The sequence below is a fragment of the Mytilus edulis genome, chromosome 12, assembly GCF_963676685.1.
Source record: "Mytilus edulis chromosome 12, xbMytEdul2.2, whole genome shotgun sequence".
Lineage (NCBI taxonomy): Eukaryota > Metazoa > Mollusca > Bivalvia > Mytilida > Mytilidae > Mytilus > Mytilus edulis.
In genome coordinates, this window is record NC_092355.1 from 78,084,844 (window position 1) to 78,156,932 (window position 72,089).

The 72,089-nt window shown below is 33.7% G+C and overlaps 1 protein-coding gene and 1 long non-coding RNA gene across 4 annotated transcripts; both read left to right on the forward strand.

The window, feature by feature from the left end:
• The first annotated feature begins 5,810 nt into the window (after nucleotides 1–5,810).
• LOC139497211 (uncharacterized) lies at nucleotides 5,811–53,018 on the forward strand. Of its 3 annotated transcripts, none has more exons than XM_071285328.1 (12): nucleotides 5,811–5,990; nucleotides 7,470–7,541; nucleotides 22,469–22,520; nucleotides 26,444–26,686; nucleotides 28,440–28,931; nucleotides 31,981–32,087; nucleotides 43,413–43,866; nucleotides 45,090–45,865; nucleotides 46,363–46,393; nucleotides 50,164–50,435; nucleotides 51,802–51,829; nucleotides 52,475–53,018. In XM_071285328.1, exons 2-12 carry the CDS (start codon nucleotides 7,527–7,529, stop codon nucleotides 52,891–52,893), a joined length of 2,889 nt encoding a protein of 962 aa, XP_071141429.1. In that variant the 5' UTR covers nucleotides 5,811–5,990; nucleotides 7,470–7,526; the 3' UTR covers nucleotides 52,894–53,018. The 3 variants fall into 3 exon arrangements, with proteins under 3 accessions (XP_071141429.1, XP_071141430.1, XP_071141428.1); XM_071285329.1 differs by lacking the exon at nucleotides 5,811–5,990 and adding an exon at nucleotides 44,560–44,581 and having other exon boundaries at nucleotides 7,445–7,541; nucleotides 43,413–43,844; XM_071285327.1 differs by lacking the exon at nucleotides 5,811–5,990 and having other exon boundaries at nucleotides 7,445–7,541.
• LOC139497227 (uncharacterized) lies at nucleotides 35,200–42,395 on the forward strand. Its single transcript, XR_011657722.1, has 3 exons — nucleotides 35,200–35,704; nucleotides 36,449–36,517; nucleotides 42,132–42,395. It is a non-coding gene; the product is annotated as an uncharacterized lncRNA (long non-coding RNA).
• Nucleotides 53,019–72,089: the final 19,071 nt, after the last annotated feature.

Sequence of the window (72,089 nt, forward strand, 5' to 3'; positions counted from 1 at the left end):
ATACTTTTTTTCTTGTTAGGTTACATTCTCATTGCTTTATTATATCCCACATCTACATTTATTCAGTCTACATACATTTATATATGTATCTCTTTATGTAAGTTAATAGAGAGATTTCTACTAGCTGATATAAAAAAGGATGAGTCAGTACCAAGGGGCAATTAGAGGACTAAGTGAATGAAAAACAATTACATGTCTTCAAAAGGCAATTAAAGGACTAAGTGAATGAAACACAATTACATGTCTTCAAAAGGCAATTAAAGGACTAAGTGAATGAAACACAATTACATGTCTTCAAAAGGCAATCAAAAGACTAAGTGAATGAAACACAATTGCATGTCTTCAAAAGGCAATTAAAGGACTAAGTGAATGAAACACAACTACATGTCTCCAAAAGGACAAAAGTAGGGGCAACTAAAGGACTAAGTGTACTACATGTCTTTAAAAGGACAAAGGTCAAAGTCCAGAAAACACTACAAGAAAGAAAAATCAAGGATATGCCAAATCTAGTTCATGATTCTATAAAAAAATAATTTTTTGAAGGTTAACAATTTTTGTCGAGCCTGCGACTTAAGTCGCAGAAAGCTCGACATAGGGATATTGATCCGACGGCGGCTTATGTCTTAAAAGCTTCATATTTTAGAAGGTTGAAGACCTGGATGCTTCATACTTTGTATATAGATGCCTAATGTTAGTGTTGGATAATCAGTTGAAATTACCAACCGATTATCTATTACAATCGGTGACAGCAACCAACCGACTATCGGTTATAATTGGATCATAATACCTTGCCCTTTTTTTTAAAGGAAATCATGTATTTAGTCTCATTGTACATGTCTTATGTGTACATTCAATATCATTGCAGAGTTTATATATTCATATTTGATCTTTTGTTTCCTTTTCATATTCTTGTGAACTAAATTATAATCCTGGTACCTTTGATAATTATCTATTCAGCAGTTAAAACAATGAATTGTCTTGATAAGAATCAAGATCCATATTGAACATATTTTATCTCATAATTACAACATTTATTACCAACAGTGACACTAACTTTTCTAAATTTCAATGCTGTAACTCACAAAACAATTTCAATAACATAGCTGTATGAACATTTGAATGCTTCTAATTAGGAAAAGATATATAAAGTTTTGAATTTTTAGAAATTTAAAATTAACACAAAAAAATAAAATAATGCATTTGCATTATAAGATATACAGTATACAAAGGGTATTAAGCCATTGTCTGTTAATTCGCGAAGAACGCTTTTTTTCACTCTTGTGATCATTAATTTCTGTCAATTGTGTCAGTCGTACTTCTGAACTTATAATTGTAAGAATGCGGAATTATTACATAGTTGAACCGTATCCGATTCGTGATTCTTTTATTTTTATAAATGGCGGACAAATTTCGGAAAATTTACAACAATAAACGATGTTTGGCAAACAATTTGGAAAGGAATATGACGTTTTTGATGCAACACATGGATAAACATTTCTAAAAGGCAATTTGCAACACGTTCTAATGAAGCAACGAAATTATTTTGTCTAAACTCAGAATGATTTGTACCGCTCTCAAGTAACAAGTACCGGTAATGAAAGAAAGTATTTCATACAAAGTTATTAATGTTAAATAACCTTCCATCAATCTGCAAATGCTTTTGTCACGTTTATAAAGAAGGAAATTGGTTTATTCTTTAATTATTGGATGTTTGACATTGTTACTGTCATCGACTGGTTAATATTGTTTGACTGCGCATATAAAATGCAAACCGTAAAACAGACCGGAAGTTGACAAGCTAAAGGTCCGGAAACTTAAAACGACAATCGATTGAACAAAATCCCAATGGATTATCGACATCGCAAGGCCCAACCAACTGATTTCCGACTTATTCCGATCATCGGAACAACACTATCAATCGCACAGGTTTTATTTGACCTTGACCTCATTTTCACGGTTCATTGCTTAGTGTTAAGTTTTTGTGTTTTGGTCTGGTTTTCTTGGGACTATAACCAATAGGTCAACTATATCTGTTGTTTGGAAGAATTGTTAGCTGTACATGCCTTGACCTCATTTTCATGGTTCATTGGTCAATGTTTAGTTTTCTTGGTTCGTGTTAAGTTTATGTGACAGTTGTGATAAAGCTTTTTATTTAGGACTATCAACATAATATCAATGATTAGTAAAGAAGGCGAGACATTTCAGTGTGTGCACTCTTGGTGTTTTTCTTGATAATATAAAATGCAAATTCCCAACAATTATATGATATTTAAAGAATTCCTCTCTGTCTGTTTTTTGACAGAAACTTACTACAGCTGCTGGGAATAGAGATATACATTTTGTAGAAGCCTTAAAATTATGTCTACAGAATGGTGCAGACATTGATTATCAAGATTAATTGTAATTTCTATGTTATACTTACAGAAACTAACTACAGCTGCTAGGGATGGAGATATAGAAGCCTTAAAATTAAGCCTACAGAATGGTGCAGACATTGATTATCGAGTTGTAAGTAAAATAGTCACATTCAAAACTACCTTATTTTAATAATTCATAGAAAAATCATTTGAAGATACAGCATTTTATGGTACATGAAGAAAAAAAAGACACAAAACTACATGTAACTTAAAATTAAAGCACAGTGAAACAGTGAAAACTACAAGTAACTTCAAAATGTTGAATATTGTACATAAACACACGACAACAATTTACTTTAGAACTATAATAACAGAAGTATAAAAAATAAAAAACAAGTTGCTTCAGAACATAACAGATTGTACATAAGCAGTATAAAACAAACAAAGTTCTAAAAATTACTTCAGAACAGAACAAATTGTACATAAGAAATATAAAACACACAACTATAAATTACTTCAGAACATAACAGATTGTACATTAGCGGTATAAAACACATAACAAGTTACATCAGAACATAACAGATTGTACATAAGCAGTATAAAACACTCAACCACAGGTTACTTCAGAACATAACAGATTGTACATCAGCAGTATAAAATATACAACTGCAAGTTACCTTAGAACATAACAGATTGTACACAAGCAGTATAAAACACATAACAACAAGTTACTTCAGAACATAACAGATTGTACACCAGCAGTATAAAACACACAACTACATGTTACTCCAGAACATAACAGATTGTACATTAGCAGTATAAAACTACAAGTTACTTCTGAAATAATATAATAATATTTATCGCTATTTTGTGCATTTTTCCTTTGATATTTTTTTGTGATAATTTTCATACCATGCTACTCACTTGAGATGGAAATGTATTGCTAGAAACTAAGGAGCCACGTGGCGTTGCTAATGAAATTGACATGAAATTGACAACGTTGTCATAGGTAAAATAGCGATAAACAGATTATCATTGGTCATCTCAACTCGATTGCTTTTCTCGCTTTCGCCGTGACTGGCTCAAGCAAGAAAATTAATGTTGTTGAGATAACCAACGATAATCTATAAATCTGTATGGAAACTGATATTTATATCATAATACTGAATTCGATATAAAATCAAAATCTGTTTTTAATTTAACAGTTTTAATGAGAGAGAAAAAATGCATAAAGGTATTTTTTTTCTCTCGTTAATTGTTTTTGTTTGTTTTGAATTATAGTTGATAAAGTTCTTTACAAGACCATTTTTTACACCAAGGTTTAACAGCGGGTGTAAAACAAATATCACACATGTATGTTATTGCTTCACTTTGACCACATTCCTTAATATATACAAAATTATATTGTTAATTAGACAAGAATCATATAAAGTGGGGTCTCATTTTGTTTGTCTCCTTGTACTAAATCAGGAAATGTAACTATTTTTCATATTTCTTTGAAAAAGTTACTTTTTAAAAAATTGATCATTATTCTGAATCATGTTAATCAGACAGATTTAATCATTATATTAACAAATACTTGTTAGAATTATATAAAGTGAGATGTTATTTTACTCAGAGAATTGTAATGAATCCATTGATATAAATATTTTATTCATTTCTTAAAAAAAAAATTAACATGACAGTTGAATAATTATACTGAATCTACACTTAAATCCTGTTGTTAATTAGACAGTTTAACGAACAAATATTTGTAATAATTATATAAAGTGGGGTCTCATTTTACTTGTTTTGTTCTACTGAATCCATTGATATAACTATTTTACACATTTCTTGAAAAAAATATTTTTTTAAGATATCAGGTTTAATTGAAGTTTTGACATTTCACAACAAAACATTTTTATTTATTGTTTATATATACAATATAAATACAAGTGTGACTGGTCATTTTATTCAGTTTTGACCACTGATTCATGTGATATATATTTTGTTTATATTTATTACACAACATTGTCCAGTTTATCAGACAAGTTTTGATGTCAGTTGTATTATTCCAGGGGTATAGTGGAGTGACAGCATTAATGAGGGCTGCCGGTGTAGGACACCTGGAGATCTGTAGTCTCCTCATTGATACAGGATGTAAGATCGACATCAGAAATGTATGTTATCTACTTAGTCTGATTACATTACTATTAATCTACACTAAATCATGTTGTTAATTAGACAGGTTTAATGAACAAATATTTGTAATAATTATATCAAGTGGGGTCTCATTTTACTCATATTATTGTTTTGAATTAGAAAATATTACTCCTTTTCATGTTTCTTAAAAAAAAATATTTTATTAAAATGAACAATTATACTGAATCAACACTAAATTCTGTTGTTAATTAGACAGGTTTAATAAACAAATATTTGTAAGAATCATATAAAGTGGGGTCTCATTTTACTTGTTTTGTTCTACTGAATCCATTGATATAATTATTTTACACATTTCTTGAAAAAAATATTTTTTTAAGATATCAGGTTTTATGGAAGTTTTGACATTTCACAACAAAACATGTTTATTTGTTGTTTATGATCAATATAAATACAAGTGTGACTGGTCAATTTATTCAGTTTTGACCACTGATTCATGTGATATATATTTAGTTTATATTTATTACACAACATTGTCCAGTTTATCAGACAAGTTTTGATGTCAGTTGTATTATTCCAGGAGAGAGGAGGGACAGCATTAATGTCGGCTGTCACGGGAGGACACCTGGAGATCTGTCGTCTCCTCATTGATACAGGATGTAAGATCGACACCACAAATGTATGTTATCTACTTAGTCTGATCACATTACTATTAATCTACACAAAATCATGTTGTTAATTAGACAGGTTTAATGAACAAATATTTGTAATAATTATATCAAGTGGGGTCTCATTTTACTCGTATTATTGTTCTGAATTAGAAAATATTACTCCTTTTCATGTTTCTTAAAAAAAATATTTTATTAAAATGAATAATTATACTGAATCTACACTAAATCATGTTGTTAATCAGACAGTTTTAACAAAACACATATTTGTAAGAATCATATAAAGTGGGGTCTCATTTTGTTAGTTTTGTTCTACTGAATCCATTGATAAAATTATTTTATACATTTCTTGAAAAATTTTTTTTTTTAAGATATCAGGTTTAATGGAAATTTTGACATTTCACAACAAAACATGTTTATTTATTGTTTATATACAATATAAATACAAGTGTGACTGATCATTTTATTTAGTTTTGACCACTAATTCATGTGATATATATTTTGTTTATATTTATGTTACACAATAGTTATCAAAAGTACCAGGATTTTAATTTTATACGCCAGACGCGCGTTTCGTCTACATAAGACTCATCAGTGACGCTCAACATTGTTCAGTTTATCAGACAAGTTTTGATGTCAGTTGTAGGATATGTTGTATATTATTGATATTGATAACAAAGTATTGTTCATTATAGTTACATGTTATTTGGTTATATTATAGAACAATGGATACACAGCTTTACATTTGGCTGCTCGGGAGGGATATCTACAGATCACAAGATGTCTGGTAGAACAAGGTGCCAGTCCCTTGGTTAAATCACATAAGGTAATATTTTATAGTATATGCCCAGTGTTCAACTATTAAGTATTAAATCACTCAAATGATGTATAAGATATGTTTGGTCAAATGGTTTAAAGGCTATAGTGTCATGTTTAAATTGAAGATATGAAAAAGTTATATAGACTATCATGCAAGTTTGCTGTAACCAAAATCAGTGTAAACAAACAAATTGTCAAACAAAACTAACACCAATCTGTGTAAACTCCAATCTGTTGTCATGACAATTATAACAAAGTTATCAGATGGTTTTAAAATATTGGAAGCAATGCTTTCATCTTGTTTTTATATTTAAACAGATGAGAGGTGGGCAATGACAGATAATCTTTATGTTGGGTGAAACATATTTTATATACAGGAATAAACACTACTAGACAATATTTATATGGATTCAATAAGGGGGAAATAAAAATCGCTTAATTATTTCATATTGTATACAGATATAGGAGGGTGTGGATCGGGTATACAGATATAGGAGGGTGTGGATGGGATATTCAGATATAGGAGAGAGTGGTTGGGGTATACAGATATAGGAGGGTGTGGATGGGGTATACATATATAGGAGGAGATGATTATACAGATATTGGAGTATATGGATGGGGTATACAGATATAGGAGGGTGTATATGAGGTATACAGATATAGGAGGGTGTGGATTGGGAATACAGGTTTCGGAGGGTGTAGATTGGGTATACAGATATAGGAGGGTGTGGATGGGGTATACATATATAGGGTGGTGTGGATTGGGAATACAGGTTTCGGAGGGTGTAGATTGGGTATACAGATATAGGAGGGTGTGGATGGGGTATACAGATATAGGAGGGTGTGGATGGGGTATACATATATAGGGTGGTGTGGATGGTGTATACAGGTATAGGAGGGTGTTTATTTGTTACACAGATATCGGAGGTTGTGGAGGGGGTGTACAGATATAGGAGGGTATGGTGTGGGTATACAGATATAGGAGGGTATGGCTGGGTTTACAGCAGATTAGAAAATCATGAATGGAAGAAGAAAAAAATGAAAATGGAGAGAAATCGGTAAAAAATTAATGAATAGAAAAGAATTGGGTGCAAAAATATAGAAAATAGAGAACAATATTGGGGTGTTAAAAATATAAAGAACTCTCAATAATGTGTCCACAAAATTAGAAAAGAATAGTTAAAAATGAAGACCCCCAAAGTCCTCCACACCCTCATGTAGACATAAGGATGCATTTACCAATCTTTAAACGGCAAAGAAAATTATAGGACAAAAAAGAGTTAAAAGCCTATTTAAAGTCTTCACAAAATTGTGAAAAATAATCTGAATGTCGTCTCATGAGTTATATATATATATATGGTAAGCATCTGTTAAGATAAAATAAATCACCACTTAGCTGCTACTGGTCTTACCTATTGATCTGTGTTAAAAAGTCTTCTTTGTAGTTAACAGATGAAAGTAATATAAAGATTTGTCTGTATTTCAGGGTGAGACTCCATATGATCTAGCAGCAAAAAGCAAAAAGAGGCAGAATGAAGAAGTGATGGAATACTTACAGGTACATATGGTGTTAAATTATGTATGCTTACAATGAATCAAGTAGAAAATAATTTACTAGATATAAAGAAATATAAAACTCTTTATGTCTTGATCACAAAATTTAAATTATAATGCAATTTATTGATCATCATGATTTTGATTGGACAACATCATACATTTGAGGCACTAAATCCACACTAAACAAGCTTTAAACTAAGCTTAGTTGTCATTTTTGGAAAATGACGCTTCAGCGGCATTGTTCCGATACCATTGACCAGAACAACAGGAAGTCGATTATTGTCTCCGCCTACCATACTCGGTTGCATATTTCCTATTTTACAAACTAACTGGTATCTGCTTGTATTCCGCTACACTCGAACAAAGTGTTGTAGTCGGAGGGGAACCAGTTTACATACTTTATTTTATTTACAACAAAAATGTTGACCTGTTCATAGAAAGGCTTGTATAGTCTGCGGTTTTATTCTCCAAAATTGGACCTTCCAGAGGGGGTGCGGACTATAGAGTACAATAAGCAAGAAATAAGAGAACAAGTTCAATTTCGCGGCGAGGTGGTTGTTTACGTTCCGCCATCATTGATATTGTAGAGGGCGCTCTCATCATTTTTCAAAGTAATAATTTTAACTCATCCATATTAATAAGTTATTTCTATTTAATATCAAATTAAAACTGGTTAATATAAAAACTAAACCTTTCATTACAAATTTCTCGTTTCTTTTCAATGCATTTGAAATAAACTGGTATCTGCTAGATTGACACGATCCAAACATCAAAGTCGTATTATCGTGATATCTGTCATGTACGGATTTCGACTCTCACTGGTTAATTTCTTCTTTTACACATGCTTTTTATACTTCCTGTTTAAACATCGCAAGTTTCAAAATTGTTTTTTAAGTGAATTTAACTTATTTTAACAATCATGATGCGTTCTAGAATTATTTAAAGCAGTTTCTACTTCTGTTTGACGATGGAAAACAGGTTTTCTCAAGAAAATACCGCACTTGATCGCAGAGGATTTGAAATGTACAAGTCAAATCGGCACCTGGTTAAATCGGCATCTAGTCAAATCGGCACCTATTTGAAGTCAATTCAGCATCCAATAATATTTGTTATAATATTTTCTATTCAGTTGATTAATAACTTTTACCAAGTACATAATTACTATGCTGTTGTGTATAAAGGTAAACAACGAAGCCCTTACCCAAGCTGTTGTTTTAACAATGAGACAATTAGAAAAATAAAATGGAAAACTATGAATCCCTTTCAATAAATCAAACTTTCATGCCAAATAATTAGCAAATTTAAGTTGGTTTTTTTCAGGAAAGTTTATACAGCATTAAACCAACAATCCTGTAAAATGCTCAACTGGTTAAAAAATGCATAAAGAATATCCAATACCTCATATATATGATTAAAAATACACATTTAGTTGAGAAAAATGAATATATACAAAATGTACATGAACCCAAAAAATGTGAAAGTTAATATTTTTGGACAATCCCTTCCTTACGGTCCAACGATTTACAGAAAAGAGCGACGATTTACAGAAAAGAACCGAAAAGAACCGAAAAGGACCAAAAAGAACCGAAAAGGACCGAAAGAACCGAAAAGAGCATACATATATTATTTTATTTAATACGTCACAGAAAAAAAAAAAAATTTGTTAACTTGTGGACAGGATGTTGTGCCACAAACATTCGGTGTCAATATTTCTTTAGTACACCATATCAGGATTTCGACAATAAATGTCTCTTCAGTGATGTTAGGGATCGAAACGGTATTTGGAAGGCCATATAAAAAGCACCCTCATTTTTAGAGAAAGTACCCTCATTTTTAGATTAACTCTTGAATTTTAAGAGTCAATATATAGGATGAACGGATCATATAAACCGGAGGGAAAATATGATACATGCCCAAACAAAAAATATAAACGAGTCTAAATTGAAAACTACGTTCAAACCTATGACTGCGTTGGATAAAAACCGCAATTTTTATATGTGTGCATGTCAAACAAATTTCGTTGTAGAAGGGTCTAAAAACAGCACAAACAACATTTTCCAAAAGACCAAAAGAGTGAAAAAGTATATTTAAACAAAACGCATTTGACTAACAGGTCGAACAACTGATGTTCTTGAACCCTGCTGACTGCCATTGGCGATTGCCAAATAAAATTGATCACAGGTTGTAACAAAATGGATCTTATTATAAATTTAATACGTCACAGAAAAAAAAAATTGTTAACTTGTGGACAGGATGTTGTGCCACAAACATTCGGTGTCAATATTTCTTTAGTACACCATATCCGGATTTCGACAATAAATGTCTCTTCAGTGATGTTAGGGATCGAAACGGTATTTGGAAGGCCATATAAAAAGCACCCTCATTTTTAGAGAAAGTACCCTCATTTTTAGATTAACTCTTGAATTTTAAGAGTCAATATATATATATATGCACTGATGAATGGAACACATTCCCAAAAAAATGTATAAGGAACTGTTGTAATGTTCGAAATGAATTAGCGACCAAGATTGAACAAAATAATGACACTTAGCTTATAAATATAATTCACGTAGAACGATTGTTTGACAGTAATGAATAAGTACGATTGTTTGACAGTAATGAATTAATATCTTTTATTTTCTTGTCTGTTCTATGTTTTCTATTCCCTGATAGGCATACGACCCTACCTATACCATTTCACATGTACAGTAAGTTATAATATGAAGTCCTGTCCTGTCGCAGTATAAGGTTTCAAAACATAATAATAAACTTTTGTAAAAAATATCAGTTTATCTATAATAGACTTATATAATTTTGCAATTCGCTAATTTTCTTCGATTACAAAAAAAAATACATCTCCTTTTCGGTTCTTTTCGGTCCTTTTCGGTTCTTTTTGGTCCTTTTCGGTCCTATTCGGTTCTTTTTGGTCCTTTTCGGTTCTTTTCTGTAAATCGTCGCTCTTTTCTGTAAGTCGTCGAACCCCTTCCTTAGGTATTTAACTCTTTTTGCTTAAAATTCTGTTAAAAATATATTTAACATGGGTGACAAATTGACTATATCAGGTGTCGATTTAACCAGGTGCTGATTTGACTATACCGGGTGCCAATTTGACCAGGTGCTGGTTTGACTAGAATTCTTTGAAATTACCTGGGTTTCATTAAACCCTTGATAACAGTAACAAAAAGATTATTTACTTAAAATTTTGTGGAGAGAAGGGGGTTTGGACTATGTACCAGTGAGAAATATACAAGCCTACGGTATTTATTTGTACAATTCAGGTAGTCTTGACCTATTCATTTGTCTTTAAAAAAAACAGCCAGTTGTCATCTTCACTTCACACACATATATATATGAATATCAATTATATGCTTACGAGACATGTAGCATTGTTAAACTAATTATTGTATGTGAAAATCAAGACTTGCATAAAAAATATCCCAATATTAGAGACAGTGGTGTCATTTTTCCTCTTTCATTCAATTCAGGAATTAATTATCATGTGATTTCTTTAATATTCAATACAATTTGCAAATGTCTTTTATTTCATATTTTAGAGCGAACAAAACGAGAGCAAGTTTTCTTGATTTTTGATATTTAATTGTTTTTGGTTATTGATTTAAGGATGTACAGCGCCTGGTGGGCGGCTGCCAAAGACTGTTCGTTCATTAACATGAAAAAGCTTTGACTAAATCTTTTCAAATTAAGATATGTTGTTTCCTGTGACTAAATGAAGGTCAAGTTCAATTTTCAGGATTTGAGCTGTTTTCGTTGTTGAGTTGTTGTCCTTTCAGTAACAAAAGTGATTTTTACTATGAATTTGAGCTATTTCCCTTTGAACAGAAATGGTGTAATTTATAAGTAATTACTATGTCATTTGGTCTCTTGTTTATTTTGAGTTATTTCCCTTTGAACAGAAATGGTATAATTAATAATTAATTTCTATGTCATTTGGTCTCTTGTTTATTTTGAGTTATTTCCCTTTGAACAGGAATGTTTTAATTATAAGTATCTCATCAATAATAGAATTCTTGGGTTTATTTAATATGCTTATTCTAACAATGTACTTAGATTTTGGATATTGGACCATAATAGGTTAAGGGGGTACCCAACACTATACCCCAAAAAAATCCTGTTGTTTAATTTTTCTTAATTTTTTTTATTGATAAACTAGGCCAACCTAAACATCTTGTAAAAATTTTAAAAGGTTAAATATGTTAAATTTTTAAAAATTTAATCCTAAATTGACAATAGCATAGCTAATAATGATAGCTGAGGTGAATATTAGTTCACTGATACCCTTTTCTTGTAAGTTTTTATACAACCGCAAAATTTGAAAATTTTTTCGTCGTATATTGCTATCACGTTGGCGTCGTCGTCTGCGTCGTCGTCAAAATACTTTTAGTTTTCGCACTCTAACTTTAGTAAAAGTGAATAGAAATCTATGAAATTTTAACACAAGGTTTATGACCACAAAAGGAAGGTTGGTATTGATTTTGGGAGTTTTGGTCCCAACATTTTAGGAATAAGGGGCCAAAAAGGGCCCAAATAAACATTTTCTTGGTTTTTGCACTGTAACTTTAGTTTAAGTTAATAGAAATCTATGAAATTTTGAAACAAGGTTTATGACCACAAAAGAAAGGTTGGGATTGATTTTGGGAGTTTTGTTTTCAACAATTTAGGAATATGGGGCCAAAAAAGGGCCCAAATAAGCATTATTCTTTGTTTTCGCACAATAACTTTAGTTTAAGTAAATAGAAATCTATGAAATTTAAACACAAGGTTTATGACCATAAAAGGAAGGTTGGTATTGATTTTGGGAGTTTTGGTCCCAACAGTTTAGGACTAAGGGGCCCAAAGGGTCCCAAATTAAACTTTGTTTGATTTCATCAAAATTGAATTATAAATTGATATGCCGAATCTAACTATGTATGTAGATTCTTAACTTTTGGTCCCGTTTTCAAATTGGTCTACATTAAGGTCCAAAGGGTCCAAAATTAAACTTAGTTTGATTTTGACAAAAAATGAATCGGTTGGGTTCTTTGATATGCTGAATCTAAAAATGTACTAAGTTTCTTGATTATTGGCCCAGTTTTCAAGTTGGTCCAAATCGGGGTCCAAAATTAAACTTTGTTTGATTTCATCAAAAATTTAATAAATGGGGTTCTTTGATACGCCAAATCTAACTGTGTATGTAGATTCTTCATTTATGGTCCTGTTTTCAAATTGTTCTACATTAAAGTCCAAAGGGTCCAAAATTAAACTTAGTTTGATTTTAACAAAAAATGAAATCTTGGGGTTCTTTGATATGCTGAGTCCAAACATGGACTTAGATTTTTGATTATGGGCCCAGTTTTCAAGTTGGTCCAAATCAGGATCTAAAATTATTATATTAAGTATTGTGCAATAGCAAGTCTTTTCAATTGCACAGTATTGCGCAATGGCAAGAAATATCTAATTGCACAATATTGTGAAATAGCAATTTTTTTTTAAATTAGAGTTATCTTTTTTTGTCCAGAATAGTAAGCAAGAAATATCTAATTGCACAATATTGTGCAATAGCAAGAATTTTTTTTAATTGGAGTTATCTTTCTTTGTCTTGAATCAACTTAAATCTTTGTTATATACAATCACTTTTTACTTCCAACTGATAAATTAAAATAATCTTTACCATTCAGTGATAACAAGCAGTTTTTTACATCTTAATATTTTAGGATGTATTTAAATGAGTAGTTATTGTTGCAAACTCCATTAGAAATTTTAATTGAGATTAGTTTTGGAATAAGGGAAAGGGGTGTGTGATTAAAAAAATTGGGTTCAATTTTTCTCATTTGAAATTTCATAAATAAAAAGAAACATTTTTTTGAGGGGATTAATATTCAACAGCATAGTGAATTGCTCTAAGAGAAAACAAAAATTTTAAGTTCATTAGAACACATTCATTCTGTGTCAGAAACCTATGCTGTGTCAACTATTTAATCACAATCCAAATTTAGAGCTGAATCCAGCTTGAATGTTGTGTCTATACTTGCCCCAACCGTTCAGGGTTCAACCTCTGCGGTCGTATAAAGCTACGCCCTGAGGAGCATCTGGTTTATTCTGGATCTAAAATTTTGTCCGAACTTTAATAGGGGTACCAGAATCTGCCCCGAAAAGTGAATGCTGTGGATTTATTTTTTTGGAAAAAAAATGTGTTGTTATTTTTTTCATAAAACTAAGCATTTGTAGTGCTATACTAGTCGGTTGTTTTTGCAAATTTTTTTAAAAATTTAACCGTTAGATTTTTTGGTATTTAAGTTTGAAATACGCCCCACCCTCAAATTGGTTCATAAAATAAGAGCAAAATCTATTCAAAAAGTACATAATGGCAATATTTTTTTTCGTCTTTTGAACTAGACCTTAGATATTTGGCATGTGGATGTATCATAACGAGGTTAAGTGTCTTGCATCAAGATGACCTTTGTGTGACCTTCAAATGTGACCTCAAGGTCAACTCTATGTTTTTTTCGTGAAAAACAACCATGTAGGCCACAACTTCTTCACCTTTTGACCTAGGCCTTACATCTTTGGCATGTGGATGTATCATCATAAGGTGGTGAGCCTTCTTAAAATTTTGACCCTCATGTGACCTTGAACTTTGACCTCAAGGACGATCATTTTGTTTTTTGGTAAGAAGCACTTGTACTGGCCATGACTTTTATGAAGTAATTATGAATTCATATTTATTTTTAAAAATCATAATACACAAGCTTTAATCGACCATACAACTATATAGACACATTTCATGACATGTCAACCCATTCCATGCACACGGAATACATAATGGACATGTAGTCACATAAAATTGTTTGAAAAAGGGATAGTTTCCATTGAAGCGCAGTGTACGTACTTAACTACTCAACAGAAAGCAAAGTGAAAACTTCCTAGGAATCAAACAGTAGGAGTAGTTTTTATATACCAATAATGGGACAGACGGAAGGACAGACAGGGTAAAACAATCCCCCCCCCCTACTTTCAGTTGCAGGGGCAAAAAAAGGATGTAACTGATTTTTGATTTGAGATACGAGCTGTTGAAGTTAAAAGCATGACACGTAAAAAATACCTATGATACATAGGGAAAAGCTTTAAAGTTGGCAGATGCTTTACATGATCAAGATTTTCAATTTATTGGTCTACAGATTCAAAAATATACAGTTCAAAACTTAAAAACAAAACTATTCGTGCAAAGAACCCCGCCTTATAATGAGAGATGAAATAGAGCTGACTGTGCAAAATCTTTATACTGTGAAATCAAGTTCGTTAAACTTAGAACTGTTTTTTAGTATTTCTGCAGAGGTTATGAAAATTAGATACAACTGGTTTTTACTTAAAAGCACGGCAGTTACACTATTTATTTTACATTATTTTTTGGGACCCTTATTATTATAGAGAATGATTACTCTATTCAGTAATAATCTTGAATTGATAGTTGAGAAGAAACATTTTCACTTGTCACTTGCAATAACACCACAGTTTCTTTTTTTATATTTATTTCGAAATTTAAATTTCTTCGCAAAAAAAATCAAAAATTGATATTATGTTTATTCTGTATAAAAATGCTCAAATTCATAGATATTAAAGTTTTATTCTGCTAGATAAGAGATCACCATCGATTTTAAATTTAGAGTATCAATTCTCTGCGGTCGGCCATTTTGTCACCTTCGCCGATTTGCAAGATCAAGATATGTCTAAGGACCAAAACTACAGTAACCCGATGTAGTCGTAATTGCGTGTCGATATCTTGTCAATCGTACGGTTGTTTAATCCGACTAGTTAACTAACTTGATACGGAAAATGTTATTCTTTTTTTTTAAATATCCAGGATCTGTTATTTTTAGACTGAAAATTTAGGAATTAGTGAAAAAGTCAAAATTTCAAATCATAAATAAGTCTTCCGTGAAACTTGAATTGTTTTCGGAAATCTAATTAGTTCATAATTCTTTTATGTAATAAACTTTATTCAAACAAATTAGGATCTTCGCTCCACTGATCATCCGCATGGCTAAAGGTATTACTCCCAAAGGTATTGGAGGGGGTGTGAGGTGACACGTCCAGGTATTCAAGCGATTTCCTGTCGAGTTTGCAAATTCATGCATCGTTTCACTTCTTAGTGTATTGATAAGTGTACACGGACGATAACTTATGACTTTCCATTTTGAACTATTAGGTGTATAATATACATCTCTATCTTGCGTGTCCGAAAGTGATATTACTAAACTCATACGCTTGTTTATGAATAACATTTCTGGTGAAAAGAAATTTATTTATAAAAGATACATAATACCAAAAAAAAAAAAGAAAAAAGAACAGATTTGATGAAATAAAAATCTATATACGTATTTTTTCCAAGTGTAAATTTGGTAAAATGTAATTTATACTCATTGTCAATGGTGAAGGCCAGAAATATTGATTTAAAAAAATGTACGAACTTGTCGACCATTCGTATATACGCCTGGATTATAAGTTACGGAACTATAGCGCAAATTAAAATATATACATGTATACATAGAACATAAGAAAGAAACATACATTTTGCGTAAATTGGGGTAAAAGTTTTGTAAAATGACAAGTTCACGTATGCCAACAGTATGTAATCATCAAATGTCGATAGACTATTGTATACCAAAAGAAGAAGAAGAAGAGATTTAAATACTGGTCGATATATAACTTTATTTGGCTCATCGAAGTTATGGACATTTATATATCAATTAGATTGTTCTCGAAAAAAGGAAGAAATTCGCCATCATCACAATTGTTCTGACATGCATGTAATATATAAATATATATGGGATTGAGTTTTGGGGTAAAAAATCCTAGGGGGTAGGGTGGGGGGTGTTGTCAAAAAGTTTGGGGGGACTTTTTTTCCAATTTTTTAGGTGGTTCATATTTTTTTCTTCAAAATTTTTGAAAAGTTTCAAGAAGAAATCTTCAATTGCACAGTATTGCACAAAAGCAAGAAATCTATAATTGCACAGAAGCACAGTATTGCAAAGTAGCACAGTATTGCACAATAACATAGCATTGCGCAATAGCAAGAAATCTTCAATTGCACAATAGCAGAAAATCTTCAATTGAACATAAAGACAAATCTTTTAACCAATTTCAATGGGTAAAAATAACTGCAAAATAGCACAGTATTGCACAATAGCAAGAAATCTTCAATTGCACAGTATTTTTTAGCTCCGGCCTAGTTAGCTTTTCTCATCATTTTGCGTTCGGCGTCCGTCGTTGTTAACTTTTACTTCTCCTCTGAAACTACTGGGTCAAATTAAACTAAACGATGATTGTGGCATCTAGTTTTAAAAATGTGTCCGGTAACCCCACCAACCAACCAAGATGGCTGCCATGGCTAAAAATAGAACAAAGGGGTAAAATGCAGTTTTTGGCTTATAACTCAAAAACCAAAGCATTTAGAGCATATCTGACCTGGCTAAAATTGTTTATCCCGTCAAGATCTATCTGCCCTGAAATTTTCAGATGATTCGGACAACCTGTTGTTGGGTTGCTGCCCCTGAATTGTTAATTTAAGGAAATTTTGCTGTTTTTGGTTATTATCTTCAATATTATTATAGATAGAGATAAACTGTAAACAACAATAATGTTCAGCAAAGTAAGATTTACAAATAAGTCAACATGACAAGATTTATCAGTTGACCCCTTAAGGAGTTATTGCCCTTTTATAGTCAATTTTGACCAATTTTTCGTTAATTTTTGTAATCTTTTACAAAAATCTTGTCCTCTGAAGTTACTGGGCCAAATTTAACCAAACTTGGCCACAATCATTATTGGGGTATCTAGTTTAAAACGTGTGTGGCGTGACCCGGCCAACCATGCAACCGAGATGGCGGCCATGGCTAGATTTTGGCTTATATCTCTGAAACCAAAGCATTTGTAGTCAATTGTTAACAATTTTTTTTAATTTTTTAAAATTTTTTAAAATTTTTGTAAAGTTTTAGGAAATATTTTCCACTGTAATAACTGGGCCAAATTCATTATAGATAGAGATTATTGTAGCAACTAGTGTTGTTCCGATGATCGGAATAAATCGGAAATCAGTTGGTTGGGCCTGGCTATGTCGATAATCGATTGGGATTTTGTTCAATTAATTGTCATTAAAGTTTCCGGACTTTTAGCTTATCAACTTCAGGTCTGTTTGCGGTTTGCATATTATAGGCGCAGTCAAACAAATAATAACAATTAATATCAGTCCATAACAATGATAATGTCAAACATCCTATGATTAAAGACATAACCAATTTCCTTCTTTATAAACGTGACAAAAGCATTGACTATAAATATTTACAGATTGATGGAATGTTATTTAAAATTAATAACTTTGTATGAAATACTTTCTTTCAATACCGATACGTGTTACTTGAGAGCGTACATAAAATAATCCTGATTTTAGACAAAATAATTTCTTTGCTTCATTAGAACATGTTGCAAATTGCCTTTTATTAATGTTTTATCCATTTGTAGCATCAAAAACGTCATATTCCTTCCCAAATTGCTTGCCAAACATCGTTTATTTTTGTAAATTTTCCGAAATTTGTCCGCCATTAAAAAATATAAGAATCACGAATCGGATACGGTTCAACTATGTAATAATTCCGTATTCTTGTAACTATAAGTTCAGACGCACGAATGACACAATTGACAGAAAAATAATGATCACAAAAATGGAAAAAAAAAATTCTACACGAATAAGCAGACATTGGCTTAATCCCCTTTGTTTACTGTATATATTTTAATGCAAATGGTCCAAGGACACAGTTATTGTCCTTTGGTTTTCGTTGTCTACGAATGTAGTCCCTAGTGTAAACAGTGTATAACTTGCATGTTTTATTTGATACACTTTCCCAATTTATTTCTTGTTATTAAATGCATGAAATATTAAGTAGGGGAATGTAATTACATGTTTAAAAAATTTGGGTGCTGAATCTTTATGTTAAGTAGTAATTTGGTCAAGTTCAAAAAGGTCAAATTTTATCACGTCTGAAGCTGTCAAACTGAATTTTACACCCCCTTAACACAGAATTGTCAATATTTTGAGTTAGAGCTGGTAGAAGTTTCTATAATTTTGATATTAATTGTCTCACTGGTAGTACACTACACTGTAAAAATCTTTTTGAGAAAGAGCAGGTGCGATTTTTTTAATTTGAATTTATTGTCTAAAAGAAATGCACTACGAAATAACTGTGTTCTCAAGCTTAAGAGATGGATGCCTGAAATCTAGATTCTGTACCTTGATATTTTTCCTGAATGATTTGCTGGTTTCAATTTGTCAAACTCAATCAAAGTAAAGGATTTACATCTTTGGTTTACAGAAATTCTGTTAAAATGTGCCATTTTGGCATTCTATGGCTATAATAAGCATTTTAAAGCAGTTTACATTGTATGCCTAAGAGGCATGCTGACTTTCTATGCTGACAGCTTTTTTGTTCCTGATATTTGTGTTTCTATGATTAAATCAAATTTAATTAACCATTTCTCTGGATATAGAGAAAAGTAGATTGTCACAGAAAAAAAGTGCAGATATTTTGTATTCACGGCCATGGTTAAACGGCCTAATAGATGTATTTAAAATGTGAAGAGCTTTGTACATCAAATCTGTAGTCCATCACAAACATTTCACTAAATCTGTAAAAAAAGCACTTTACTATATTCAGTACACCTTACTCCTTTCATAGGCTACCATTTTCTTCTCTCTGTATGATAGTAGGTGGTCCAAATTTATGCCTATTGAGACTAAAACTAAATGCAAGTTTTCCATTGAAAAGTTAAAAAACTGGCCATCAGACCGCCATATTGTCTTTCAAAAAATTTAAATGCAAGAGTCCTTTTGCAATTAGACTTCTTGTATCATAACACCTTAGCATAGAAATGAGCAAAAAGTAACACAATTTCATTTCTAATAGCTTCTGTGTGCATTTTTATATGTCAATATGGGCTACCGCCTAAATCGACTCTAAATAATTCTCAGTACTACATGGCCCAAGACCATTTTATTCTCATCTGGTATGCTTTTTGTAACTTTTCTATACATTTAAAGTACATTTAATATATATGAAAGAATAATTTAGGCTTCAAAAACTTCAAAAACTTCAAATTGGCTGAGAAAAATGCATATTTATATAAGGCGTCCCTAAATTGGAAAAGCTCTATTTTCACGCATAGGCTCATATAAATTTAACTTTGGAATAATTACAATACATCTGATAAATAAAATGAGTGTTCAGATGCTTTTAAGTACTTAATATTTGATATTCAAGAGCATTTAAAAAGCAAATTTTTGCAAAATTTCAAATATTTAGGCCAAAATCTTGATAGTTTTTTAATTTATACGTCAAAAATAAACATCCAAATGTCAATATTAAAATGACCCTTTTTTCTCTAATATATGTCATATGGCAATGAAACTTGGCAACCTATCTCATAATTGCCTAAGCTTAGGTTATGCAAAGTTTTATAAAGATTTGTCAAGTCTTTCTGTCCTATTAGGTCCAAGGACACAGTTATTGTCCTTTGGTTTTCGTTGTCTACGAATGTAGTCCCTAGTGTAAACAGTGTATAACTTGCATGTTTTATTTGATACACTTTCCCAATTTATTTCTTGATATTTAATGCATGAAATATTAAGTAGGGAGATGTAATTACATGTTAAAAAAATTTGGGTGCTGTATCTTTATGTTAAGTAGTGATTTGGTCCAGTTCAAAAAGGTCAAATTTTATCACGTCTGAAGCTGTCAAACTGAATTTTACACCCCCTTAACACAGAATTGTCAATATTTTGAGTTAGAGCTGGTAGAAGTTTCTATAATTTTGATATTAATTGTCTCACTGGTAGTTCACTACACTGTAAAAATCTTTTTGAGAGCAGGTGCGATTTTTTTAATTTGAATTTATTGTCTAAAAGAAATGCACTACGAAATAACTGTGTTCTCGGGCCAAATGCATTGTTTTATTTTTTTCTGTTAATTTTAAATTTCTTAAAGTTAAAAACTTTATATATCTTTTCTTAATTAGAAGCATTCAAATGTTTATACAGCTATGTCATTGAAATTTATTGTATTGTGAGTTTCACCATTGAAATTTGGAAATGTTAGTGTCACTGTTGGTAATTAATGTTGTAATTATGAGATAAAATATGTTCAAAATGAATCTTGATTCTTATTAATTCATTGTTTTAACTGCTCAATAAATAGTTATCAAAGGTACCAGGATTATAATTTAGTACGCCAGAATATGAAAAGGAAACAAACGATCAAATATGAATATATAAACTCTGCAATGATATGAAATATACACATTAGACATGTACAATGAGACTAAATGCATGATTTCATTTGAAAATAAAGGGCAAGGTATTATGATGCGATTATAACCGATAGTCGGTTGGTTACTGTCAACCGATTGTAATAGATAATCGGTTGTTATTTTCAATCGATTATCCAACACTAGTAGCAACAAGAATGTTCAGTATAAAAGAAAGATCTACAAACACATTCCCATCACCAAAACACAATTTTGTCATGAATTTATTTGTATCCATTGTTAATATGCACATAGACCAAGGTGAGCGACACAGGCTCTTGAGAGCCTCTAGTAATTATGCTCCGCCAACCATAGTAGAGGAGCATTATGTTTTCTGGTTTGTGCATCCATTCGTCTGTCCGTCCGTCCGTTTATTTGTTCGTTCGTCCGTCTGTCCCACTTCAGGTTAAAGTTTTTGGTCAAGGTAGTTTTTGATGAAGCTGAAGTCCAATCAACTTGAAACTTTGTACACTTGTTGCTTATAATATGATCTTTCTAATTTTAGGACCAAATTAGACTTTTGATCCCAATTGAAAGGTCCACTAAACATAGAAAATGAAAGTGCAAGTTTCAGGATAAAGTATTTGGTCAAGGTAGTTTTTGATGAAGCTGAAGTCTAATCAACTTGAAACTTAGTTCACATGTTGCTTATGACATGATCTTTCTAATTTTAATGCCAAATTAGATTATTTACCCAATTTCATGGTCCATTGAACATGGAAAATGATAATGTGAGTGGGGCATCCATGTACTTTGGACACATTCTTGTTTGTTAATCTTTTAACCAATTCCAATGGGATTAATTTAAAGTCTTTAATTTTTTGGGGTTCTTACCTTTTATTACTATTTTGGATATTGGGCCCCATTTTTAAATTGGTCTACATTGAGGTCAAAAGGGTCCAAATTAAACTTTGTTTGATTTCATCAAAAACTGAGTTATTGCGGCTGTATGATTATGATGCTGAATCCTATTGTGCATTTAGATTTTGTATTTTAGGCCCTGTTTTCAATTAGTCCATATTAAGGTTTGAAGGGTCCAAAATTAAACAGAGTTTGATTTCAACTAAAATTAAATTTTTGGTGTTTTTTTATATGCTAAATCTAACCATGTTGTTAGATTTTGGATATCAGACCATTCTAGAAAAATTAAATGTCCCATTTCAAATTTTTAAGATCTTTAACCACATTTATTTGTGTCAGAAACCTATGTTATGTCAAAAGTTTGATCACAATCTAAATTCAGAAAACATGGAGATTGCATACACAATCATCAAGTGTCATATCTATAAGGCACACTGATCAAAGTATCTATTTTACACAAATCTCATAACTTATTTCATGCATTCTAAATTTATGACAACACAATCTATCTTGGATGAGTTGAACCTCGGATAAGTCGAATACTTTGGTCCGTTACCTTCGACTTCGACATAATAAGGTTCGACTGTTTATAATGTGACACATTTTTATTGTATATTATTTTTGGGGGTAAATATTTTAGAAATTTCATAGTTCTACAACATTCTATGAGTGACATGAGTGAAGATATATTTACAGTGCATATTCCTCATTTTTTAGACTGTCATGTCAGAGAAATCTTCAGGTGTGACTGCTGGACAAGGGATAGAAGGTAATTTATTGTGGAGCCTACGACTTTTGTCACAGAAAGCTTGACATAGGTATAGTGATCCTACGGCGGCAGCGTTAGCTAACTTCTTAAAAGCTTTATATTTTAGAAGCTAGAAGACCTGGATGCTTCATACTTTGTATATAGATGCCTCATGTGACGAAGTTTCCGTTAAGTGACTACTTGAAAAAAAAGTCAACATTTTTTGTAATGTTAATTTCTTTCTAATTATGAGTAATAGGATAACTATATTTAGGAGGTGCATACCTTGCAAGGTCTTCATGCACGTCAGACAATTTTCATTTGACCCCGATCTCATTTTAAGGATCAGTGAACAAGGTTACGTTTTCGTGGTCAAGTCCATATATCAGATGCTATAAGCAGTAGGTCTACTATATTTGGTATATGGAATGATTGTAAGGTGTACATGTCCAACTGGTAGGTGTAATCTGACCTTGACCTCATTTTCATGGTTCTGTGGTCAAAGTTAAGGTTTTGAGTTTGTTTTTTTTTTTTTAATACTATATACAATAGGTCAACTATTAGTATATTTGGTGTATGGAAATAGTTTATGATGTTCGTGTCAGTCTCGCAGGTTTTATTTGACCTTGACCTCATATTCACAGTTCATTTCTCAGTGTTAAGTTTTTGTGTTTTTGTCTGTTTTTATTCAACTATAAGCAATAGATCAACTATATTTATTGTATGGAAGGATTGTAAGGTGTATATGTCTGTCTGGCAGGCATCATCTGACCTTGACCTCAATTTCATGGCTCATAACATTGGTCAATGTAAAGTTTTCATGGTTAAGTTTGTTTCTTGGATACTATAAGCAATAGGTCAACTATATTTAATGCATACATTGATTGTAAGATGTATGTCTGTCTGGCATGGTTCATCTGACCTAGACCTCATTTTCATGGTTCATTGGTCAATGTTAAGTTTTCTTGGTTAAGACTGTTTCTTAGAAACTATAAGCAATAGGTCAACTTTGTTTGGTTTATTGAATGATTGTAAGGTGTACATGTATTCCCCTTTTTGTTTATCTGACCTAGACCTCATTTTCTTGGAGCATGTCAAGTTTATGTGTTACTTGTAGTGAAGCTTTATAATTAGGACTATCAACATAAAATCAGTGGTTAGTAAAGAAGGCGAGACATTTCAGAGTGTGCAATCTTGTATGTTATACTCTAAGAATTGCAGAATAACATGTTTTTGTACTATGTCCTGCAATCAACTGCAATGTATTGATGAGATTAGTCACTATACATGATAATAACAAACTATGGACCTATAGCGCTAGCAGCTTTCCCTGAGATTAGTCACTATACATGATAATAACAAACTATGGACCTATAGGGTTAGCAGCTTTCCCTGAGATTAGTCACTATACATGATAATGACAAACTATGGACCTATAGCGTTAGCAGCTTTCCCTGAGATTAGTCACTATAAATGATAATAACAAACTATGGACCTATAGGGTTACCAGCTTTCCAATAGATGAAATACATGACATAGTAAGTACCATCAAATATATGGTCTTCTGTAGGATGCTATATTCATGTTTATTCGTACTCTGCCATTGCAAGCAATATTCTACTTTGCTAGCATTATTTTCCCCCAAAAAAATTAAAAGTTAGGTATTGTATAGACAACATACTGACACCGAACTACATGTATCTGACTTGGGACAGGCACATAAAGAATGTGATGCAGTTAATACTAAAAGAAGATGTGATATGATTGTAAATGAGACAACTCTCCACAGAGACCAAATGACACAGAAATTAACAACTATAGGTCACTGTGCAATACAGCCTACAACAATGAGCAAAGCCCATACCGCATAGTCAGCTATAAAAGGCCACGTAATGACAATTGTAAAACAATTAAACCATAAAACTAACGGCCTAGTTAGGTACCAAAAAAATAAATGAAAACAGACTTTTTTGCCATCAGCATAATTTTGTATTGAACTGGATTTTAAGGAAAACAAATGTTGTCCTTAGAATATTTAAAAAATGATTTAATCTTTACGTTTTACCAAGGACAGGTATAAGTTACTTGTGTTATATCATATGCTAAAAAATTGAAAATTTAATGCATACTTAAGTTAGATAACTATCTAAAGAGCTTTAGTCTCAGTCACAGGAAGCAAGACGTAGGGATTGCTTTTCCGGCAAAATTTCTGTCTCCAGCGATTATTATGTTTTCTGCTTAAGTAAGTTTGATAGTCACTATACTGACCGACTTTAGAAACACAACACTAGATGATTCTTTTTATACGCCAGTTTACGGGACGTATTATGGTATACCGTTGTCCGTCTGTCCGTCCGTCGTCAACATGTCAAACATTAACTCAAAAACGCTTTGACCAATTTGCAGAATTGAAAGTAAAAGTCAAAATTAATTAGAGAAGCATCTTTTTTGTCGGCCACATATGTATAAATAAACAAACAAATGTGTTTGTTTGTGCAAGACGTATTAATTAACATCTATGTACATGATGTAAGTTTGGAGGCATTGACTCCATAGATACATCATTAAATGGAATTGTGATTTCTGTCATACAAGTTTGAGGCTTGACACACTTGACACCTGGTTCCCCACACTTCTTGTATTCAATTGTGATTACTGTCATACAAGTTTAAGGCTTGACACACTTGACACCTGGTTCCCTCCACTTCTTGTATTTAATTGTGACTACTGTCATACAGGTTTGAGGTTTGACACACTTGACACCTGGTTTCCTCCACTTCTTTTATTCAATTGTGACTACTGTCATACAAGTTTGAAGCTTGACACACTTGACACCTGGTTCCCGCCACTTCTTGTATTCAATTGTGATTACTGGCATACAAGTTTGAGGCTTGACACACGTGACACCTGGTTCCCTCCATTTCTTATATTCAATTGTGACTACTGTCATTCAAGTTTGGGGCTTGACACACTTGACACCTGGTTTCCTTCCACTTCTTGTATTCAATTGTGATTACTGTCATACAAGTTTAAGGCTTGACACACTCGACACCTGGTTCTCTCCACTTGTATTCTATTGTGATCACTGTCATACAAGTTTGAGGCTTGACACACTTGACACCTGGTCCCCTCCACTTGTATTCAATTGTGACTACTGTCATACAAGTTTAAGGCTTGACACACTTTACACCTGGTTCCCGCCACTTCTTGTATTCAATTGTGCATATATAAAGTCAGGTTAATACAAGTCAATCGTCAATTTTTTTAAGAGTTTTCACCGAATAATTCCAGTAGATTTTAACATTGATTATTAGAATTGACTATAAAATTTAATATTGATAATGCTTTTCCAAAAGGGAAATACCTTACTGTATTTCTTCTTATAGTTATTATTCTGCTGCCAAACTTTGACACAATTTCCCTCCGTAACCATAAGACATCACAATCAGGTTCACACTTAATAATGTTATCACAAATAGTTTTTTGGGTCTCACCCTTTGAGTCTCAAAATGTTGTCAGTCCAGAGTTATCTGCCCAAAACCCAAACAAAAAATCTTGTTAGTAAATAAATGCCTGAACTGTCATAGGAAGACCAAAACCGATGAGTGGAATTTGTTCAAGAACTCACCCTGTGACTTTGATTTTTTTAAACCGAAAAGATTCAAAGACTCCTTGGTTGGGTTATGCCCCTTTGAAAATTAAAACAAAGTCGTTTGGCCACTCTAAATGAGAAACCGTAAGTGGTAGACACTTGGGATTTTCACCAATGATTATTCATTCATGTGACCTTATAGAGAACTGGACGTTACACAAACAACAATCAATCCATGTTTGACATAGACTTTTAATGATTTGTTAATGAAAAATATTGAAAACAAACTTTTAAATTGGTTAACAAATCTATATTAAACTTAGACTTTTTATAGAAAAAGTTATAATTACAGATCCAATCCACACACAGACTAAGTCCGCCATGTTAAACAGGTTACTTGGCAGTGGAACGTATGTTTCCTATGATATGCGCTGTATGGTAACAGGCCAGTTCGCGGTCGGAAAATCGAGTCTTGTCAAGCTCTTAGCTGGTGATGTCGTCCCAGAAGGAAGACATCCTACCGATGGGATTTCCCTACTAGAAGGTCGCTGTGGCCTTGATGTGGAGACTAGAAGCTGGATTTATATTGATCCAGGTAAGAAAATCTACAACATTAAAACTTTTCATTTATATTTGAATACCTCTTTGGTATCTTCCACCTCTCTATTAGCTTCAGAATCAGGTAATCTTTAAAACTTGAAAAGACAAAGACATAGAAAAAACCTGTAATACGAACTTAACACTGTTGTTGGGATTGCTGAATGCAGTTTCTCTTATGATTTAAACAAAATTCTATTCTGATATTCAGAGATATTGTCCTTTTATCATGTTAATGGTCATATTTTTGACAATTTTTATATGCCTTAACTGGCTTAAGATATTGTTGTGCATTTTTTTTTCTACAGGCCGTTATACTGACTTCTGATAAAAAAAAAAAAAAACTTCTGCATATAATATTTGATTCTTACAGCAAGTTCAAAAGGATATACTATAATGTACTCATTGCAAAGCTCTTTATTAGTACCCTACCGACGGAGTCGAAGGGAACTTCAAGTTGCACTCTTTTCGTCTGTCTGTCCATCTGTCAGTCCGGCAAATCAGTTTTCCACACTTTTTATGCCCCAGCCGTTGTGAAGGGGGCATTAAGTTTTACCCTTGTACATCTGTACGTGCGTACTACCCAAAATTGATTTCTGTTCTCTTACTTAGCTGGCCTTAACCAAATGTTATGAAACTTTATATACACAATGCTTATTACCACAAAACACAGATCAAGTTTTCATTTTGGTGACATCACTTTTACCGTTCTAGAGTTGTGCCCCTTTTACAATTGGAAAAATTCCTGAAATATATGTGTCTGTTCTCAGTTAAACTTTAGTTTGCCTCCAAATGTTATGAAACTTATGCACAATGCTTATTACCATAAAACTCAGATCAAGTACAAATTTGGGTAGCGTCACTTTTACAGTTCTTGAGGTATATCCCTTTCAAACGTTATATGCAAGCAGGGGCATCATCTGTGTCCCATGGGTACATTCCTCCATTTATCTACTCCATGCTTGAATATATTGATTGGCTATTTGGTGTATAGTTTTATCATGACAAGTTACAAATCAAGTTTGAATTTTGTTCTGGTCTGAAGATTTTTTGCAGAGTTATGGTCCTTTGACTTACAAAATTCACTCAAATAATCAGTTTTCCGCACTATTTTTTGTCATGCTTGAAGGTATTGATTTGTTAATTGGTATATAAGTTACAGATCAAGTTTAATTTGTTTTCCAGTCTAATGATTGAGCGCAGATTAATAAATGGTCCTTGGACTTATTGACTTGATATTTGTTAAATAGTTTACATAAATGACAAGTTATAGATCAAGTTAGAATTTTGTTACAATACAATGAATTTTAAACTGGTAGGGGACTATGTATTGACATGCAATACTCACAGAATGCGTGTTAGCTATAAACTTGGAGTTTATCGTCTGTTTATCTACTGCCGTTCTGTCTGTAATTTTTTTTAAATATTTCTTCTTCTTAAACTGAACTTAAATCATACCTGAGGCTTCTAGCTTCAAATTCATTCCTGAATTTCCTGCTCAAAGTTAAAACACAGAAATAAAACAGACAAAATGGTAGTTTTTGTCTTTGCTAAAAAGACAGTACGACATATACATATAGTGACCTTATTTATTCTGTTGAGGCATATGTTACGGTTTTGCTAAAAATCATTCAATGCTTTTGGCTTTGAGTATGTCTTTTGATGGTATCAGTATAACAACAGCACAATATTAAACCAAAATAATTTTTTTTGGAATATTATCTATTCAAGTGATATATATTATTTTACAGAAACGTATGACGCTTTAGATGTGGTTTACAATAAGGTGTTGATGACTTCAGTAGAAGAGGACGAAAGAAAAGAAGAAAAAACACCAAAGAAACCACATTTACCAGATTCAAACCTTGTTAGAAGTGATAGTAAAGTGATGACCGCAGGTCCCTCCCAACAGCCTCTAGCAGCCAAACCTTTGTCACCTCAAGTATCCGACAGTGTGTCCAAGAGAATACCAGAGTTAAAAACACATATGAAATCGAAAATGACAAAAGAAGAAATAAAAAAGAGAATGGAAAAAGTCCTTAAAAGTGGAAACTACAAGATGAAAGTAGGAAGACTGATTTTTTGGGACTTTGGTGGACAGTATGTTTACTATACGACACACCAAACCTTCATGACGTTCAGAGCTTTGTTTCTTGTGGTATTTGACGGAAGCAAAGGATTACATGAACTAGTCCCAGATGTTCTGTGTTTTCCAGGGCAGCACATGACACCAACCCCAGCAGGTATTGTATGTTAGTTAAAATACAAAGACTCATATTGAACATCATTCATTGTTTATTATGTTAAAAAAGCATTTACTTTATCATTAGTAAAAACAAGACTTCCAGGTTACTGTGCCAATACTTACTTTGATATTGTGAAGACAATGAAAGCTTTCCCAATAATCAGTTGGAATTTAACTGTGATTTAAATTTTTGCAAAGTGTACTGTCCCATTGAATAGTTACCATAGCTTTTTTGTCGAGCCTTCGACTTTAGTCGAAAAAGCGAGACATAGCGATCCTACTTTCCGTCGGCGTCGTCGTCGGCGGCGTCCACAAATATTCACTCTGTGGTTAAAGTTTTTAAAATTTTAATAACTTTCTTAAACTATACTGGATTTCTACCAAATTTGGACAGAAGCTTGTTTATGATCATAAGATAGTATCCAGAAGTGAATTTTGTAAAAATAAAATTCCATTTTTTCAGTATTTTACTTATAAATGGACTTAGTTTTTCTGCCGGTAAACATTACATTCACTCTGTGGTTAAAGTTTTTAAAATTTGAATAACTTTCGTAAACTATCCTGGGTTTGTACCAAACTTGGACAGAAGCTTGTTTATGATCATAAGATTGTATCCAGAAGTAAATTTTTTAAAAATAAATTTCCATTTTTTCCGTATTTTACTTATAAATGGACTTAGTTTTTCTGCCGGGAAACATTACATTCACTCTGTGGTTAAAGTTTTTGAAATTTTAATAACTTTCTTAAACTATACTTGATTTCTACCAAACTTGGACAGAAGCTTGTTTATGATCATAAGATAGTATCCAGAAGAAAATTTTTTAAAAATAAATTTCAATTTTTTCAGTATTTTACTTTTAAATGGACTTAGATTTTCTGCCAGGAAACAACACATGCACTTTGTAGTTAAAGTTTGAATTTTTTTTAATAACTTTCTTCTTTCCTATACCATTTTGGATTTGTTACCAAACTTGGACAGAAGCTTTTTTATGATCAAAAGCTAGTATTGAGAAGGAAATTTTGTTAAAATTTTGTACCTGTGTATCTGTATTTTACTTATAAATGGACTTAGTTTTTCTTCCAGTTAACATTACATACAGTCTGCAGTTAAAGTTTTAAAACATTTATTAGATTCATAAACTATCTTGGATTTTTACCAAACCTGGACAGAAGCTTTTTACAATCAAAAGATAGTATCAACAGGAATAATTTTATTGATTTTTTTCCTCATTTTTGTTGAGCCTGTGATTAGCAGCAAAAGTAGGCGAGACACTGGGTTCTGCGGAACCCTTACGAATTTTTTATCTGTGTTGATCATGTTTATGTTGTCCCATTTAATAGTTACCATAGCTTTGTTATCTGTGTTGTTCATGTTTATGTTGTTCAAAGGAAACTTGGAATTTCGGATTTTCATGAAAAAAAACATTCATTGATTATAAATAGGGCTGTACATACAAAAACAATACTAGTGATACAAAAAATCATTAAAACTGAATAAATGACATATATTACAAAATTATATTAATAATATTTAGTAGACTAGAAATGAGTGCCGATTAGTTCTTTTCAAAACAGTTATTGTTAGTGATCTCATGTTTTCAATTCTTGCCAGATTTTTTATGAAATTTATATTAAGTATATCTCAGTAGTATAGTAGATATTTTCCAAAATCAGTGCCGATTAATTATTTTCAAGCATTCATGCCCATTTGAAATATTAAATATATCTAAATAGCTTAACATTTGCAGTCAAGTCTGTGTTTTCTTAATTTTTTTGTAGAGTAAAAAGAACAAAAATAAGGTTATTTTTTTAAGTAACTGCCACTGGACCTTGCAAAGGTGAAATATGTGCTATGCAAGGGACAGTCGGTGTATTTTATTTTAAATAGATTTCCTTCATCAAAAATAAATTATCTGTCAATTTGCTCCCTAATAAAATGTATTTCTTTGGTTTTTATCACTATTAATTATGACATACCAGTTTCTAATTTTAGGCCAGGATTTTTTAATTTGTTGGTTTACGGATCCGCCGACCCGATTTTTCCGATTTCCAGAATAAAAATAAAATTGACTTTCCATGCTTTTTTATTCCCGCCGACCCTAACAAATGCATATATTATCCCTGAAAAATAATTAAATATTTTTTTTTTATGAAATGAAATGCATTAATCACTAACAAAATTGATAACACTTTCTGTTGTGTAAAATAAAACTTCCAGTTTACGTTTCTAAAAATAGACAAATCAATTATAACTGTCTGACCTTGAAATGTCGTTTGCGCAAATAATATTGCGGAACGAAACTTGTGTTTAAAACCAATTACACAATAAGTTCGTTTCCCTTATTTGTCATCAGTCCGTTAGATGCATCATCTCATAGAAATAGACTTGTCCAAATGTCGACAGGGTAAAGGCATCAAGTTAAAGTACTGAATATTAACAAATCATTTGGAATTTTCTTGTTTCATAGATAATTAAAAAAAATATCGTCCATTTCGATAAAAATTGGGAATGCGAGACAACAGATTAACCCGATAATCTCGTTTTCCAGTGGACGAGTCTATTAGGTTTTTGACACGTGTGTTGAAACTTATTTTCGTACGACGTTTTTACATTTTTTTCTTTATCAGTTTTCGTGCTTGAAGATCATTATTCACCAAGTTTTCTGGAATTGATAAAGAGCTACGCGAATTTATTTTTCTTGTTTCTGAAATGACGATTTAATTTCGTCTTTGTCCGTGCACCCCCCTTTTTTTACTGTAAATTATTAGACAATGTCATGCGATGTTTATAACAGTTGAGCAATATTATTTCATCGAACTAAAATTGAAGAATTGATGATAAAATAGCACAACAAACATATTGTTAGAAAGGTGAAATATATATTGATTTTGCATATTTTTCTGTCTTCAAAGATGTTTTTTTTCTTTTTTTTTCCCGACCCACCGACTCGACTTTTTCATGGGGAAAATCCGTAAACCATCAAATTAAAAAACCGTGGCCTTATGAAACTTTTATTTTATTTTTTCATATTGTTTTTATATTTCAGTATTCCTTCAACATTGGGTTAACTCTATTCTAACATATTGTAAGGTGGTATATGTAGGCATTCCGAAGATCTTATTTGTTGCCACTCACAAAGACAAAATACCAGTGGTAAGTAATATAATTTAGATATAACAGGAGGCTGATCAAGTAATATAATTTAGATATAACAGGAGGCTGATCAAGTAATATAATTTAGATATAACAGGAGGCTGATCAAGTAATATAATTTAGATATAACAGGAGGCTGATCAAGTCATATAATTTAGATATAACAGGAGGCTGATCAAGTAATATAATTTAGATATAACAGGAGGCTGATCAAGTAATATAATTTAGATATAACAGGAGGCTGATCAAGTCATATAATTTAGATATAACAGGAGGCTGATCAAGTAATATAATTTAGATATAACAGGAGGCTGATCAAGTAATATAATTTAGATATAACAGGAGGCTGATCAAGTAATATAATTTAGATATAACAGGAGGCTGATCAAGTCATATAATTTAGATATAACAGGAGGCTGATCAAGTAATATAATTTAGATATAACAGGAGACTGATCAAGTAATATAATTTAGATATAACAGGAGGCTAATCAAGTAATATAAGTTAGATATAACAGGAGGCTGATCAAGTAATATAATTTAGATATAACAGGAGGCTGATCAAGTAGAAGGCTGATCAAGTAATATAATTTAGATATAACAGGAGGCTGATCAAGTCATATAATTTAGATATAACAGGAGGCTGATCAAGTCATATAATTTAGATATAACAGGAGGCTGATCAAGTAATATAATTTAGATATAACAGGAGGCTGATCAAGTAATATAATTTAGATATAACAGGAGGCTGATCAAGTAATATAATTTAGATATAACAGAAAGCTGATCAAGTAATATAAGTTAGATATAACAGGAGGCTGATCAAGTAATATAATTTAGATATAACAGGAGGCTGATCAAGTAATATAATTTAGATATAACAGGAGGCTGATCAAGTAATATAATTTAGATATAACAGAAGGCTGATCAAGTAATATAATTTAGATATAACAGGAGGCTGATCAAGTCAATCTTTTTTCGTGTTCAGTTATATTTGTAGTTCTTAATTAATTGTAACAAAGATGATTTTGTTTGCCTTTTTTTTTTTGCATTATTGCCTTATATCTTAAAAAGTAAAATAGATAGAAATATACATAAACAAGGTAAAATGATCATTAAAACAAGAAAGGTAAATATGCTAGATATACTTACTGGAGGTGTGATGGGATGATTGAAGCTGTTAATTTTCTCCTTGATAATATTTATGTACGTTTCGGCAACAAAGTTTATTGACATGTTGTATGTATTCCTATGGGCACTAATTGCACCCCTTTAATAGCAGACATGCTTTTGTACTGTTATGAATAAACTCATCATAGATACCAGGATTACATTTTCTATTTACATCAGACGCGGGTTCCGTCTACAAAAGACTCATCAGTGACGCTTGAATCCATAAAGTTAAAAAGGCCAAATACAATACAAAGTTGAGCATTGAGGACCGAAATTCCTAAAAGTTTTGCCAAATATGAATCACAGCTTATGACAAAACTCAGTAAAAACTCGTCTCAAATGCATTTAATTAATAAATTCAACAATACTTACCATTATCTTGATGATATTTTTTCGTAAAATAATCAAGAATTTTCTCAATATACTGCCGCAATTTACCCAAAGGAACCTACTTTAAATAAATCAAATTTAAACAGTAATAACTGTCCTTTCCTAGATACAGGTATTTCTGTTTTAAACGGGAAACTCCACACTAAAATTTACATCAAAAGGGACGATTTTCGTTCTCTATTGTTTATTTTCCCATTTTGGATGGTGATGATCCTTTGGCACCATCTTACAGTGTTTATATTTCACAACTCGCTCGCTATGCCCGTATCTGTTGTGACATTTTTTATTTTAACGGACGTAATCAATGTATTTCTGGTAAATTAACAAGTCAGGGATTTCGTTACCATAAATTACTTAAAACCTTAACTAAATTCTTCCTAAATATAAAGATTCGGTTCTAAAGTTTGGTTGAACCTGTAGAAAACTTATTTCAAACGGGATAGCACATCCTCATTTTTACTGAAATGTTGTTTACTGTGCCCTGAAATATAGAAACGATCCTGGAAAACTTATTGATCCTTTTAAATAAACTTATTCTAAAAGGTTACCAATTCAACACTGTAATTAGATCATTGAATATTGTTTTTATTGGTATTAATATTGATTTTTTATGCCCCACCTACGATAGTAGAAGGGCATTATGTTTTCTGGTCTGTGCGTCCCTCCGTCCGTGCGTCCTTATGTGAGTCCTTCCGTCTGTGCGTCCATCCGTCCCATTTCAAGTTAAAGTTTTTGGTCAAGGTAGTTTTTGAAGAAGCTAAAGTCCAATCAACTTGAAACTTAGTACACATGTTCCTTATGATATGATCTTTCTTATTTTAAAACAAAATTAATCTTTTGAACCCATTTTCATGGTCCACTGAACATAGAAACTAAAAGTGTGAGTTTCAGGTTAAAGTTTTTGGTCAAGGTAGTTTTCAAAGAAGTTAAAGTCCAATCAACTGGAAACTTAGTACACATGTTCCCTTTTGGTATATCAATTTACTTTTAAGGCCAAATTAGATTTTTTACCCAATTTCACGGTCCATTGAACATGGAAAATGATAATGCGAGTGGGACATCCGTGTACTTTGGACACATTCTTGTTTATCAGTAAATTAAAAGCAAACTAAATATTATTTCATATACAAATACACATTCATGGATCTACAGTCTGTCCATGCCTGTATCTTGGCATTGTACAAGGTCCTGTTTTTCTCTGACTGTTTATGACGTCTTCAAACTAAATCCATTGGATGTGTATTGATTGATAATTTAGTCTTAGATGCATGATTTTTTATTAGTTGTTAGTGGCTTTGAGTACTCTCAGATCTGTACTTGGTGTCTCTTTGTTGTTGGGATGTACAAGTATCTGGCCACGTCCACTTGTATTTGTAGTATTTGTATCTATCTGATGGGTTAAGCCTTTTTCAACTGACTTTAATAGTTCATCTCTATGTTGTACTGTTACACCCCTGTCCCATGTTAGGGGAGGGTTGGGATCCCACTATCATGTTTAACCCCGCTACATTCTGTTTATATGGGACAACATCCCTAATGCGCCTTGAAATGAGGAACTCAAAAGTCACGCACGTGTAAAGAAAAAATCTCTGTGTAGTGATATTGGACATGTTTCTATTTTTAGCAAATGACTGAACTTAATTATTTGTGGTGATTAGGAAAGTAGAGGAACATAGAATAAATGTGTAAAAACTATGGAGCTATTGAATGTATTCAAAGTATTAAATTTTCAAAGAACTTATTGTGTTAAAAAGGGGATATTTTACCACAAGGAGCCGCATCACAACAGGATGTTCGGGGTTTGCTAATTTACGGAAAAAGTAATCGCACTTCGTACCCCGAAAATTTAACCACATATGTGAAAATGTCACAGCTTCGAAACAAGCTATCATACATATCCAAGTTAAGGATATGGACTGAGCTACAGGAAAAAACGTTACCATTACCGCCTATGTAAAAACAATTAAAGATTTTGACCCAAATTAGAAGCTCAATTCCAGAGGTTGTCAGACTGATTTATGGATGATTTCACCTTGTACATCACCGAAAATGATGGTAAGTAGTTTTTTATTTATACCTATATAATATTAATTGTTTAAGATAAATGTTATTGATAAAGATCAGCAAAAACTCAAGAAAATTTTCGCTTTTAAAATGCATTACTAGCACGGGGCTGAACACTTGTTTTAGGCACAATCATAAATTTGTTTACTTCCGAGAGATCCGAAAGGAATGTGTTTACTACATTGAAAAGGCAAGAAATAACTTTTAAATATAACTAAATTGTAAGTAAACATGACACAATATAGTCTTTGTTATGTAATATCACTCTGGTCTACAGGAATACCTGATAATCAAGGGAGATAACACACTTCATACGAGTAATGTGAGATTCATCATCGCGTGTGCCTTTATCCAATGATTTGACCCCTGGTCAGTAGATATCATATGCACAAAAAAAAGAGACAAAAACAGTTACATGTTTTTAGAAAATCATGAATTATTATTTTAATGCACATGAGCAAAACAAAGGATATTGTCATTTCTCAGTGAAAAAGGGGGAGGGTCAAACCTTCTTGGAAAACAATATTTCTGCACCTATTCAACTATTAAGCTAGTTAGCTACTACCCATGGTTCTAATACAAAAGGTTTAAATGGAGGTGGCTAAGCCACAAGGGAAAAGCATTTGTCTTTCTTTGTGATTAAACTTTCAAGAATAGATTTTTCTCTCTCAATAATACTTATGTATTTAAATCAAATGATAACACAGCCTGAGTATTTTTTTTGTCTTATTTCAGTTCCAGACATATCATTATTTTTCAACCTGAGATGGCAAACTAGAGGTTTTAAAAAGTCCTGAATAACTGGTAAGCATTTTGTTTTATTAATCAAGCTCTAATTGTTTATTTCTGGTATTTATGCAATTGAAATTACAGTCGGTATGTTAAAAATATGCTAATATGAAAACTGTTGCTATGGTCTTGGTATTAAATGAAAAGGCTTAGTTACAGATCATTTGGACTCAATATTTCGAGTTAAATCTTGCGGCAACTGTTTCTCACGTAACACTGCAAACTATATTTAGCACTATTTTGATCTGTCGATATTTAATGACGCCATAATACATGTGATGTCACAATGTTTCCGTTAAGACCTCATGTGGATTTCTCACTGATAAAAGGTTTTCACTGAAAAACATGTAAAAAACATTTTTTCTCAAATGGAATTATGTGAAAGGACAAGTTTTGAAAATTTGCACTATATTGCACTCTAATTATATGATACGGATGACTTTCCCAGTAGTTTAGAGCGGTTTCAACAGTATTAAATACAAGATTTCCACTAGTAAGAATAATTATTTTGGTGTTGGGTTTTTTATAAAACCTTCAGTTTTGCATAATTTCTCTGTCAAAATGCACTTTAAGGGCATATCCAACAGTTTATTTCTGACGGTGAGAATTTTTCCCCTTTAAGATATTTTATTCTTCAATTGACAGAGAATCGAATTTTGCCCAAAAAAATATATGTTGTCGATTTCGTTTTTGCAAAAAATGCTGGTGAAAATTGAACATTTTTGGAATTTTGGAGTAAAAAACGTTTTTTATTTAAAAAATTTAAATATGATTTTTTAATCAAAATATACTTATATAATTGGGCTCAAATTGAAGCAAAATAATTCAAGATGGTTAGAAAAATCTAACTTGACCATTTAAAGAATTAATTCTTACTCAAATAAAGCCAAAAACGTCATGGTTACCCCCAAAAACGGTAAGAAATGAACATTTGAAATGCACATTTTAGATTTTTTTAAATGTTTCTAATGGTGTCGATTTGACCAAAGTAAGATATGTTATTCTTTGAAAAAAATGGAACGTCATAACGTTTTGAAAAATATTTGTCACCGTACTCGTTTTTGAGAAAAATCGAGTAATATCATACTGTTTACTCAATCCCTTCCGTAAGCCTCACAAATTGCGCCAAAAATAAGACGTTTCGGAACGTAACGTTATAGTTCCCGCTAATTTTTCATAGGCAGTGCGACGGTGTTGCAGACAAATGTATTTTTACACTGTGACTTTGTTGGATAGTTGTCTCGACAGCAGTCATGTCGCCTCTTCTTCTATATAGTGGACCAGTATATGAACGAGATAATAATTCAGTTAGCTCTACTATAGTGTTCGTCAAAATTGTGAAACCCGGGTGTGAAACATGCAAACCATTAACCCAAATAATTCAGTCGTTATATTCCGCTGATCTACGATTACTACCTAGCAAGTAGGAGAGATCGATTACGGGGAGGTACTGAATTATTCGGTTTAGCAAACCATGGAATAACAAACTATTAAAATAGTCCCCGGCTATCGTATACGGTATTTCATCCCTCTTTTACAACAAACGAATTACACGTTAGAAGTCCGTTTCTGTGTGTCGGTCTATAGTACAAAGCAGGGTTAATATTCATATTATATTTACATTTGATGTTTTTCATTTAATATGCCACTTGACGTCCGTCGTCATTATTTATTTTACCGTTACTTTACAAAGAAGTGTGTCTTACACTGATTTACATTACACTGTCTATATAATTTCACATATCGAAATCAATATAGAGCACGTGAAATTTTGCAACCAAACACTTGTCTAAAATCTCACCCACTCCGTATTATATATTCCTGTTGCATTTTTTGGCTTTTTCTCTTTACAGGCTTCTAGCTATAACAAAAATCTGTATGTTGACTCTTAGTGTTTTGAGTTATATGTGTCGTTGGTTTGCTGACGTATTAATGTATACCTTTAAAATCTTTATCATTAAAAATGGATTGATTTGGTATAGAAATATTCCGTCTCTGGACTGCTCCTGTCCGACAGTTACGTGTATATATTTGCTAAAATTGGGTGCGGCCGTTTAGCTGCTTGGATGTATAAATTTGAAGCCTCATTTAGTCGAAATAAAAATGTCGTAATATCAGATGCACAGAGTAAGGAGAGTTTCGCGCTATCTATACGCTAAAATACCATCTAAATAAATGATTGAAGGGATAAAGGAACTTCGAATAAAATCTATAAACAACAAAGGTCACATGAAAATTGAAGTTGCTCCTTTTGCAGTTGTAGATGAAAACATACTTTGATGAACAAAACAGATCAGTTTGACATTAACTTGAGCATAAACAAAACGACCGAAAAATGTTGAATGTTAAAATAAATTGTGGACATTTTTTCGTGTGTTTTTGCTTTTATGACATATTTACTATAATTTATATAAGTATATGAAATTGAAACTGTGACAGTATTTTTTTCACCTAAACGAGCCTGACTGCCGTGGTTTTACGCTTCAATATATGAGTTATTGCATATATACACAATGGAAATTGTTTTCTGTTCTACTGCCCTCTACATAGTTTGGCTGTATACAATATTGTAACCACTGATGTAGACTACTAGAGTGGGGCGCTCATATTCGCCGTGGACACAATTACGCCGTTTTATAATTTTAAGGTGTAAAACTTCAAAAGATGGTTGAAATGGAAGAAATATGCCGATTAATTATATTTTTAAAACAAATATGGTTATTTTTGAAAATGAGACATAATTTCGGAAAGGACAGAAAAACGGACATGAAAAAAAAAATTCAAAGAAATATTTCTTAGTTATTTTCTTGACTGATTGCCCAAAATTTCAGTTTTTTACACCTTTCAAATGTCTGCTATTCATCTATAATGAAATTTATTTGATAAATATTGTTTAAAGCTGCAGTTATTTGGTTTAAAATAGATATGCAAAAACGGCGAATATGTGTCCCCCGTTGACAAAAAATCAGGAAATTTCAAACACCCTTTAATCACACTTTTCAGATGATTTTTCTCAAAACAAACACGTTTTCAAGCTAAGAATAATTTGCATTTGAAGTTATCTTCATATAGAAATATCAGTATACTTCAAAAACATAAAGACCTGAACATATATTATATATTGAAGAAAACATGGAAATATATGGTGAAATTGAGCACCCCACTCTATATTATTATTGATTATTCAAAAAAGTGAATTCAAAGAGAAAGATGCGGAAAGAAATTCTAAAATTTTCGTTTTTAAAATAAGATATAAAATAAAAATAAAAAACCAAAACTGGAACACTGTTTGAGGCAATTATCAGTTGAGAACTAATGATTATGCATCACTATATGAAACTGATGAATTTATTGCTGCCGTGCTCCAGTGGCAAATATATCACGCATATCTACGACGAGGCGAGAGTGGATCGATTGATACATTATCAAGATATAAAGAGTGTACTAGCGGTAAAACGTATGCCGTACTAGATAAAGTTGAATGATGATCAAAATCGTGAGTAAAGCTATTAGCCCCCCCCCCCCCCTTCCCCATTTTGAATTATGGTATTTTGTCAAAGGCTGTTTTTTTCCCATCATGTTATGGACCTACTGACTGAAAAGGGCGTGTCTAATTAGTAAAGACACCTACACTGGTTTTTTTTGTGTTTTATTTTTTAATTATATTTGTTTCCTCATACATAAGTTAACACCATCGGATATTTTCTACTTGTATGTCAGTGTATATATTACAATGTTTTCCTATTTCAATATTTTTTTATTACTGTGTCATCTTTTGTTTTACATAGTTTACCGGTTAAAGTTCATATTCATTTAAAGAGCTACTGTATATCTATTAGCACTTCAACGCAAAGCTAGATGCATGATAAATGCTATTTTACGCCGTATTTATTTTTTCTCAAGTAACCTTTTTTTCATCTTTCTCAAGTAAAACCAAACTTTAAGTTTTCTATCCTGAATGACAAAATCTCGGAAAAAGTTGATAAAAAACTAATTACAATTTCTGTTACTTTCTTATGCAATAATAAATCATTATGCATTTGCTCTCGTTGTTTTCTTCTGTATTGAAGATAATTTAATAAAACGGAAACTTAAAAGTGAGTATGGTCTAGTAATCATTATGATTAAGATAATTGCAGTTCTTTCATAATAGACCAAATGGACAAAGATATCTTTTAGTTTTGAATTCTAGTTCTGCTAATATTCTGTATGATTTTTTTGCCGATTCCCGCCGTGCCATTTCCAATGAGGAAAGAAACCGCTCTTTCCAAACGGCCATTATGACGTCGTTGAAACACCGTGAAATTACGGGAAACAATAGACGACGTTTACGTTTGTTATTACCTCCCCTGAAACTGTTGGATATGCCCTTAAGGCACAAGAAAATTTTATAGAATTCTTTATCAGACAGGCCTCTACATTATCATTTTTTCTTACTTGTCCCTTCGGACAAGTTGCAAGAAAATCAACTTGTCCGAACTCATAACTCACTTGTCCGAATTTATAATTGAAAATTCTCCATATTGATTATACATGTTATATGCAATAATAACACTTGCCCTTTGGTTGTACCTAATAAAGATCAATAAAGGGAGCATTTTGTTATGTTATATGAATACTACACCAAAATTCATTTTATTATTTCAGACTGAAGGATATTTTGCAAGACTGAGCTCTCTAACACATTGTCACTATCATGTGTCGTTCATTAAATCATATCTCTTCCCATACCACTAGGTTCTCCTATTCATGGACCTATATTCATTCTGAAGTGGTGGAATGGTTTAAATATACCTGGCACCTTGTTTGCAAATAAATCTTTTTAATTTATTGATGGTGCCAAACAAGATTTTACAATTTGTCTTGATTTTTACATACATTGATATATGATCATGAAGTACATAAAACATTTTAGTAAAACATCTGCCTTTTTAGATTTTATCTAATTTTTCCATCTTAACTTATTATTTTAACTAATAGATCTTATTAAATAATACCTTTTTAAATTTAGTATTATGCCTAAAAGCAAAATCAAATGAAACAAACTTTAATTTAAAATTTTAAAGTTAAGGTAAAACTCCATATCATGCATATGGAGGTGCTCCTAATTCAAGAGGCTTATACTAAGAAGAAACATTTACATTTGGTTTCCTTCCCCTTACTTATTTTCCCCTGGTCAATGGCTGCCAGCATGTTCAAATACGTTCAATCAGAGACATAATATACAAGTTTATATGTCTCTGGTTCAATCCACGAATATTTATTTCATTTTGTATGATCAATAAAACAATCATTCATATTTTTAGGAATGTATAAGTCTTGAATTTGATCTATTAACATCTGACATTGATTTTTTTACTTGTCCCATCGGACAAGTAGTATGATGAATCTACTTGCCCGACACCTATTTCCACTTGTCCCGGACAATCGGACAAACGGTAATGTCGAGCCCTGTCAGAGTCTGTGTATTGTAATTAAAGGTTATAATCAGAAGTTTTGTCCTTGATTTGACTAGTGGAGGTAATCTGGAAGAAATTACTTATACATACTCATTGTATTCAAAATAAATGAATATAGCGATGAAAGTGTCATTGCCTTATAGTGCTAAAACAACTTTGTTTTTTTTCAGAAATGGACAAAAATACAAAGATTTATTCAGAATATTATACCGATGAAGATCACATAAAAATATTTGGATAAATCAGAAGTATGGATTACAATATGGGACAACATCCCTAATGCGCCTTGAAATGAGGAACTCAAAAGTCACGTGTAAAGAAAAAATCTCTGTGTAGTGATATTGGACATGTTTCTATTTTTAGCAAATGACTGAACTTAATTATTTGTGGTGATTAGGAAAGTAGAGGAACATAGAATAAATGTGTAAAAACTATGGAGCTATTGAATGTATTCAAAGTATTAAATTTTCAAAGAACTTATTGTGTTAAAAAGGGGATATTTTACCACAAGGAGCCGCATCACAATAGGATGTTCGGGGTTTGCTAATTTACGGAAAAAGTAATCTCACTTCGTACCCCGAAAATTTAACCACATATGTGAAAATGTCACAGCTTCGAAACAAGCTATCATACATATCCAAGTTAACGATATGGACTGACCTACAGGAAAAAACGTTACCATTACCGCCTATGTAAAAACAATTAAAGATTTTGACCCATATGTGCCTATCCCAAGTCAGGTGCCTGCTATTCAGTGGTTGTCGTTTGTTTATGTGTTACATGTTTGTTTTTTCGTTCATTTTTTACATAAATAAGGCCGCTAGTTTTCTTGTTTGAATTGTGTTACGTTGCCATTTCGGGGCCTTTTATAGCTGACTATGCGGTATTGGCTTTGCTCATCGGTGACCTATAGTTGTTAATTTCTGTATCATTTCGTCTCTAGTGTAGAGTTGTCTTATTGGCAATCATACCACATCTTCTTTTATATCTACAAATAAGGTACTATGGCCAGAAACGACAGTGGACTCCTAATTGGAAAAATCCCCCTTAATGATGAGTTTTTTTCACATTTCTCTCATTTTTGCCTATTATCAATTTAACAGTAACAGATCAAGAGAAACTTTAATGAGCAAAACTGATCAATATGGCCAGATATACAAAACAGAAAATACTTCTGGTCCACATTTATCAAACTTGGCCGCAATCATCATTACGGCAATTAGTTTTAAAAGATTGCTGACATGGCTTAAAATAGAATATAGGAGTAAGATGCAAGTTTTGTCTTTTATCTTGTAAAACACTGTATTCTATAAAAATATTTAAAAAGCATGCATTGTTTGTAAAATTCTTTTACTATTTTTTACTCTTTTTACTTTACTATCATCGACTTTTTAAAAAAAAATGTAATTTTAAAAATTGATAATGTCATATCGTAAATTATCACTTTGAAGGAGGATGTGGAGTCCAGGCGTGAGGAGTTGTACAATGGAGTAGAGGAATTGTTTAAGGACCACGAGGGACGAAACCATCTTGTCCTAACACAACGGATATTTGTCAATGCAAGGGATAACACAGATACAGAAATTGAAGTCCTGAAGAAAGCCATCACAGAACTTACGTTTGAACATCCTTGTTGGGGGGAGAAGATGCCCAACGCTTGTGTTCCCCTTGAACTCGAGATAGCAGAGCTAGTGGCAGAAGGAAAACAAATCTTGTCATTGAAGGATGTAGAAGAATTGAATGCCATAAGCAAGGTGTCTGTACTGTCCCCTGACCAACTCAAAGATTTCCTAAATTTCCACCACTCCTTGGGGAAGATTGTATACTTTGATACTCCACAGCTTAAAGATTTCGTAATCATCAACCCCTTACTCATGGTGGAGGTTATGAGGTCTTTTGTGACAGGTATGTATATCACTACTTAGTATGAAGGTTATGAAGTCCTTTGTGGTAGGTAATAATATCACTACTTAGTATGAAGGTTATGAAGTCCTCTGTGATAGGTATTAATATCACTACTTAGTATGAAGGTTATGAAGTCCTCTGTGATAGGTAATAATATCACTACTTAGTATGAAGGTTATGAAGTCCTTTGTGACAGGTATTAGTATCACTACTTAGTATGAAGGTTATGAAGTCCTCTGTAATAGGTATTAATATCACTACTTAGTATGAAGGTTATGAAGTCCTCTGTGATAGGTAATAATATCACTACTTAGTATGAAGGTTATGAAGTCCTCTGTGATAGGTATTAATATCACTACTTAGTATGAAGGTTATGAAGTCCTCTGTGATAGGTAATAATATCACTACTTAGTATGAAGGTTATGAAGTCCTTTGTGATAGGTATTAATATCACTACTTAGTATGAAGGTTATGAAGTCCTTTGTGGTAGGTAATAATATCACTACTTAGTATGAAGGTTATGAAGTCCTTTGTGATAGGTATTTATGTCAATACTTATTATGGAGGTTAGGGGCCTTTATGACACTTATTTATCTCCATACTTATTAAAGAGGTTATGAGTTCCTTTATGTGAATACTTATCGTGGAGGTTTTGATTTGTGACAGGTATTCATGTCATTGCAAATTATGAAGGTTATGAGGTCCTTTGTGACAGGTATTCATGTCATTCCAAATAATGAAGGTTATGAGATCCTTTGTGACAGGTATTTATGTCATTCTAAATTATGAAGGTTATGAGATCCTTTGTGACAGGTATTTATGTCATTCCAAATTATGAAGGTTATGAGATCCTTTGTGACAGGTATTTATGTCATTCTAAATTATGAAGGTTATGAGGTCCTTTGTGACAGGTATTTATGTCATTCCAAATTATGAAGGTTATGAAATCCTTTGTGACAGGTATTTATGTCATTCCAAATTATGAAGGTTATAAGATCCTTTGTGACAGGTATTTATGTCATTCTAAATTATGAAGGTTATGAGATCCTTCATATTTTGCTTAAAACAAGATTAAATTTGCTTTCAAGTGAACATTGATTAATTACATATTTATCCTTAGTTGCATTCAAGTTGGTTGGTCTCTGGTGGATAGTTGTTACATTGGCAATCAAACCACATCATCCTCTTTTTAAAGCGTTTTTTATGTTTTTTATATTTTGCAGATAAAGTATTTTGGCCAGAGGAAAAGAAAATTCATGAAACTTTTAAAAGAATGTCAAAATATGGGACCATAAGACGGGAAGACCTCTTTCTAATCTGGGAGCAAAAAGATTTCAGTGCAATATTGCCATACAAAGAGTTCATATTTAACAGCTTGATTTATTTAGATATCCTAGCAGAGCAACGGAGATATGATACATCTACAGGAAGTCGGTTACCAGTGGAAAACTTCTTTGTTCCCTGTATGGTTACAGAGAGAAATACCACCAACTTCATGGACAAAGAATGTACACCAGAGAGAGCTATATGCTTAGCGTTTTTATTTAAGGGCACTATTATACCACCAGCCCTACCAAATCGTCTGATCAGTGCATGTCTTAGCATGTGGACCGTGAAGCAGTATGAAGGGAGACAACTCCTGTTCTCAGGATTTATTGGTTTATCATTTGACAAATCACATGATATCGTTGTATGCGTTGAGGGCAACAAGATTCTCCTTTACATCGTTCACAGAACCTCCTCCGGGTTAATCGTACCTGATATAGCTACAGGTGTTAAAGAATGCCTGGTTGTAACAATGGAAAGAATCTCAGATTTCTACCACTCCACAGTCCATGCAAAACGCAGCCAACAATCGCCATTTCACATTGAATATTCATGTTCAAATTTAAAATGCTTCATCAGTGCAGAAGAAGCCAAGCAGACCAATGGATGGATTTGTGACAAACATAACCAAACACACAAAAGAAGACACTGGCGCGTTTGGAATCAAGATCAGGTGTGTTTTACATATCAGGGAAACAATCAAATGAGTAACATAATCAAATTATACACACATTAATCATAGAATATAATAAGAATCCAAGAGTCAAACAAGTAATTGTATTATAGTTAATATATAATTATTTTATAGTCTTGAGCATTATCTTGCAGACTTTGTATCAATTTATAATCATGATGTTCAAATTATGCTGCCTAAAAATATTCTTTAGAATTAATTTATAATCGTTTTCTCTGTTCATTAATCTATCTGTGTGTCTGTTCTTCCATTCCTTCGTGTATCAAACGTTTTTCACATAAAAAGTAAGTATAACCTTGCTTGATCAAAACACAGATGAAAGATAAACATCAAAGGAAGAACAAAAGATTATATATTTTTGTCTCAAAATGACGGCTGTTTAATACCAGTTGAATTAAATTAAATATAATGCGCATTTAAAACATATTTATAATATTTCATTCGAAATAATAATTTTCATATTGATTTTTCTGCAGACAAAAGAACAGTGTGAAGAGGAATGTCAAGGTAAATATTGTAACACTTCAAAATAATTCCAATCTTTAGAAACGTGTTCATAATAATTCCAATCTGTAGAAACGTGTGTTTGTGTATACGTGTCCCTCTATTGACTTTAAATTATGAATTGTGTTGTGAAACCGGTTGATCTGTAAATTTAAGTGTCCCTCAATGTTGATCTGTTTGTTTAAGTGTCCCTCTGTGTACTTTACATTGTGACTTGTGTTGTGAAACCTGTTGATCTGTTTGTTTAAGTGTCCCTCTATGTACTTTAATTTGTGACTTGTGTTGTGAAACCTGTTGATCTGTAAATTTAAGTGTCCCTCAATGTTGATCTGTTTGATTAAGTGTCCCTCTGTGTACTTTACATTGTGACTTGTGTTGTGAAACCTGTTGATCTGTTTGTTTAAGTGTCCCTCTATGTACTTTAATTTGTGACTTGTGTTGTGAAACCTGTTGATCTGTAAATTTAAGTGTCCCTCAATGTTGATCTGTTTGATTAAGTGTCCCTCTGTGTACTTTACATTGTGACTTGTGTTGTGAAACCTGTTGATCTGTTTGTGTAAGTGTCCCTCTATGTACTTTAATTTGTGACTTGTGTTGTGAAACCTGTTGATCTGTAAATTTAAGTGTCCCTCAATGTTGATCTGTTTGATTAAGTGTCCCTCTGTGTACTTTACATTGTGACTTGTGTTGTGAAACCTGTTGATCTGTTTGTTTAAGTGTCCCTCTGTGTACTTTACATTGTGACTTGTGTTTTGAAACCTGTTCATCTGTTTGTTTAAGTGTCCCTCTATGTACTTTAGATGGTGACATGTGTTGTGAAACCTGTTGATCTGTTTGTATAAATTTCCCTCTTTGTACTTTAATTTGTGACTTGTGTTTCGAAACCTGTTGATCTGTATATTTAATTGTTCCTCAATGTACTTTAAATATTGACTTGTGGTGTGAAACCTGTTCATCTGTTTGTTTAAATGTCCCTCTGTGTACTTTAAATGATGACATTTGATGTGAAACCTGTTGATCTGTTTGTTTAAGTGTCCCTCTATGTACTTTAAATGGTGACATGTGTTGTGAAACCTGTTCATCTGTTTGTATAATTGTCCGTCTATGTACTTTAAATGGTGACTTGTGTTGTGAAACCTGTTGATCTGTTTGTTTAAGTGTCCCTCTATGTACTTTACATTGTGACTTGTGTTGTGAAACCTGTTCATCTGTTTGTTTAAGTGTCCCTCTATGTACTTTAGATGGTGACATGTGTTGTGAAACCTGTTGATCTGTTTGTATAAATTTCCCTCTTTGTACTTTAATTTGTGACTTGTGTTTCGAAACCTGTTGATCTGTATATTTAATTGTTCCTCAATGTACTTTAAATATTGACTTGTGGTGTGAAACCTGTTCATCTGTTTGTTTAAATGTCCCTCTGTGTACTTTAAATGATGACATTTGATGTGAAACCTGTTGATCTGTTTGTTTAAGTGTCCCTCTATGTACTTTAAATGGTGACATGTGTTGTGAAACCTGTTCATCTGTTTGTATAATTGTCCGTCTATGTACTTTAAATGGTGACTTGTGTTGTGAAACCTGTTGATCTGTTTGTTTAAGTGTCCCTCTATGTACTTTACATTGTGACTTGTGTTGTGAAACCTGTTCATCTGTTTGTTTAAGTGTCCCTCTATGTACTTTAGATGGTGACATGTGTTGTGAAACCTGTTGATCTGTTTGTATAAATTTCCCTCTTTGTACTTTAATTTGTGACTTGTGTTTCGAAACCTGTTGATCTGTATATTTAATTGTTCCTCAATGTACTTTAAATATTGACTTGTGGTGTGAAACCTGTTCATCTGTTTGTTTAAATGTCCCTCTGTGTACTTTAAATGATGACATTTGATGTGAAACCTGTTGATCTGTTTGTTTAAGTGTCCCTCTATGTACTTTAAATGGTGACATGTGTTGTGAAACCTGTTCATCTGTTTGTATAATTGTCCGTCTATGTACTTTAAATGGTGACTTGTGTTGTGAAACCTGTTGATCTGTTTGTTTAAGTGTCCCTCTATGTACTTTACATTGTGACTTGTGTTGTGAAACCTGTTCATCTGTTTGTTTAAGTGTCCCTCTATGTACTTTAAATTGTGACTTGTGTCGTGAAACCTGTTGATCTGTTTGTTTACGTGTCCCTCTATTGACTTTAAATGGTGACTTGTGCTGTGAAACCTGTTCATCTGTTTGTTTAAGTGTCCCTCTGTGTACTTTAAATGGTGACTTATGCTGTGAAACCTGTTCATCTGTTTGTATAAATATCCCTCTATGTACTTTAGATGGTGACATGTGTTGTGAAACCTGTTGATCTGTTTGTTTAAGTGTCCCTCTGTGTACTTTACATTGTGACTTGTGTTGTGAAACCTGTTCATCTGCTTGTTTATGTGTCCCTCTATGTACTTTAAATGGTGACTTGTGCTGTGAAACCTGTTCATCTGTTTGTTCAAGTGTCCCTCTGTGTACTTTAAATGGTGACTTGTGCTGTGAAACCTGTTCATCTGTTTGTATAAATGTCCCTCTATGTACTTTAGATGGTGACTTGTTTTGTGAAACCTTTTGATCTGTTTGTATAAATGTCCCTCTATGTACTTTAATTTGTGACTTGTGTTGTGAAACCTGTTGATCTGTATATTTAGTTGTTCCTCAATGTACTTTAATTATTGACTTGTGATGTGAAACCTGTTCATCTGTTTGTATATGTGTCCGTCTATGTACTTTAGATGGTGACATGTGTTGTGAAACCTGTTCATCTGTTTGTATAAGTGTTCCTCTATGTAATTTAAATGGTGACTTGTGTTGTGAAACCTGTTGATCTGTTTGTATAAGTGTCCCTCTATGTACTTTAAATGGTGACTTGTGTCGTGAAACCTGTTGATCTGTTTGTATAAATGTCCCTCTATGTACTTTAAATTGTGACTTGTGTTGTGAAACCTGTTCATCTGTTTGTTTAAGTGTTCCTCTGTGTACTTTAAATTGTGACTTGTGTTGTGAAACCTGTTGATCTGTATGTTTACATTTCCCTCTATTGACTTTAAATGGTGACATGTGTTGTGAAACCTGTTCATCTGTTTGTTTCAGTGTCCCTCTGTGTACTTTAAATTGTGACTTGTGTCGTGAAACCTGTTGATCTGTTTGTTTACGTGTCCCTCTATTGACTTTAAATGGTGACTTGTGCTGTGAAACCTGTTCATCTGTTTGTTTTTGTGTCCCTCTGTACTTTAAATGGTGACATGTGTTGTGAAACCTGTTCATCTGTTTGTTAATGTTTCCCTATATGTACTTCAAATGGTGACTTGTGTTGTAAAATATGTTGATTTTCGAAAGCTAGTATCTAGTAGGAAATTTTGTTTACATTTTGTACTTGTTTATTCTTATTTTACTTTTAAGGGACTTAGTTTGCCTTCCGGTTGACATTACATTGTCTGCAGTTAAAGTTTTTAAAACAATTTTTAGATTCATAAACTATCCTAGATTTTTACCAAACTTGGACAGAAGCTTCTTACAATCAAAATATAGTATTGAGAGGAATATTTTTATTAATGTTTTTCCACATTTTTGTTGAGTTTGCGATTAACAGCAAAAGTAGCTGAGAAACTGGGTTCCACGGAACCCTTACATATTTTTTCAAGCACTTTTCCTCATGTTTAGATGTTTGAGTAATGCACATCATATAATAATCTGAATTTATGTTTTAATGATGTTTTTGAAGGTAAAAATCATGATTGCATTGTGTATTTCAGGGTTAAGTGATGACGCTTTAAGCAAGACACCAAGTGATATTGAACTGTTGCGTTTTTCAAACCACTGCGAATCAAATAAAATGCATGAATTAGTTACACATCTTGGAATGCTTGGGATATGGAAAGATGTCGAATACAATCATCCTAAAGATATACAGGTAGCCAAATTTTTGCTGTTATCAAAGTGGAAAGAGATAAAAGCTAAATCCAATTTCAAAACTTTGTCAGAAGCTCTGATCAACATGGGTATATCGACCCATGTTTTGTGTCAAGTAAGTTTGTACATAGTTTTTTAAATACTCTTTCATTTTGTCTTTGAATGAAACACTGTTAGTTTTATTATTCTTTGAAGACAAATGTATTGAAATTTTCCAATAAATTTATAAGACACCAACATGACCAAGGTTTTAATCAAAGTAAATAAAAGGAAAAGACAAAAAAATGTAAAGTCAAACAGCAATTCTTGACAACTGTATCAAGTATAATCACAGATTGTACAAGCAACCAAAAGGAACCAATCAATACACTTAGGTCCACTGAAACTGTGAGACAGTCCTGCTTTTCTGTTGACAGTTGTCGTCTTGCTCCTGAAGTATGTAACAATATGTCAGCCATTGAATGCACAATTTGGGAGTTATAGAATTCCTAGAAATCTAGTATGATATTGAAATTGATGAATAGGAATAAGACAACGGTGGAATTGCTGCTAAAAACCAATCTGACTAATATAGAGAAAGTTGCATTCTAGCATTTATGATTTCAGCACTTGCCTTACAAACATGCTAACAAAGTGTCCGTTTCATAATAACTCTGACGTATGTCAAAATACATTTCCATTTGTGTCCCTGCATTTACGCATGAACTGTTCAACCAAAGTTTCCCAAATTTTAATATGTTGTTACTGATGACAAAATGGAGGTCAAGTTCAATAATGACGATTTTGACTTTTACCGTTCAGGAGTTATGGTTCTTGAAAGATTGAAAAATGGCATTTCCATTCCTGTCCGTGCATTTACGCATGAACTGTTCAACCAAACCTTCCCAAATTTTAATATGTTGTTACTGATGACAAAATGTAGGTCAAGTTCAATAATGACCATTTTGACTTTTACCGTTCAGGAGTTATGGTTCTTGAAAGATTGAAAAATGGCTTTTGCAGTCGTGTCCGTGCATTTACACATGAACTGTTCAAAGAAAGCTTTTCAAATTTTAATATGTTGTTACTGATCATGCTGATGACAAAATGGAGGTCAAGTTCAATAATGACAATTTTGACTTTTACCGTTCAGGAGTTATGGTTCTTGAAAGATTGAAAAATGGCTTTTCCAGTCGTGTCCGTGCATTTACTCATGAACCATTCAACCTAAGCTTTTCAAATTTTAATATGTTGATACTGATGACAAAATGGAGGTTAAATTTGATATTGACGATTTTCACTTTCACTGTTCATCAGTTATGGTTCTTGTGATATTGGCAGGATACAAATAAATGTTAATAAATCCGGTTTGCTGTCGTTGTGACAGCCTCTTGTTATGTTTGTTTCAGTAAATATATAACATCAAATATTGTTGTCAATAGGATTTTAATCTTTTTTTTTGTAAATACATAAAAGCAAATATTTATAATTTTTGTTTGCAGGTAAGAAGAATCATCAAAGCAGAAACAGGTAAGTAGAAATACAGTCACTTAATAAAATTAAAAATGAAAATTGGGAATTGTATCAAAGAGACAACAACCCGACCATAGAGCAGAAAACCGCTGAAGGTCACTGATGAGTTTCAGCTGGCCCCTTAACAACAATGTATACTAGTTCAGTAATAATGGACGTCATACTAAACTCGGAAACATATAAAAGAAACTAAAGTTAAAAATCATACATGACTAACAAAGACCAGAGTGTCCTGGCTAAGGACAAGAGGTCAAATATGTTTTTGAGATCTCAACCATACCCCTATACATCTAGACCATGAAGTAAAAAATCCAAACACAACACATTACGCACAGTAAACTCAGTTTAAAAAAGTCTGAGTCCGATTTAAGAAAAGGTAACAAAAGAGACTAATCAAAATGACAATGACACATTGATTAACAAAGGACTTCTCTGTCATTTTCTGACAACCCAGCTCCAGACCTCAATTAAACTGATTAAAAAAATAAACATGGTCTCTTTCTATTTACTGGGCTATAGGCTTAATTATCAGAATGAAAACATTAATAACAAGGTACTGCTTATTTCATATCATTTAAATCTTCACAGATCAATGAACTTAACAGTATTCTAAAAAGAAATAATTATAAAATAATGTTTCAGATATTCCAGCAGATTACTTGGATTTCATTCCAACGGATGAAATTCTAGATAAATTAGCTCCATTAATTGGTCAAGTGTTTTTCCAACTTGGCACTGAAATTGGACTATCAATTCCTGCCCTAGAAAATATACAGAGCAACAATCCTTTTGACTTAGCAGAACAGAATAGAGTCGTATTATTTAAGTGGAGAGAAGACCAACTAATCAAACCTACAATACGGGTCCTTATTCAGGCTTTAGTTAACATTGGGAGAGGTGCACGTTGTTTAGAAGAAGTTTTAAAGAATATTGATCTGAACACCCTTATAGTTTCACAACAATCGAGAGGTAAAGGGGCAATTCCAAAGAAACCAAAAATAAAACCAGAACAGGAATCACAGAGTCAGCGAAAGGTGTCAAAGACATGTACAATAGCTTGAATAGAAAATGGTAAACACAAATGTGCATTTAAAAAGGGAAAATATACTATAGGCAAAAGAAGTGAAAAATATTGTGCATAATTTAGCCTCATTGTTTGAAAGATAAGCTATGCTGTTAACAGTTATTTTTGTATTTCATTTCTTCGATGAGCATTCAACAGATCAATCCCCTGTTAATATACCCTGCTTTGAAAAAGGGAGTGTTTATTGTTTGACCTCTGTCTGTCCATCAATCAGTCCACCCAACAGTCAATCTGTCAGTCCATCAGTCCGATCGTCCCATGAATATTTTTTGTCACATCTTTCTCAGGAGCTACATTTAACACAACAATTTCTGAAATTTTGTAGCAGGGTTTATAAAAGTCAGCGTTACCATGTGTTGCGTTATCAGATTCATAATTGAACAATTTCCCGTTAGCCAAACACTTACATCATTGATCATCATTTTACACATAACATAAAAATTGAACATTTTCTTCACATTTTTCTCAGGAATTACATTACAAGGATTTTAGGGTTTATATAAGTCAACTATACCTTGTGCTGTGTTTTCAGATAAGACAACTTCCTGTTTACCTTAAAGTATTCGTTCATGAATATCATCAGTGAGCAGTAGGTCTCAGTTACACTTGTTCATTGTAAGGTTTAACACAAATAATTATAAGTGTATGTAAACCTCTTTAGTGAATTGTTTTCCTTTTTAACACACGGTTGACTGTTGTACCCCTATTGGTGACGTTTCTATCTATTATGTTTGTTTTTGTTTACACATTGTTGACAAGATAATTGAATTTAATATAACTCTCATACAAGTGGCAGCTAAAGCTAGCTTTAAAAAGTTATCAAAGGTACAAGGATTATAATTATATTAGTACGCCAGACGCACGTTTCCTCTACATAATACTCATCAGTGACACTCATATCAAAATATTATAAAGCCAAACATGTACAAAGTTGAAGAGCATTGAGGATCAAAAATTCTAAAAAGTATAAAACCAGGTTTAATCCACTTTTTTCTACATCAGACAGGAATATGACATTCGTTTGATGTGTTTGAGCTTTTGATTTTGCTATTTGATTAGGAACTTTCTGATTTGATTTTTTTTCAGAGTTCATTTTTTTGTGATTTCACTTTTTAGCTCACCTGGTCCAAATGGTCAAGTGAGCTTTTCTCATCATTTTGCGTCCGTCGTTAACTTTTACAAAAGTTTTCTCCTCTGAAACTACTGGGGCAAATTAAACAAAGCTGAGCCACAATCTTCATTAGGGTATCTAGTTTTAAAAATATGTCCAACGACCCGGCCAACCAACCAAGATAGCCACCATGGCTGAAAGTAGAACATGGGATTAAAATAAAGTTTGTAGGTTATATCTCTGAAACTTAAGCATTTAGAGTAAATCTGATGAGGTAAAGATGGTCAAGATCTTTCCGTTCTGAAATTTTAAGATGAATCAGACAATCCGTTGTTGGGTTTCTGCTCCTGATTGGTATTTTTAAGGAAATTTGGCAGTTTTTGCTATTATCTTCAATACAATTATACATAGAGCTAAACTGTAAACAGCAATAATGTTCATCAAAGTAAGATCTACAAAAAGTCAACACGATGAATATTGTCAAGTAACCCTTTGAACAGTTGTTGCCCTTTATAGTAAATTTTAACAATTTTGCGTTATTTTTTTTTAATCTATTACAAAAATCTTCTCACTTGGTCATGTTGAAACTACTTAGTCAAAATTAACTAAATTTGGCCACAATCATCATTGGGGTATATAGTTTAAAAAAATGTGTAAGATGGCTGCCAAGGTTAAAAATAGATTATAGAGGAAAATATAGATTTTGGCTTGTATCTCTGAAACCAAAGCATTTAGAGCAAGTCATGCATGGGGGTAACATTGATCATTATGTCAACATCTATGAACCTGAAATGATCAGTCAACCAACTGAATTGGTAATTATAAGAAAATTTTGCAGTTTTTGGTTATTATCTTAGATATTATTATAGATAGAGTCATAAACTTTAAACAGCAATGATATACAGCAAAGTAAGATCTATAAATAAGTCAACATGAACCAAATTACCTCATGACCCCTGGAGGAGTTTTTGCCCTTTAAAGTAAATTTTTTACGATTTTTTTTATTTTATAAATTCATGTAAAATTTGGTAATTTTCACACAAAATATGTTCCTCTGAAACTACTTGGCTCAGTCCATTATAGATAGAAATAATTGTGAACAATCAGAATATTCAGTAAAGTAAGATTTACAAACACGTCGCCATCACCAAAACACAAATTTGTCATGAATTTTATTCTTGTCTGTAATGTGTGTCCTTTGTTTTATATGCATAGACCAAGGTGAGCGAGACATACTCTTTATACCCTCTAGTTTGTTGTTGGTCGAGATAGCTAGTATAACCAATCTTTGATACGATGGCTTTACGTCTATTGCCGATGATCATGTGATTTTGAACTATGACTTAATAATAGTCAGCTCCTATCAAGAGTGAATTTTAAAGCTATATAAGAGCAAATCCGGCTATGGTTTTGGCGGCGGATCCTTAAAGTTAGACTGTGAGATAACTGAATTTCTTTATTGGTGTTAGGCTACAATTAAAATGTAAGGTATATTCGTATGAGTCCCAAAATGTGCTCCACTGTAAAACATCCCCGTCAAAACGTGGCAAATTTAATTTAGGTAATCTATGGTTATTACTAAATATATTTGGTGGTTGTTTGTAGGAATATTCTTCGTGACTATTGTAAGTTTGTAAATTCGGGTTAGGAAAGTTGCGTGATTGATTTCTGGTATTATTTGCCTCTAACAGAATTCTTTCAGTAGTTGTTAGCGTGTAAACGGCTGTTTGTTTGTATTACTAGTGTTTGGTCTAGGTTTATAGCATTAGGCGTCAGCGTTCATTGTTGACTGTACTGGTCAATCAGAAATTATGTTGGTTTTGATTGCTTGCGTAAGTTTTCGTATTGTCTAAGTTAACTGTCTAAATTAAACATATATATTCATTTAAGTCTGTAATTTCTTGTTCAATGAGATCCACGTGTATGAATTCTGTAAACATCTCGCTCAAATCATGCACAATCTTGAAAGGTCAAGTGAGCTTTTTTCATCACTTGGCGTCCGTCGTCCGTTGTGGTCGTCGTATGTTTATTCTTACAAAAATCTTCTTCTCTGAAACTAATGGCCAAATTTATCTTAATTTAACTTTGCAACAATCATCTCTATTGTAAGTAGTTTTACAATTGATTTCAATGACCCCGCCTGCCAACTAACATGGCCGACATGAATAAAAATAAAACTAAGGGGTAAAATGCAGTTTTTGGCTTATATCTCTCAAACTAAAGCTTTTAGAGCAAATCTGACATGAGATAAAATGTTCATCAGGTTAAGAACTATCCATCCTTGCTTATTTGGGTTGCTGCCCCTGAATTGGTAACTTTAGGGATATTTTGCAGTTATTGGTTATTATCTTGAATACTATTATAGATAGAGATAAACTGTAAACAGTAATAATGTTCGGCAAAGTAAGTTCTACAAATAAGTCGGCATGATCAAAACTGTCAGTCGACCACCTTTGGAATTATTGCCCTTTATAGTCAATTTTTAATAATTTTTCGTAAATTTTTGTAATCTTTTACAAAAATATTCTCCTCTGAATCTACTGATACAAATTTAACCATACTTGGCCATAATCATAATTAGGGAATCTAGTTTCAAAAATGTGTCCGATGACCCTGCCTTACAACCATAATGGTTGACATGGTAATTGTTGGCTTGCTGACCCTGAGTTAGTAATTTTACAGAAATTTGCAGTTTTTATACGACCGCAAAATTGAAAATTTTTTGGTCGTATATTGGTATCACGTTGGCGTCGTCGTCTGCGTCGTCGTCCGAATACTTTTAGTTTTCGCACTCTAACTTTAGTAAAAGAAAATAGAAATCTATGAAATTTTGACACAAGGTGTATGACTACAAAAGGAAGAAACTATTAAATCTTCCAAAACCAAAAACATTTTTTTTAAAGAAAACATTTACATATTCAGGTTCTCAAATATGGAACAGTTTACCAAATGAAATAAAAATGAGTAATACACTTGTATCTTTTAAAACAAAATGTTACAAATTTTTCATCAATTGTGCAAATGAATATGCTTTTTCATTATTATTTAAATACAATTGTATATTGTGTATAATATAACTTTATAATACTCTATGTACTGGAATTGATTTTGGGAGTTGAGGTCTGAACAGTTTAGGAATTAGGGGCCAAAAGGGGGCCCCAGTAAGCATTATTCTTGGTTTTCGCGCCATAACTTTAGTATAAGTAAATAGAAATCTATGAAATTTAAACAAAAGGTTCATGACCACTAAAGGAAGGATGGGTTTGATTTTGGGAGTTTTGGTCCCAACAGTTTAGGAATAAGGGGCCCAAAGGGTCCAAAATTGAACTTTGTTTGATTTCATCAAAAATTGAATAATTTGAGTTCTTTGATATGCCAAATCTAACTGTGTATGTAGATTCTTAATTTTTAGTCCCGTTTTCAAATTGGTCTACATTAAAGTCCAAAAGGTCCAAAATTAAACTAAGTTTGATTTTAACAAAAATTGAATACTTGGACTTTTTTGATGTGCTGAATCTAAACGTGTACTTAGATTTTTGATTATGGGCCCAGTTTTCAAGTTGGTTCAAATCAGGATCCAAAGTTATTATATTAAGTATTGTGCAATAGCAAGAAATTTTCAATTTCACAGTATTCAGCAATAGCAAGAAATCTTCAATTGCACAGTATTGTGCAATAGCAAAAAATTTTCAATTGCTCAGTATTGCGCAATAGCAAGAAATCTTCAATTGCAGAGTATTGTGCAATAGCAAATATTTTCAATTGCACAATATTGCGCAATAGCAAGAAATATCTAATTGCACAATATTGTACAATAGGAAGAAAATTTCAATTGATTGGAGTTATCTTTCTTTGTCCAGAATAGTAGTTGAATCAACTTAAATCATTGTTTTATACACTTTTACTACCAACTGATAAATTAAATCAATCTTTACCATTCAGTGATAACAAGCACCTTTTGTTACATTTTAGTATTTTATGAGGTATTTAAATGAGAAGTTATTGTTGCAAACTCCATTAGAAATTTGAATTGAGATCACTTTTGGAAAAAGGGAAAGTGGGATGTGAAAAAAAATGGGGGGGAGGGGGGGGGGGGTAAATTTTTCTCATTTCAGATTTCATAAATAAAAAGAAAATTTCTTCAAACATTATTTTGAGAGGATTAATATTCAACAGCATAGTGAATTGCTCAAAGGCAAAAAAAATATTTTAAGTTCATTAGACCACATTCATTCTGTGTCTGAAACCTATGCTGTGTCAACTATTTAATCGCAATCCAAATTTAGAGCTGAGTCCAGCTTGAATGTTGTGTCCATACTTGCCCCAACCGTTCAGGGTTCAACCTCTGCGGTCGTATAAAGCTGCAATTTGCGGAGCATCTGGTTTGTTATTATCTTAAATATCATTATAATATCTGATAACGTATGCTATTATTATGATTTAATCTAAATTTTACATGATTTCTAAATCATTATTAAATACAGGTGAGCGACACATGCTATTGATAACCTCTAGTTCTGGTATATGTGCTCTTTTGTGGTCTTTTTTGTGTATATGCTCCTTTATGGTCCTTTTAAGTCTATGTACCCCTCTGTGGTCCTTTTTAGTGTATGGACTCCTTTGTCAATGTGCTCCGTTGGTGTGCATTGCGCTCCTATGTGGAGTAGTGTACATTTGTGATGTAGTGCTGTTTTGTGTAAGATGTGCTCCTTTGTGGTGTATTGTTCTCCTTTAAGGTGTTTACGCTCTTTTGTGGTTAATTGTGGTTCTTTTGTTGTGTATGTGCTCCTTTGTGGTGTATTGTTCTCCTTTAAGGTGTTTACGCTCTTTTGTGGTCAATTGTGGTCCTTTGTTGTGTATGTGCTCCTTTGTGGTGTATTGTTCTCCTTTCAGGTGTTTACGCTCTTTTGTGGTTAATTGTTCTCCTTTTGTGTATATGCTCCTGTATGGTCCTTTTAAGTCTATGTACCCCTCTGTTGTCCTTTTTAGTGTATGGACTCCTTTGTCAATGTGCTCCGTTGTTTTGCATTGCGCTCCTATGTGGAGTAGTGTACATTTGTGATGTAGTGCTGTTTTGTGTAAGATGTGCTCCTTTGTGGTGTATTGTTCTCCTTTAAGGTGTTTACGCTCTTTTGTGGTTAATTGTGGTCCTTTTTGTGTATATGCTCCTTTGTGGTCCTTTTAAGTCTATGTGCCCCTCTGTGGTCCTATTTAGTGTATGGACCCCTTTGTCAATGTGCTCCGTTGGTGTGCATTGCGCTCCTATGTGGAGTAGTGTACATTTGTGATGTAGTACTGTTTTGTGTAAGATGTGCCCTTTTGTGGTGCATTTTTCTCCTTTAAGGTGTTTACGCTCTTTTGTGGTTAATTGTGGTCCTTTTTGTGTTTATGCTCCTTTATGGTCCTTTTATGTCTATGTGCCCCTCTGTGGTCCTTTTTAGTGTATGGACTCCTTTGTCAATGTGCTCCGTTGGTGTGCATTGCGCTCCTATGTGGAGTAGTGTACATTTGTGATGTAGTGCTGTTTTGTGTAAGATGTGCTCCTTTGTGGTGTATTGTTCTCCTTTAAGGTGTTTACGCTCTTTTGTGGTTAATTGTGGTTCTTTTGTTGTGTATGTGCTCCTTTGTGGTGTATTGTTCTCCTTTAAGGTGTTTACGCTCTTTTGTGGTTAATTGTGGTCCTTTTTGTGGTTAATTGTGGTCCTTTTTGTGTATATGCTCCTTTATGGTCCTTTTAAGTCTATGTACCCCTCTGTTGTCCTTTTTAGTGTATGGACTCCTTTGTCAATGTGCTCCGTTGTTTTGCATTGCGCTCCTATGTGGAGTAGTGTACATTTGTGATGTAGTGCTGTTTTGTGTAAGATGTGCTCCTTTGTGGTGTATTGTTCTCCTTTAAGGTGTTTACGCTCTTTTGTGGTTAATTGTGGTTCTTTTTGTGGATATGCTCCTTTATGGTCCTTTAAGTCTATGTACCCCTCTGTGGTCCTTTTTAGTGTATGGACTCCTTTGTCAATGTTCTTCGTTGGTGTGCATTGCGCTCCTATGTGGAGTAGTGTACATTTGTGATGTAGTACTGTTTTGTGTACGATGTGCCCTTTTGTGGTGCATTTTTCTCCTTTAAGGTGTTTACGCTCTTTTGTGGTTAATTGTGGTCCTTTTTGTGTATATGCTCCTTTATGGTCCTTTTAAGTCTATGTGCCCCTCTGTGGTCCTTTTTAGTGTATGGACTCCTTTGTCAATGTGCTCCGTTGGTGTGCATTGCGCTCCTATGTGGAGTAGTGTACATTTGTGATGTAGTGCTGTTTTGTGTAAGATGTGCTCCTTTGTGGTGTATTGTTCTCCTTTAAGGTGTTTACGCTCTTTTGTTGTTAATTGTGGTCCTTTGTTGTGTATGTGCTCCTTTGTGGTGTATTGTTCTCCTTTAAGGTGTTTACGCTCTTTTGTGGTTAATTGTGGTCCTTTGTTGTGTATGTGCTCCTTTGTGCTACATTGTACCCCTTTCGGTGTATTGTTCCCATTTGCTCCTTTTTATGTATGTACCCTTTTGTGAAGCATTGCACTCCCTGTTAGTGCATTCTGGTCCTTTGAGGTGAATTGTGGCCATTTTTTGTGTATGTGCCCAATCGAGGTATTGTACTCCTTTGTGGTGGATGTGTCCTTTTTGTACATTGTGCTCCTTTCTACACAAAGTTTTATTTGCAGAAATGTTACCATATTAGGATATTTTTTTTATAATGTTAATTTTACCATATATTATTTTCAAATTACTATGTACATTATATATTATATCGATAATAATAATTCCATGCATAAGATCATGATAATTATGTTTTTATATTATTGTTACCATATCATTATTTTTATAAATAATTTTACCATATTATTATGTTGATGTTTATATATGATTTTTACATATATTTTTTTTCTCACCACTATGTATCTATCAATGTATGTTACACATCGCAGGATCCAATTGCTGATATATGCGCATTGGAAGAGGTTGGTTAGTATAAGTATTGGAGGGCAGTGATGTTATTTTCTAGGTGGTTCTACTTCACTATCGTTTTAGGAAAAAGGAGTTCTTTCGGATGTCTGTTTTGCAGTCCATCAAATAGAATGATCTGCTTATCATGCTATTTGGGGTTTCTTGTCTTTTTGTGATGTTCTTGTATTTAAAATGAATAATGTTATTTGTCTTGATTTGGCTTTTGTTTCTGTTTTCTTGTAGATAAATGTATTTTAATCGTTAATCGACATCAATAACTGAACAAATTTAGAGAACATATATCAGCTTCTGGTGTTTCCTTGTTTCTTTTTAGAGGTGGTTTTAAAATTATATTTGTAACGCATCCTGTTTCTCTGGTTTTATAGTCGTGCAGGATGAAACGTGCACTTCTTTTCTGTATGCTTTCTATCTTCTATTGGTGAATGGGTTCCAAGTGATAGGATGGTATTCTAGTATCGATCTAACCATGGCTTTTAGAGTAGGATAGTTTGTTGCACTCTCAGGGGCACTTGCGTAAGTTTCTTAGAAGGAAATCAAGTGTACAGTGTGTCTTGCTTATAATTTTCCCTCTGTGCCTGGTCCACTTTTGCTCATCGGATAAATTAAGACGTAGGTACGGATTTGTTTGAACTTGCTTTAATATCATGTTGTCTAGTTGCTTACCATAAAATTATGTTTATATATGAGTGTAACAATATACTTTAATACTTATGTTTATTTATGAGTGTTACCACATACTTATCTCTATATATGATTGTTACAATATAATTATGTGTATATACGATTTTCGCCATTTTACTTTCTATGTACATATATTGATTCCTGATATTGTATTAATGTTCATTATTAACATGTAATAAACAGTACTATATAGTAAAAAAAATATATTAATAATTTTAATAAAATGATGAACCTATACCCCTTATTGAGCAGGATGTGTTTGTTCTTCTAGGGCACCTCAGTTCCGCTATAATCATATATGTTGTGTCGTGGTATGTTAACAATTTACCTATTTTACATGAGATAGGACCACTATAAGCTAGTGGAGTCAGACCTGCACGTCTTTCAAGGGCACCTCAGTTCCGCTATAATAACATATGTTGTGTCGTCGTATGTTAACAATTTTACCTATTTTACATGAGATAGTACCACTATAAGCTAGTGGAGTCAGACCTGCACGTCTTTCAAGGGCACCTCAGTTCCGCTATAATCACATATGTTGTGTCGTGGTATGTTAACAATTGTACCTATTTTACATGAGATAGTACCACTATAAGCTAGTGGAGTCAGACCTGCACGTCTTTCAAGGGCACCTCAGTTCCGCTATAATCACATATGTTGTGTCGTCATATGTTAACAATTTTACCTATTTTACATGAGATAGTACCACTATAAGCTAGTGGAGTCAGACCTGCACGTCTTTCAAGGGCACCTCAGTTCCGCTATAATCACATATGTTGTGTCGTCGTATGTTAACAATTTTACCTATTTTACATGAGATAGTACCACTATAAGCTAGTGGAGTCAGACCTGCACGTCTTTCAAGGGCACCTCAGTTCCGCTATAATCACATATGTTGTGTCGTCATATGTTAACAATTTTACCTATTTTACATGAGATAGTACCACTATAAGCTAGTGGAGTCAGACCTGCACGTCTTTCAAAGGCACCTCAGTTCCGCTATAATCGCATATGTTGTGTCGTCGTATGTTAACAATTTTACCTATTTTACATGAGATAGTACCACTATAAGCTAGTGGAGTCAGACCTGCACGTCTTTCAAGGGCACCTCAGTTCCGCTATAATAACATATGTTGTGTCGTCGTATGTTAACAATTTTACCTATTTTACATGAGATAGTACCACTATAAGCTAGTGGAGTCAGACCTGCACGTCTTTCAAGGGCACCTCAGTTCCGCTATAATCACATATGTTGTGTCGTCGTATGTTAACAATTTTACCTATTTTACATGAGATAGTACCACTATACGCTAGTGGAGTCAGACCTGCACGACTTTCAAGGGCACCTCAGTTCCGCTATAATCACATATGTTGTGTCGTCGTATGTTAACAATTTTACCTATTTTACATGAGATAGTACCACTATAAGCTAGTGGAGTCAGACCTGCACGTCTTTCAAGGGCACCTCAGTTCCGCTATAATCACATATGTTGTGTCGTCGTATGTTAACAATTTTACCTATTTAACATGAGATAGTACCACTATAAGCTAGTGGAGTCAGACCTGCACGTCTTTCAAGGGCACCTCAGTTCCGCTATAATCACATATGTTGTGTCGTCATATGTTAACAATTTTACCTATTTTACATGAGATAGTACCACTATAAGCTAGTGGAGTCAGACCTGCACGACTTTCAAGGGCACCTCAGTTCCGCTATAATCACATATGTTGTGTCGTCGTATGTTAACAATTTAACCTATTTTACATGAGATAGTACCACTATAAGCTAGTGGAGTCAGACCTGCACGACTTTCAAGGGCACCTCAGTTCCGCTATAATCACATATGTTGTGTCGTCATATGTTAACAATTTTACCTATTTTACATGAGATAATACCACTATAAGCTAGTGGAGTCAGACCTGCACGTTTTTCAAGGGCACCTCAGTTCCGCTATAATCACATATGTTGTGTCGTCGTATGTTAACAATTTTACCTATTTTACATGAGATAGTACCACTATAAGCTAGTGGAGTCAGACCTGCACGTCTTTCAAGGGCACCTCAGTTCCGCTATAATCACATATGTTGTGTCGTCGTATGTTAACAATTTTACCTATTTTACATGAGATAGTACCACTATAAGCTAGTGGAGTCAGACCTGCACGTCTTTCAAGGGCACCTCAGTTCCGCTATAATCACATAATTATGTTGTGTCGTCGTATGTTAACAATTTTACCTATTTTACATGAGATAGTACCACTATAAGCTAGTGGAGTCAGACCTGCACGTCTTTCAAGGGCACCTCAGTTCCGCTATAATCACATATGTTGTGTCGTCGTATGTTAACAATTTTACCTATTTTACATGAGATAGTACCACTATAAGCTAGTGGAGTCAGACCTGCACGTCTTTCAAGGGCACCTCAGTTCCGCTATAATCACATATGTTGTGTCGTGGTATGTTAACAATTTTACCTATTTTACATGAGATAGTACCACTATAAGCTAGTGGAGTCGGACCTGCACGTCTTTCAAGGGCACCTCAGTTCCGCTATAATCACATATGTTGTGTCGTCGTATGTTAACAATTTTACCTATTTTACATGAGATAGTACCACTATAAGCTAGTGGAGTCAGACCTGCACGACTTTCAAGGGCACCTCAGTTCCGCTATAATCACATATGTTGTGTCGTCGTATGTTAACAATTTTACCTATTTTACATGAGATAGTACCACTATAAGCTAGTGGAGTCAGACCTGCACGTCTTTCAAGGGCACCTCAGTTCCGCTATAATCACATATGTTGTGTCGTGGTATGTTAACAATTTAACCTATTTTACATGAGATAGTACCACTATAAGCTAGTGGAGTCAGACCTGCACGTCTTTCAAGGGCACCTCAGTTCCGCTATAATCACATATGTTGTGTCGTGGTATGTTAACAATTTTACCTATTTTACATGAGATAGTACCACTATAAGCTAGTGGAGTCAGACCTGCACGTCTTTCAAGGGCACCTCAGTTCCGCTATAATCACATATGTTGTGTCGTCATATGTTAACAATTGTACCTATTTTACATGAGATAGTACCACTATAAGCTAGTGGAGTCAGACCTGCACGTCTTTCAAGGGCACCTCAGTTCCGCTATAATCACATATGTTGTGTCGTCGTATATTAACAATTTTACCTATTTTACATGAGATAGTACCACTATAAGCTAGTGGAGTCAGACACGTCTTTCAAGGGCACCTCAGTTCCGCTATAATCACATATGTTGTGTCGTCGTATGTTAACAATTTTACCTATTTTACATGAGATAGTACCACTATAAGCTAGTGGAGTCAGACCTGCACGACTTTCAAGGGCACCTCAGTTCCGATATAATCACATATGTTGTGTCGTCGTATGTTAACAATTTTACCTATTTTACATGAGATAGTACCACTATAAGCTAGTGGAGTCAGACCTGCACGTCTTTCAAGGGCACCTCAGTTCCGCTATAATCACATATGTTGTGTCGTGGTATGTTAACAATTTTACCTATTTTACATGAGATAGTACCACTATAAGCTAGTGGAGTCAGACCTGCACGTCTTTCAAGGGCACCTCAGTTCCGCTATAATCACATATGTTGTGTCGTCGTATGTTAACAATTTTCCCTATTTTACATGAGATAGTACCACTATAAGTTAGTGGAGTCAGACCTGCACGACTTTCAAGGGCACCTCAGTTCCGCTATAATCACATATGTTGTGTCGTCGTATGTTAACAATTTAACCTATTTTACATGAGATAGTACCACTAGAAGCTAGTGGAGTCAGACCTGCACGTCTTTCAAGGGCACCTCAGTTCCGCTATAATCACATATGTTGTGTCGTCGTATGTTAACAATTTTACCTATTTTACATGAGATAGTACCACTATAAGCTAGTGGAGTCAGACCTGCACGTCTTTCAAGGGCACCTCAGTTCCGCTATAATCACATATGTTGTGTCGTCGTATGTTAACAATTTTACCTATTTTACATGAGACAGTACCACTATAAGCTAGTGGAGTCAGACCTGCACGTCTTTCAAGGGCACCTCAGTTCCGCTATAATCACATATGTTGTGTCGTCGTATGTTAACAATTTTACCTATTTTACATGAGATAGTACCACTATAAGCTAGTGGAGTCAGACCTGCACGTCTTTCAAGGGCACCTCAGTTCCGGTATAATCACATATGTTGTGTCGTCGTATGTTAACAATTTTACCTAGTTTACATGAGATAGTACCACTATAAGCTAGTGGAGTCAGACCTGCACGTCTTTCAAGGGCACCTCAGTTCAACTTTGATCTCAATTAGCGTCCGTTGTGTTGTTTTGAAAAAAAAGACTTATTTTACATTAAGCACTAGTGTAGCAAGAACTGTTTGTCTTTCGAGGGCACCTTAGTTCAGCATATAGGGAAACATCTTGTATGTTGAATTTTCAGGTTAAATAACTTGTATCCTACCTGCTTTCGAAAGCTTTCGGCCAAATCATGTTAAAAACATGATGATTTCACCTATCCCGTTTCGTAAATAGTCAAATTTAGGCATGTTTCCTAAGAATTAAACTTGCTTATATACACATAAGGGAAGTGATTTATTCAAAAGGGGCAAAGTTACGTGTACAAATCACATGGATAAAGTATACATAACTATGATTTTGATGTAGTGAAACTTGTTGAATAGGAGTTGCTCGTCATTCTGGGGATTTACAGTACAGCTATAATTATAACTTTAGTCCATTTAGTCGTCGTCTGTTAACAATTTACATATCTTACACAAGATAGTGCCACTAATAAAGAAGGATCTGCTCGTCCTTCCAGTGCACCTCAGTTCATTTATGATGAACACATGGCGTCAATTGAGTCGTCGTCTGTTAACAATTTACGTTAAATACGTGAGTAAGTAACACTAGTGGAGCAGGAGATGACGAGATGCACGTCCTTTTATGGCACCTCATGCAGTTTAGTTGTTCTCATCACTAGGCGTCTGTTGTGTCGTCGTCTGCTAGCATTTTACTCATTTTACATAAGCTAGTGCCACTAGTGAAACCAGAGCTGCTCGTCCTTGTATGGCACCTTAATTTAGCAACAAGCATGATGTTCACATGGCGTCCATTGTGTCGTCGTCTTTTAACAAGTTTACTTATTTTAGATAAGATAGTGGAATGTTTTTAACAGGAGCTGCTAGTCCTTCCAGGGCACCTCAGTTCATATCTGACGGGCACTTGACGTCAATTGAGTCGTCGTCTGTTAACAATTTACTTATTTTACATGGGATAGTGCAACTAGTGGAACAGGAGCAGGAGCTGCTTGTCCTTATAGGTTATCTCAGTTCATCTATTCTCATTACTTGCCGTCGGTTGTGTTTACTTATTTTACATTATATACAACCACCAGCGAAGCAGGAGCTTGATGTCCTGCCAGGGATTCAGGGTTTACTTATTCTCATCACTTGGTGTCCGTTGTGACGTCGTCTGTTAATATTTTCTATGTATTTAACATAATATATGCCACTCGTGGAGTAGGAGATGCTAGTTCTTCCTGGGCACATAAGTTTATCTATGACGAGCATTTTGCATCCATTGAGTCGTTTTCTGTTACCAATTTACTTATTTTACGTGAGATAGTGCCACTAGTAAATCATGAGATGCTCGTCATTCCAAGGTACCGCGATTCAGCTCATCACTTGTCGTCCGTTGTGTTGTCGTCGTTTAATCATCTATGTATTTAACATAATAAAATGCCACTAGTGGAGCAGGCGCTACTCGTCCTTCCAAGGCACCTTATTTCACCTATTCTCGTCACATGGCGTCTGTTTTGTCGTCGTCTATTAACATTTTGCTTAATTTACATGAGCTAGTACCACTGGTGGAGCAGGCGCTACTAGTCCTTCCAAGGCACCTTATTTCACCTATTCTCGTCACATGGCGTCTGTTTTGTCGTCGTCTATTAACATTTTACTTAATTTACATGAGCTAGTACCACTGGTGGAGTAGGCGCTACTCGTCCTTCCAAGGCACATTATTTCACCTAATCTCGTCACATGGCGTCTGTTTTGTCGTCGTCTATTAACATTTTACTTAATTTACATGAGCTAGTACCACTGGTGGAGCAGGCGCTACTCGTCCTTCCAAGGCACGTTATTTCACCTATTCTCGTCACATGGCGTCTGTTTTGTCGTCGTCTATTAACATTTTACTTAATTTACATGAGCTAGTACCACTGGTGGAGCAGGCGCTACTCGTCCTTCCAAGGCACCTTATTTCACCTATTCTCGTCACATGGCGTCTGTTTTGTCGTCGTCTATTAACATTTTACTTAATTTACATGAGCTAGTACCACAGGTTGAGCAGGAGTTACTCGTCCTTCCAAGGCACATTATTTCACCTAATCTCGTCACATGGCGTCTGTTTTGTCGTCGTCTATTAACATTTTACTTAATTTACATGAACTAGTACCACTGGTGGAGTAGGCGCTACTCGTCCTTCCAAGGCACCTTATTTCACCTATTCTCGTCACATGGCGTCTGTTTTGTCGTCGTCTATTGACATTTTACTTAATTTACATGAGCTAGTACCACTGGTGGAGAAGGCGCTACTCGTCCTTCCAAGGCACATTATTTCACCTATTCTCGTCACATGGCGTCTGTTTTGTCGTCGTCTATTAACATTGTACTTAATTTACATGAGCTAGTACCACTGGTGGAGCAGGCGCTACTCGTCCTTCCAAGGCACCTTATTTCACCTATTCTCGTCACATGGCGTCTGTTTTGTCGTCGTCTATTAACATTTTACTTAATTTACATGAGCTAGTACCACTGGTGGAGTAGGCGCTACTCGTCCTTCCAAGGCACATTATTTCACCTATTCTCGTCACATGGCGTCTGTTTTGTCGTCGTCTATTAACATTTTACTTAATTTACATGAGCTAGTACTACTGGTGGAGTAGGCGCTATTCGTCCTTCCAAGGCACATTATTTCACCTAATCTCGTCACATGGCGTCTGTTTTGTCGTCGTCTATTAACATTTTACTTAATTTACATGAGCTAGTACCACTGGTGGAGCAGGCGCTACTCGTCCTTCCAAGGCACCTTATTTCACCTATTCTCGTCACATGGCGTCTGTTTTGTCGTCGTCTATTAACATTTTACTTAATTTACATGAGCTAGTACCACAGGTTGAGCAGGAGTTACTCGTCCTTCCAAGGCACATTATTTCACCTAATCTCGTCACATGGCGTCTGTTTTGTCGTCGTCTATTAACATTTTACTTAATTTACATGAGCTAGTACCACTGGTGGAGCAGGCGCTACTCGTCCTTCCAAGGCACCTTATTTCACCTATTCTCGTCACATGGCGTCTGTTTTGTCGTCGTCTATTAACATTTTACTTAATTTACATGAGCTAGTACCACTGGTGGAGCAGGCGCTACTCGTCCTTCCAAGGCACCTTATTTCACCTATTCTCGTCACATGGCGTCTGTTTTGTCGTCGTCTATTAACATTTTACTTAATTTACATGAGCTAGTACCACAGGTTGAGCAGGAGTTACTCGTCCTTCCAAGGCACATTATTTCACCTAATCTCGTCACATGGCGTCTGTTTTGTCGTCGTCTATTAACATTTTACTTAATTTACATGAACTAGTACCACTGGTGGAGTAGGCGCTACTCGTCCTTCCAAGGCACCTTATTTCACCTATTCTCGTCACATGGCGTCTGTTTTGTCGTCGTCTATTGACATTTTACTTAATTTACATGAGCTAGTACCACTGGTGGAGAAGGCGCTACTCGTCCTTCCAAGGCACATTATTTCACCTATTCTCGTCACATGGCGTCTGTTTTGTCGTCGTCTATTAACATTGTACTTAATTTACATGAGCTAGTACCACTGGTGGAGCAGGCGCTACTCGTCCTTCCAAGGCACCTTATTTCACCTATTCTCGTCACATGGCGTCTGTTTTGTCGTCGTCTATTAACATTTTACTTAATTTACATGAGCTAGTACCACTGGTGGAGTAGGCGCTACTCGTCCTTCCAAGGCACATTATTTCACCTATTCTCGTCACATGGCGTCTGTTTTGTCGTCGTCTATTAACATTTTACTTAATTTACATGAGCTAGTACTACTGGTGGAGTAGGCGCTATTCGTCCTTCCAAGGCACATTATTTCACCTAATCTCGTCACATGGCGTCTGTTTTGTCGTCGTCTATTAACATTTTACTTAATTTACATGAGCTAGTACCACTGGTGGAGCAGGCGCTACTCGTCCTTCCAAGGCACATTATTTCACCTATTCTCGTCACATGGCGTCTGTTTTGTCGTCGTCTATTAACATTTTACTTAATTTACATGAGCTAGTACCACTAGTGGAGCAGGCGCTACTCGTCCTTCCAAGGCACCTTATTTCACCTATTCTCGTCACATGGCGTCTGTTTTGTCGTCGTCTATTAACATTTTACTTAATTTACATGAGCTAGTACCACTGGTGGAGCAGGCGCTACTCGTCCTTCCAAGGCACATTATTTCACCTATTCTCGTCACATGGCGTCTGTTTTGTCGTCGTCTATTAACATTTTACTTAATTTACATGAGCTAGTACCACAGGTGGAGCAGGCGCTACTCGTCCTTCCAAGGCACCTTATTTCACCTAATCTCGTCACATGGCGTCTGTTTTGTCGTCGTCTATTAACATTTTACTTAATTTACATGAGCTAGTAACACTGGTGGAGTAGGCGCTACTCGTCCTTCCAAGGCACATTATTTCACCTAATCTCGTCACATGGCGTCTGTTTTGTCGTCGTCTATTAACATTTTACTTAATTTACATGAGCTTGTACCACTGGTGGAGCAGGCGCTACTCGTCCTTCCAAGACACCTTATTTCACCTATTCTCGTCACATGGCGTCTGTTTTGTCGTCGTCTATTAACATTTTACTTAATTTACATGAGCTAGTACCACTAGTGGAGCAGGCGCTACTCGTCCTTCCAAGGCACCTTATTTCACCTATTCTCGTCACATGGCGTCTGTTTTGTCGTCGTCTATTAACATTTTACTTAATTTACATGAGCTAGTACCACTGGTGGAGCAGGCGCTACTAGTCCTTCCAAGGCACCTTATTTCACCTATTCTCGTCACATGGCGTCTGTTTTGTTGTCGTCTATTAACATTTTAATTAATTTACATGAGCTAGTACCACTGGTGGAGCAGGCGCTACTCGTCCTTCCAAGGCACCTTATTTCACCTATTCTCGTCACATGGCGTCTGTTTTGTCGTCGTCTATTAACATTTTACTTAATTTACATGAGCTAGTACCACTGGTGGAGTAGGCGCTACTCGTCCTTCCAAGGCACCTTATTTCACCTAATCTCGTCACATGGCGTCTGTTTTGTCGTCGTCTATTAACATTTTACTTAATTTACATGAACTAGTACCACTGGTGGAGCAGGCGCTACTCGTCCTTCCAAGGCACCTTATTTCACCTTTTCTCGTCACATGGCGTCTGTTTTGTCGTCGTCTATTAACATTTTACTTAATTTACATGAGCTAGTACCACAGGTTGAGCAGGAGTTACTCGCCCTCTAGGACACAGTAGTTCAATTATGATCATTATTTGGTGTTCGTTTTTACGTCATTCATTAACTTTTACATAAGTCCTTTTCTCTGAAACTAATTATCCAAATTAAACAAAAATGAACAACAACAATCATTGCCGAGAGTATGTAATTAAGCAACTTTGTCCTATAACCTCACTTGCCAACCATCATGGCTGACACGGCTAAAAATAGAATTTTAGGGTAAAGTGCAACCTTTACTGTTATCTGGAGAAAACCTATAGATAAACAGACTTGGCATGATTGTTCAGAATGTTGAGATCAACTGACAGTTCATTTACATTTAAATTGTCAGACGAATTCTGTGGGAGTTATTGCCTTTAAATGAACATTTTTTTTGTCTTTTTTTCTTATATCTTGAATACTAGAATAGATAGTGAGAAACTTTGATACATGAAATAAGCAGCAGGACAAAATCTAGACTACATAGATAGAGGCTTGGCGCCTTCAAGCTAGTTAATTCCCCTCACATTCTGTACGTGACTGTTCCAAGTAATTCAGTGGTAGTCGTTTGTTGCTGTGTCACATGTTTGTTTTTGTATTATTTTGTACATTAATTAGGCTGTTAGTTTTTTGGTTTGAATTGTTGACATTTGTATTTCATGGCACTTTTATTATTTTATTTTTTTTTTTAATTTTTGTGTCATTTGTTCTCTTGGGGAGTGTTCTCATTGGCAACCATACCAATATCTTTTTTTTAAATTAATCAATTAGACATTTTAGCCGAAAT

Bases quoted from the DNA above. Each gene is read 5' to 3' on its own strand.
- LOC139497211 (XM_071285328.1), top strand. The intron at 26,687-28,439 runs GTAAGAAAATCT...ATTATTTTACAG, and splicing joins CTGGATTTATATTGATCCAG to AAACGTATGACGCTTTAGAT. The intron at 46,394-50,163 runs GTAAATATTGTA...TGTGTATTTCAG, and splicing joins GTGTGAAGAGGAATGTCAAG to GGTTAAGTGATGACGCTTTA.